Source organism: Maylandia zebra, linkage group LG22 (genome assembly GCF_041146795.1).
Source record: "Maylandia zebra isolate NMK-2024a linkage group LG22, Mzebra_GT3a, whole genome shotgun sequence".
Lineage (NCBI taxonomy): Eukaryota > Metazoa > Chordata > Actinopteri > Cichliformes > Cichlidae > Maylandia > Maylandia zebra.
The window spans coordinates 32,004,607-32,076,695 of NC_135187.1; the positions used below are offsets into that span (position 1 = coordinate 32,004,607).

At 36.9% G+C, this 72,089-nt stretch overlaps 1 long non-coding RNA gene across 5 annotated transcripts; it reads left to right on the forward strand.

The window, feature by feature from the left end:
- The first annotated feature begins 10,620 nt into the window (after window positions 1–10,620).
- LOC106674662 (uncharacterized) lies at window positions 10,621–20,856 on the forward strand. Of its 5 annotated transcripts, none has more exons than XR_013095322.1 (9): window positions 10,621–12,333; window positions 12,996–13,157; window positions 13,410–13,448; window positions 13,624–13,743; window positions 13,886–14,047; window positions 17,926–18,032; window positions 18,766–18,923; window positions 19,351–19,408; window positions 20,362–20,856. It is a non-coding gene; the product is annotated as an uncharacterized LOC106674662 (long non-coding RNA). The 5 variants fall into 5 exon arrangements; XR_013095318.1 differs by having other exon boundaries at window positions 10,622–12,333; window positions 13,410–13,518; window positions 17,926–18,039; XR_013095317.1 differs by having other exon boundaries at window positions 10,624–12,333; window positions 17,926–18,039.
- Window positions 20,857–72,089: the final 51,233 nt, after the last annotated feature.

The following is a 72,089-nucleotide window of genomic DNA, read 5'->3' on the forward strand; positions in this document are numbered from 1 at the left end:
TTTTGAACAACTTGATATAAATAGCTGTAACTTTTGATAGAAGACTCAGACAAACATGTTTATGGCTTTATCTTATAGAACTCAAGGTCCCCGTGCTGGGAAAACAGGATTTACAGCTGTTTGAGCTAAGATTTTCAAGTTATACATATAATGAAAACCTATACTTTGTTTCGGTCGAGTTCCCCATTCAAATGCATGTAACAGTGAGAAACGCACTGTCTTGGCGAAAGAAAGCGTTTTTGTACAACTTCATATAAATAGCTGTAACTTTTGATAGAAGACTCAGACAAACATGTTTATGGCTTTATCTTATAGAACTCAAGCTCCCCGTCCTGGGAAAACAGGATTTGCAGCTGTTTGAGCTAAGATTTTCAAGTTATACACATAATGAAAACCTATACTTTGTTTCGGTCGAGATCCCCATTCAAATGCATGTAACAGTGAGAAACGCACTGTCTTGGCGAAAGAAAGCGTTTTTGTACAACTTCATATAAATAGCTGTAACTTTTGATAGAAGACTCAGACAAACATGTTTATGGCTTTATCTTATAGAACTCAAGGTCCCCGTGCTGGCAAAACAGGATTTGCAGCTGTTTGAGCTAAGATTTTCAAGTTATACACATAATGAAAACCTATACTTTGTCTCAGGCGAGTTCCCCATTCAAATGCATGTAACAGTGAGAAACGCACTGTCTTGGCGAAATAAAGCGTTTTTGTACAACTTCATATAAATAGCTGTAACTTTTGATAGAAGACTCGGATACACATGTTTATGGCTTTATCTTATAGAACTCAAGGTCCCCGTGCTAGGAAAACAGGTTTTGCAGCTGTTTGAGCTAAGATTTCCAAGTTATACACATAATGAAAACCTATACTTTGTTTCAGTCGAGTTCCCCATTCAAATGCATGTAACAGTGAGAAACGCACTGTCTTGGCGAAATAAAGCGTTTTTGTACAACTTCATATAAATAGCTGTAACTTTTGATAGAAGACTCGGATACACATGTTTATGGCTTTATCTTATAGAACTCAAGGTCCCCGTGCTGGGAAAACAGGATTTACAGCTGTTTGAGCTAAGATTTTCAAGTTATACATATAATGAAAACCTATACTTTGTTTCGGTCGAGTTCCCCATTCAAATGCATGTAACAGTGAGAAACGCACTGTCTTGGCGAAAGAAAGCTTTTTTGAACAACTTCATATAAATAGCTGTAACTTTTGATAGAAGACTCAGACAAACATGTTTATGGCTTTATCTTATAGAACTCAAGGTCCCCGTGCTGGGAAAACAGGATTTACAGCTGTTTGAGCTAAGATTTTCAAGTTATACATATAATGAAAACCTATACTTTGTTTCGGTCGAGTTCCCCATTCAAATGCATGTAACAGTGAGAAACGCACTGTCTTGGCGAAAGAAAGCGTTTTTGTACAACTTCATATAAATAGCTGTAACTTTTGATAGAAGACTCAGACAAACATGTTTATGGCTTTATCTTATAGAACTCAAGGTTCCCGTGCTAGGAAACCAGGTTTTGCAGCTGTTTGAGCTAAGATTTCCAAGTTATACACATAATGAAAACCTATACTTTGTTTCGGTCGAGATCCCCATTCAAATGCATGTAACAGTGAGAAACGCACTGTCTTGGCGAAAGAAAGCGTTTTTGTACAACTTCATATAAATAGCTGTAACTTTTGATAGAAGACTCAGACAAACATGTTTATGGCTTTATCTTATAGAACTCAAGGTCCCCGTGCAAGGAAAACAGGTTTTGCAGCTGTTTGAGCTAAGATTTCCAAGTTATACACATAATGAAAACCTATACTTTGTTTCGGTCGAGTTCCCCATTCAAATGCATGTAACAGTGAGAAACGCACTGTCTCTGCGAAAGAAAGCGTTTTTGTACAACTTCATATAAATAGCTGTAACTTTTGATAGAAGACTCGGATACACATGTTTATGGCTTTATCTTATAGAACTCAAGGTTCCCGTGCTAGGAAAACAGGTTTTGCAGCTGTTTGAGCTAAGATTTCCAAGTTATACACATAATGAAAACCTATACTTTGTTTCGGTCGAGTTCCCCATTCAAATGCATGTAACAGTGAGAAACGCACTGTCTTGGCGAAATAAAGCGTTTTTGAACAACTTCATATAAATAGCTGTAACTTTTGATAGAAGACTCAGACAAACATGTTTATGGCTTTATCTTATAGAACTCAAGGTCCCCTTGCTGGGAAAACAGGATTTGCAGCTGTTTGAGCTAAGATTTCCAAGTTATACACATAATGAAAACCTATACTTTGTATCAGTCGAGTTCCCCATTCAAATGCATGTAACAGTGAGAAACGCACTGTCTTGGCGAAAGAAAGCGTTTTTGTACAACTTCATATAAATAGCTGTAACTTTTGATAGAAGACTCAGACAAACATGTTTATGGCTTTATCTTATAGAACTCAAGCTTCCCGTCCTGGGAAAACAGGATTTGCAGCTGTTTGAGCTAAGATTTTCGAGTTATACACATAATGAAAACCTATACTTTGTTTCGGTCGAGATCCCCATTCAAATGCATGTAACAGTGAGAAACGCACTGTCTTGGCGAAAGAAAGCGTTTTTGTACAACTTCATATAAATAGCTGTAACTTTTGATAGAAGACTCAGACAAACATGTTTATGGCTTTATCTTATAGAACTCAAGGTCCCCGTGCTGGCAAAACAGGATTTGCAGCTGTTTGAGCTAAGATTTTCAAGTTATACACATAATGAAAACATATACTTTGTTTCGGTCGAGTTCCCCATTCAAATGCATGTAACAGTGAGAAACGCACTGTCTTGGCGAAATAAAACGTTTTTGTACAACTTCATATAAATAGCTGTAACTTTTGATAGAAGACTCGGATACACATGTTTATGGCTTTATCTTATAGAACTCAAGGTCCCCGTGCTAGGAAAACAGGTTTTGCAGCTGTTTGAGCTAAGATTTCCAAGTTATACACATAATGAAAACATATACTTTGTTTCGGTCGAGTTCCCCATTCAAATGCATGTAACAGTGAGAAACGCACTGTCTTGGCGAAAGAAAGCGTTTTTGTACAACTTCATATAAATAGCTGTAACTTTTGATAGAAGACTCAGACAAACATGTTTATGGCTTTATCTTATAGAACTCAAGGTCCCCGTGCTGGCAAAACAGGATTTGCAGCTGTTTGAGCTAAGATTTTCAAGTTATACACATAATGAAAACCTATACTTTGTTTCGGTCGAGTTCCCCATTCAAATGCATGTAACAGTGAGAAACGCACTGTCTTGGCGAAAGAAAGCGTTTTTGAACAACTTCATATAAATAGCTGTAACTTTTGATAGAAGACTCAGACAAACATGTTTATGGCTTTATCTTATAGAACTCAAGGTCCCTGTGCTAGGAAAACAGGTTTTGCAGCTGTTTGAGCTAAGATTTCCAAGTTATACACATAATGAAAACCTATACTTTGTTTCAGTCGAGTTCCCCATTCAAATGCATGTAACAGTGAGAAACGCACTGTCTTGGCGAAATAAAGCGTTTTTGTACAACTTCATATAAATAGCTGTAACTTTTGATAGAAGACTCGGATACACATGTTTATGGCTTTATCTTATAGAACTCAAGGTCCCCGTGCTAGGAAAACAGGTTTTGCAGCTGTTTGAGCTAAGATTTCCAAGTTATACACATAATGAAAACATATACTTTGTTTCGGTCGAGTTCCCCATTCAAATGCATGTAACAGTGAGAAACGCATTGTCTTGGCGAAAGAAAGCGTTTTTGTACAACTTCATATAAATAGCTGTAACTTTTGATAGAAGACTCAGACAAACATGTTTATGGCTTTATCTTATAGAACTCAAGGTCCCCGTGCTGGCAAAACAGGATTTGCAGCTGTTTGAGCTAAGATTTTCAAGTTATACACATAATGAAAACCTATACTTTGTTTCGGTCGAGTTCCCCATTCAAATGCATGTAACAGTGAGAAACGCACTGTCTTGGCGAAAGAAAGCGTTTTTGAACAACTTGATATAAATAGCTGTAACTTTTGATAGAAGACTCAGACAAACATGTTTATGGCTTTATCTTATAGAACTCAAGGTCCCCGTGCTGGGAAAACAGGATTTACAGCTGTTTGAGCTAAGATTTTCAAGTTATACATATAATGAAAACCTATACTTTGTTTCGGTCGAGTTCCCGATTCAAATGCATGTAACAGTGAGAAACGCACTGTCTTGGCGAAAGAAAGCGTTTTTGTACAACTTCATATAAATAGCTGTAACTTTTGATAGAAGACTCAGACAAACATGTTTATGGCTTTATCTTATAGAACTCAAGGTCCCCGTGCTAGGAAAACAGGATTTGCAGCTGTTTGAGCTAAGATTTTCAAGTTATACATATAATGAAAACCTATACTTTGTTTCGGTCGAGTTCCCCATTCAAATGCATGTAACAGTGAGAAACGCACTGTCTTGGCGAAATAAAGCGTTTTTGTACAATTTCATATAAATAGCTGTAACTTTTGATAGAAGACTCAGACAAACATGTTTATGGCTTTATCTTATAGAACTCAAGGTCCCCTTGCTGGGAAAATAGGATTTGCAGCTGTTTGAGCTAAGATTTCCAAGTTATACATATAATGAAAACCTATACTTTGTTTCGGTCGAGTTCCCCATTCAAATGCATGTAACAGTGAGAAACGCACTGTCTTGGCGAAAGAAAGCGTTTTTGTACAACTTCATATAAATAGCTGTAACTTTTGATAGAAGACTCAGACAAACATGTTTATGGCTTTATCTTATAGAACTCAAGGTCCCCTTGCTGGGCAAACAGGATTTGCAGCTGTTTGAGCTAAGATTTTCAAGTTATACACATAATGAAAACCTATACTTTGTTTCGGTCGAGTTCCCCATTCAAATGCATGTAACAGTGAGAAACGCACTGTCTTGGCGAAAGAAAGCGTTTTTGTACAACTTCATATAAATAGCTGTAACTTTTGATAGAAGACTCAGACCAAACATGTTTATGGCTTTATCTTATAGAACTCAAGGTTCCCGTGCTAGGAAAACAGGTTTTGCAGCTGTTTGAGCTAAGATTTTCAAGTTATACACATAATGAAAACCTATACTTTGTTTCGGTCGAGTTCCCCATTCAAATGCATGTAACAGTGAGAAACGCACTGTCTTGGCGAAATAAAGCGTTTTTGTACAACTTCATATAAATAGCTGTAACTTTTGATAGAAGACTCAGACCAAACATGTTTATGGCTTTATCTTATAGAACTCAAGGTCCCCTTGCTGGGAAAACAGGATTTGCAGCTGTTTGAGCTAAGATTTTCAAGTTATACATATAATGAAAACCTATACTTTCTTTCGGTCGAGTTCCCCATTCAAATGCATGTAACAGTGAGAAACGCACTGTCTTGGCGAAAGAAAGCGTTTTTGTACAATTTCATATAAATAGCTGTAACTTTTGATAGAAGACTCAGACAAACATGTTTATGGCTTTATCTTATAGAACTCAAGGTCCCCTTGCTGGGAAAATAGGATTTGCAGCTGTTTGAGCTAAGATTTTCAAGTTATACACATAATGAAAACCTATACTTTGTTTCGGGCGAGTTCCCCATTCAAATGCATGTAACAGTGAGAAACGCACTGTCTTGGCGAAAGAAAGCGTTTTTGTACAACTTCATATAAATAGCTGTAACTTTTGATAGAAGACTCAGACAAACATGTTTATGGCTTTATCTTATAGAACTCAAGGTTCCCGTGCTAGGAAAACAGGTTTTGCAGCTGTTTGAGCTAAGATTTCCAAGTTATACACATAATGAAAACCTATACTTTGTTTCGGTCGAGTTCCCCATTCAAATGCATGTAACAGTGAGAAACGCACTGTCTTGGCGAAAGAAAGCGTTTTTGTACAACTTCATATAAATAGCTGTAACTTTTGATAGAAGACTCAGACAAACATGTTTATGGCTTTATCTTATAGAACTCAATATCCCCGTGCTGGGAAAACAGGATTTGCAGCCATTTGAGCTAAGATTTTAAAATTATTCACATAATGAAAACCTATACTTTGTTTCGGGCGAGTTTCCCATTCAAATGCATGTAACAGTGAGAAACGCATTGTCTTGGCGAAATAAAGCGTTTTTGAACAACTTCATATAAATCGCTGTAACTTTTCATAGAAGACTCAGACAAACATGTTTATGGCTTTATCTTATAGAACTCAATATCCCTGTGCTGGGCAAACAGAACAGGTTTTGCAGCCGTTTGAGCTAAGATTTTAAAATTATTCACATAATGAAAACCTATACTTTGTTTCGGGCGAGTTTCCCATTCAAATGCATGTAACAGTGAGAAACGCATTGTCTTGGCGAAATAAAGCGTTTTTGAACAACTTCATATAAATCGCTGTAACTTTTCATAGAAGACTCAGACAAACATGTTTATGGCTTTATCTTATAGAACTCAATATCCCCGTGCTGGGCAAACAGAACAGGTTTTGCAGCCGTTTGAGCTAAGATTTTAAAATTATTCACATAATGAAAACCTATACTTTGTTTCAGGCGAGTTTCCCATTCAAATGCATGTAACAGTGAGAAACGCATTGTCTTGGCGAAATAAAGCGTTTTTGAACAACTTCATATAAATCGCTGTAACTTTTCATAGAAGACTCAGACAAACATGTTTATGGCTTTATCTTATAGAACTCAATATCCCCGTGCTGGGCAAACAGGTTTTGCAGCCGTTTGAGCTAAGATTTTAAAATTATTCACATAATGAAAACCTATACTTTGTTTCAGGCGAGTTTCCCATTCAAATGCATGTAACAGTGAGAAACGCATTGTCTTGGCGAAATAAAGCGTTTTTGAACAACTTCATATAAATCGCTGTAACTTTTGATAGAAGACTCAGACAAACATGTTTATGGCTTTATCTTATAGAACTCAATATCCCCGTGCTGGGCAAACAGGTTTTGCAGCCATTTGAGCTAAGATTTTAAAATTATTCACATAATGAAAACCTATACTTTGTTTCGGGCGAGTTTCCCATTCAAATGCATGTAACAGTGAGAAACGCATTGTCTTGGCGAAATAAAGCGTTTTTGTACAACTTCATATAAATAGCTGTAACTTTTGATAGAAGACTCAGACAAACATGTTTATGGCTTTATCTTATAGAACTCAAAGTCCCCGTGCTGGGAAAACAGGATTTGCAGCTGTTTGAGCTAAGATTTTCAAGTTATACATATAATGAAAACCTATACTTTGTTTCGGTCGAGTTCCCCATTCAAATGCATGTAACAGTGAGAAACGCACTGTCTTGGCGAAAGAAAGCGTTTTTGTACAATTTCATATAAATAGCTGTAACTTTTGATAGAAGACTCAGACAAACATGTTTATGGCTTTATCTTATAGAACTCAAGGTCCCCTTGCTGGGAAAATAGGAGTCATGAAAGTCATGAATAGTATATCTGAATCTTCCATCAAAAATTACAGCGATTTATATGAAGTTGTTCAAAAACGCTTTCTTTCGCCAAGACAGTGCGTTTCTCACTGTTACATGCATTTGAATGGGGAACTTGACCGAAACAAAGTATAGGTTTTCATTATGTGTATAACTTGGAAATCTTAGCTCAAACAGCTGCAAAACCTGTTTGCCCAGCACGGGGATATTGAGTTCTATAAGATAAAGCCATAAACATGTTTGTCTGAGTCTTCTATGAAAAGTTACAGCTATTTATATGAAGTTGTACAAAAACGCTTTATTTCGCCAAGACAGTGCGTTTCTCACTGTTACATGCATTTGAATGGGGAACTCGACCGAAACAAAGTATAGGTTTTTATTATGTGAATAACTTGAAAATCTTAGCTCAAACGGCTACAAAACCTGTTTGCCCAGCACGGGGACCTTGAGTTCTATAAGATAAAGCCATAAACATGTGTATCTGAGTCTTCTATCAAAAGTTACAGCTATTTATATGAAGTTGTACAAAAACGCTTTCTTTCGCCAAGACAGTGCGTTTCTCACTGTTACATGCATTTGAATGGGGAATTCGACCGAAACAAAGTATAGGTTTTCATTATGTGAATAACTCGAAAATCTTAGCTCAAGCCTGTTTGCTCAACACGGGGATACTGAATATTATAAGATAAAGCCATAACTACGTAAATCTGAATCTTCTATCAAAAGTTACAGCTAACTTCATGAAGTTGTACAAAAAGGCTTTATTTTGCAAAGATAGTGCGTTTCTGACTATTACATGCGAGACATGTGTCTATTTACTGTGTTTAAGACACTTTACAGGTCCCTCCCCTAATGAAGAGTAGTGAGCAGCTGATTGGACCATGGAACAGGTGACCACGTTCAAAAAGCCGCTCTGACAGCTCCAGAGGGGAGAGAGGGAGAGAGTGTGTGCAACGAGCGAGTAGCCTGACAGCCGTCGCGGTCCTGACCATGGTTTTCCCAGCCTGTGCTTATCTTGTGTATTTGTGTGAGGGTGAATTGTAAAAGCCGCTCCTAGTGCATTAGCTGAGAGCTTAGGCACTCGTGGGCTGAAGCGGAAGGGGTGAGCTGCCTTTTCTTTTGGAATCGTTTTCTCCTGTTTTCTTGGTCAGGGAGCGACGGATAGCTCTGTCATTTGTTTGTTCTTTTTCTTTCCTAGGTTTTAGTTAGTCTTTTCTGGTGGGTCTTAGTTGGTTTTGTTTATTATTTTGGCCTGGGCTCACCCTGGAGCTATGCTTCTTGTCCTTAAATAAAATCACCTTTTTTTACTCACAACTGGTTTGGATGTTTGGCTTGGGAACCAGGGCGGGGATTTGTATCTCTCTCCTCCAACCTTATGTGCGTCCCTACACGCCTAGATTAGGGGCGTAACATAAATGGAGTTCTCACACGAAACAAAGTATAGCTTTTTATTTTGTGAATAACTTAAAAATCTTAGCTCACATAGCTTTAAAACTGTTTGCTCAATGGGGATATTGAATTCTATAAGATAAAGCCATAAATACGTATATCTGAGTTTCCTATCAAAAGTTACAGCTGTCTTCATGAAGTTGTAAACCCTTTATTTCGCCGAGACAGTGCGTTTCTGACTTTTACATGCATTTGAATGGAGTTCTCGCACGAAACAAAGTATAGGCTTTCATTTTTTCAATAACTGGAAGCTCTTGGCTCAAACAGCTGCAAAACCTGTTTCCCCAGCACGGAGATGCTGAATTGTATAAGGCAAAGCCATATTGATGTGTGTCTGAGCCTTCTATCAAAAGTTACAGGTAACTTCAAGCTGTACAAAAACACAAAAACACAAAAGTTACAGCTGTCTTGAATGAAAGCATTATAGCAGCTTACCTCGATCATGTGGTAGAACAGACACATGGGCCACCTACGTGTCCTTCTACGGCAGGAGTAGTTGCCACAAACCTGCAAAACAAAAAGAAATGATCAGGTGACATGAACAGATTTATACAGCCATAAGCAAGAGATTCTTCCTGCCTGTGGGCGTCAAACTGGACCCCCCCCCCCCCCCCCCCCCCCCTCCTTACTGTAACTATCAAAACTATCATAGTCTAAAACTATCATCTCATATCAAAACTATTATAATCACATTATCTGACTTTATCAGTTATAACAATGAGAAACGGTAAACAATTTGGCAAATAAATTACTTATAATTGTGCTTACCTGGTCCAAATGATCCACAGTCCCTTTGCATTTGTTATAATCCAGGATGATGTGGGGCTTTCTCTTCCCAGAGTCCTGGACTTGTAGCTCACGGTGCCTGGTGCTCAATAAGACAACCTTTTTTCTTTGCTCAAATCTTTTTTTTTTTTTGACATGGTAGCATGAAACAGAAGAGCCCTGTCTCCCCATTTCACAGGCTTGTTGTCGTTTCATGTTGAGACCTGTACAGGCCAGCCAGCATCACAAGCCCCATGTAAGCCTGCAACTCCTCATCTATGTCCTTCCAGTCTTTTACTGACCTGTTGCCCCTGCAGGTTGGTGAAATGCAGGATTAACTGCATAATGTCCTCTGCAAAAAAAAGATGGAAAGTGCTCACAGGGCTGCTGATCCTATACGAATTGCATAATGGGTTGGTCCTGGGGTTAAAATGGGGGGAGGAAAAAATGGCAGGACCTCTTCGTGTGTGGGTTGCCACATGATTTCTCCATTTTTAGATCTCTACTGGCCATCCTCCAGTCTTGTCTCTTCCTCCTGCTCTTCTTCCTCCTTCTCCTTCTCCTCCTCCGCACATGAGCTGCAAAGCTCCTCGGTGCCTGGCAAAAATTCTTCTTCGCTGTCAGAAGTATCTCCACTGCTTGTGGAGAGTGCAAAACTGCAGCAACAGCCTCCTCTAAACTGAGTGCACGCTTCATTGTGTCTGTGCAGAAATGACCACTCAGACCAGGCTGCAAAGTATTCTCATAGACTTCAAAGGTGCACCTGAATAAACATGCTATACCATACATCCAATAAGAGAGAGGAGGCTCACTTTTGATCAAGAAAAAACATAAGCGCACGCCTTTGATCTCTCTCTCTCTCTCTCTCTCTCTCTCTCTCTCTCTCTCACACACACACACACACACACACACACACACATAATACCATTTTATGGTGGTTAGCTGTTTTATTGTCATGCATTTTACAAGGTAAGATAACCATGTCCTGTATTCAAAACCACTGAAAATGTCTATGGTGGTGCTGTGCCTAATATTGTGCTGGTGTATGCTGGGTAATCGCACAGCTAGCGACTGGGTGACTTTATTCACCCGCTTCGGCTGTTATCAGTCCATATCCCCTAGATATGGACCATCTCCTGCTAGATTGTTCAGAAGGTTGTTATCATCCATCCAGATGGAGGATCACTAACAGGAGCGTGGGATGACTCCAGAATCCACTCTGGCTGCAATCCGGTGGATACAGCAGTGTTTACAGGTAAGACCGTTTAAACGGACAGCATTTATAGAATGACTATTAAAAGTCAGACCAGCGAGTGTCAATAATGTTAATGTGGTTATGTTAGTAATACACCGAGTGCTAATATAACAGCTTTAAGATGCATTTGTAGATGTTATTACGTGTTTTACCGTCTTTATGGTGCTAGCTTAAAGTTACGGTGTAAACGTTAGCTTATATTGGAGTAAAGCTGTTACTGTTTAAACGATGTTAGCACAGAAATATTAGCTTCTGTCATGACTGACGAAGTTACTAGTTAATAAAGTTTCCAGTAAAGTGTTTAATCGCAGCCACAGACTGACAGCAAATATCTCGATTAGCTTCAGTGCATCTGTAATAAATATGTGCAAGTTTCAGTGCTTCGTTTAAACTGTATGATACTTATACTGACCCAGGGTCAGTGTAAAATACAATCCTAGCTGTGTGAACAAAGCCTGGCTCCTTTAATCCTGCATGAAAAACCTCAGGATGCAGGCTATTATTACTCTTTCCTGCTGGCACACCTGTCACACCTGAGAGTCAGCTAGAAACTTACAGTGACGTGGACATCATGCAAAGACTGCCAGACTCTGTAATACTGCAAATGATCAGTGACTCAAGTTAACACTAAACTTTAAACGGTACCTCTGTGTCTCTGTGTGCTGAACATTTAGGATTGAGTCAGGCTGCATTTGTGTTAGTCCTCTGACAGACTGGTGACCTGTCCAGGTGTGCTCTACCTATGACTACTGGGACAGGCTCTAGCTCCTGTAATAGAAATTTTATGTTATTCTCATTTAAAGCATTTAAGTGCTTATGCATATGCTTAGTTGTGACACTGTTATAGACTGTTCAATGAAAGTTTCTAAAACTAGATGAACTTACTTCAGCAGTTTGAGAAAACAACTCCCTTTATAGGTGCTGATAACGTCAAGGGCACAAAACAGCATAACCATTGATCCGTTAGGTTTCATAGCGAGACACGTGAAGTGGCAGAGCTGACATGACTGAACTGTGATGTTTGATGTGTGTTTGCTCTCCTGTGCACAGTAATAAATAGCATGATCACAGCTCTTTCTGTGTTGCAGACTTTATTAAAAAAATTCCATGACATCTACTATAACTGAACCAACCTGGTGCTCTTCATTTATGGAGGCTGTTGAGTCTGAATGTTGGATGTTGTGTATCTCGTGTTCTCTGGGCTTTGTTGTCCTCAGTCTTTTTGCAGGATCAGAAAACAAAACCGGGAGGCGCGTAAATGTTTCTTCTCCATGATGTTTCTTCAAATGTTTCTTCTGGATGATGATATGACCGTGACACGGGATGCCACCTTTGGTCTTGTGACGAAGCAAAGCTCAGGAAGAAGTGTGATTAAATGGTACCCACATGTTGAGAAGGATGTACAGGGCACCTGCAGCCAAATCCAAGCTTCAGCTTAGTTGTAGTTGCAGAATGCTATAGGACTGAGACATCTAAGGCATCAAATGTTTGATTAAACGGATGAAAAAGAGAAGTTTTTTCCCTATAATTATCACTTCTTAAAATCTGTAGCAACTTCAAGTCTGTCAGCATGCTGAGCATGCTCAAAATGTGACAATATATTTTTGTTCAATATTTAATTTCTTTCAGTTGCAATTGTTAAATGAAAAAATATATATTCTTATAATTTTTTATTAATCCTTTATTTATCCAGGTAAAAAATCTCATTGAGATTAAAAATCTAATTTCCAAGAGAGACCTGGCATCATAGCAACAAAAGTCACACACCACATAGGTATACAACATTTAAATTTAGCAAACGAATTTATCAAAAAAAACCCCACATATATCTGTATTAGTTTTAGTAAATTAATTTGACACCTGTATTGAAAATACCATATTGTATTCATACAGAATCAGTATGGTATCATTGTTTGTCTGTTCACTGATTGTTGAAGCTAAGAGCTACTTTGATCTGTTTAGATCTAAAGTATCCAAAGTTGAGTTCTAATGTTTCTTCACCCCTGTGTGTGTGATATGTGATTTCCTACATGCTGGCAGGGCAGAGCAGCAGTTTGTGCTCACAGATGGTGACGGTGTGGAGAGACGGTGGTATTTCCTCAGAAGAACCAGCAGAGTCACAAAGGACACCAGTCCATCTCACCACCTTGACTTGCTGACTGATGTTCGTCTGCACTGCACAGAGGAAATCAACTGACCGAGGTTTGTCCAGTGACGTGTTATGAAATGTATATTTGTTTTATGCTTACAGATATGTTTTTCTTGACAGAGGCTCTGCAGAGGTTAGACAAAGCAGAGAAAACATGTGCTTTACATTTTACTGTGATTTATTGAGATATTTGTTGCCTGATGTTCAGCAGGAATGGAGAAATAGAATCAAAGGGAGATGTTTTTCCTGTTTTTGTAATGATGTAAGTAAATCTTCAATATTATTTATTTGCTTGGTTATATTAGGAGCGTTTCTGAGTGAGGGGGAGAGGAGTCATCATCCAGGTAAAGTGACGTGGATCAGTGGATACACTTGTCTCCCCTTTAAAGGAGACGATCCAAGTCATCCTTAAATGTTAGCGCTTTCAAATACACAAACATTTTTAAAGGACAAAAATGAACATCCAACTTTGACTGTAATACAAAATAAATCTTTGCATGTGTGTTTTCAAACTCTCAGATGGGCAGTATATCAGTCTTGGACTGTCTAACCTGCCGGAGCAGCACTGAATGACCACCGCACGAGCATGTTCCTGCAACATTCAGCATCTGATCCTTCATCTGTGTGCTTCTGCTTTTGGTAAGTAGAGTTACCCAACTCCAGTAACTCTAAACACATGCCATCCATTTCTAACGGCCTGGTTACTTCCTGTCAGTTACTTTAGAAACCATGTGGTCACCTGACCTAACACTGTTTCTTCTTCTTCCCCTTAATGTTGAAGTGTCAAATGTCAAACAGCTGGAGAGGAAACTACACCAGTGTACTGGGATGTTTCAGCAACACGTGCCAGATGCTGTTCCTTCATGGTGACATCACCAGAGGCAGTCCCGCCCACCTCAGGACCCATTGATTATGATGATCTGATCCATCAAACCCCCAGCAGGTGAACTTTATTCATGACATAACACCGCAACAATGTAAAAAATTAAACAGCAACAGTCTAAATGTAAAGTGCATTCTAAAGTCCTCTTCAATAAATTGTATGCAAAGAGTCATTCAGGTCACTACAGAACCCAGAGTCTTCATCGTTAAATCTCTGGTTGCTTCAGTTTTTCTATCCTATATCAGATATTTTAAAGGTTAGCTTAGGTAAAGTTCCATTCTCATGGTGAGGCAAAGTGCTTTATGTGTGTGTGTGCGTGTCATGAACGGCTATAAAAGGCCTATAATTAAAGAACAAAGTGGGGTTTGAGTTCGAGTTGCGGCAGACTGTCACTACTTGTAAATGGAACGCAGCCTTCCTACGGCGGACAGCTAATAACAGGAATCGGACGCGGTCCAGCCAAGTCCACAGCAACCACCATAGCAACCGCCTAGCATGACCTTAAAAACATATTCTGTCTTCATAACTATCAAAATCGTGAAATGATTTGCAAAGTGTGAAAGTGTTACAGCTGCAGAGAGCTATGGCGGTATCTATGGAAGCTGTTTACATAGCTAATAATATACGATGTAACCATGGAGACAGTCAGTCACTTGAGCTAGCGGTGCATGTTTACTACAGTGAATAAGGTGATTGAGTGCACAGCGTCCACACTCTGCAGGGGGTAAAGACATTACTTCAATATTGTTTTATATTGATATATATTAGCCTTCTGTTGACCATCACCTCAGGTTCACCATTACAGTTTCAGATTACAGATGCACACTGTCTAAACACATTCAAAAACTCATGTCTCAGAAATAAGCACAGCTGTTCATGTTTGTCATTAGAGTTTTATTTGTAAGAAAATTATGAACTTCATATTGTGCATTAAATAAAAGAACATTTCACAACTCTGAGTCAACAGAAACAGGTAACAGAAATGTCTCTAATGTGTACAGTGTAGTGTAAGCATTAAAAGATCATAAAGGAAAAACTAACATTTATGTGAAACTAATTGTAATAAAAAATGAGCAGGTGCTTTATAGATTTAAAAGAAAGAATCTGAAAACAACACTTTTTTGGTCTAAGTGATCAAAGTAGAAAACAGAACTGATGTTCAAGAACAAACCGTAGCTGCACTAATATTACACATCTCGATCGTTGTACTGAACAGACATGTTGCTTTTAAAACCACATGCAGTGTGTGACCATGACTGTTCACTGAGACCATGAACGCCACTTCGCTGAAGCATTCTTCTTCTTCTTCTTGCCATTAAATTGGAAGCAGAAGCAGCACGAGCTGATTTGATCTACTGAAAGGAAAAAGCAGAACATCTGAGTTGAAACCAGTCAGCTGAAATCATTAAGACAGGAACAAATTCAATGCAGTGTCTCAAGTGGCTTAGCCTGTTACAACTGTTGATACAAGCTAAATACGGTTAACACACAGTGTCAGGGAGCTCCAGTGTGGGAACTAGTGGCTTTAGGTTTGTAGTCATTTAACTTTCATCCATTCATTCATTTAATTCAGGAGGAAGAAATGCCAGGTTGGTGCAGGCTGGTTACATGCATTTGGTCCCATGCTGTCTTTAATTAAATGACTTGGTTCATTTTATGGCTGGGCTGTATGTGGGGTTATATCATGTTATTTGGGCAGGAGTACCTGTCCCCTGTTAGACTTAGAAAGTTTCTCCATAAGTAGAGTTTCTAACTCTTCTAGCACATCTGTGGCTGACAGCTTTTTGGTGGCTCTTTTTACCCCACACTGGTTGTGAGTGTGTAAATAGCCCCACTAGTTATTTTGGGTTGCAGTTAACTAGGGAGGAAGGGGTGGGTATGCCATGATTAGGTGAATAACAATTATATGTGATACATAAATTTCACAATGCATGCATATATCTCTATCAATTAAACCTGGCCTGAGGGCTGCCATTTTTTACATTCAGTTATTTCTCTTAGAAATGTTGGAACTAAATAATGAATGTGTTACAGTTAAAGTGAAACACTGGTCAGTGTAAATGGCTCATTGGGACACAGAAACCTTTAAATTAAACCTGATATCTAGTGTCAAACAATATCAAAGCTGTAAAAGATGTTTACATTCAGAATTTATAAAACTATGATTGTAAATAAATTCAAACAAGTGAGCTTTTCTCTTTGTGCTGAATATCAACACTGTGGTTTCTTAGACTGTAAGCTTTACTTTAGTGCAACCAGTTGCAGAAGCTGCCACTCCAAATGTCTTTTGATAACAAGAAAAAAATACCTTTTCAGTACACGGCCTGAAGTTCTTCTCCGACATCTTCTGCAATCGGCTTTGTCTGCTGGTTTGAAGACAATAAACCACAAAAAAGATGATTTAGTCACTTTGTCTGTGTCATGCAGCTCGAATGTGTCGTGTAACGATGTTGAATAGCCGTCGTTATCCCTCTGCTTTGAGCCTTTTATCAAAAGTTACAGCTAACTTCATGAAGTTGTACAAAAAGGCTTCATTTCGCCGAGACAGTGCGTTTCTGACTATTACATGCATTTGAATGGAGTTCTTGCACGAAACAAAGTATAAGTTTTCATTATGTGAATAACTTGTATTTTACACTGACCCTGGGTCAGTATCAACTTCATGAAGACAGCTGTAACTTTTGATAGAGGACTCACACACACACATATTTATGGCTTTGCCTTATAGAATTCAGCATCTCCGTGCTGAGGAAATAGGTTTTGCAGCTGTTTGAGCTAAGATTTTCAAGTTATTCACAAATTGAAAACCTATACTTTGTGTCGGGCGAGAACTCCATTCAAATGCATGTAATAGCGAGAAACGCACTAACGTGGTGAAATAAAGCGTTTTTCCATAAACTTCATAAAGACAGCTGTAAATTTTGAGAGAAGACTCACACACACATTGGGGGGATATTGAAGTCTATAAGATAAAGCCATGAATATGTTTGTCTGAGTCTTCTATCAAAAGTTACAGCAAGCTCTATGAAGTTGATGAGAAACGCTTTACTTCGCCAAGACAGTGCGTTTCTCACTGTTACATGCATTTGAATTTAGTTCTTGCCCGACACAAAGTATAGGTTTTAATTTGTGAATAACTTGAAAATCTTAGCTCAAACAGCTGCAAAACCTATTTCCTGAGCACTGAGATGCTGAATTCTATAAGGCAAAGCCATAAATATGTGTGTGTGATTCTTCTATCAACAGTTACAGCTGTCTTCTTGAAGTTGATACTGACCCACGGTCAGTGTAAAATACAATCCTAGCTGTGTGAACAAAGCTTGGCTCCTTTAATCCTGCATGACAAACCTCAGGATGCAGGTTATTATTACTCTTTCCTGCTGGCACACCTGAGAGTCAGCTAGAAACTTACAGTGACGTGGACATCATGCAAAGACTGCCAGACTCTGTAATACTGTGAATGATCAGTGACTCAAGTTAACACTAAACTTTAAACAGTACCTCTGTGTCTCTGTGTGCTGAACATTTAGGATTGAGTCTGTATTGACTTTATTTATTGAGACTTTAATGTGCTAAAAGCAGGTTGAAGACAGCTCAGAAACATTTGAAGATTAAAATTTAGCATTATGGCTGCTGGTGGTTTGTAAAGCCTATACTCAGCTGTAGTTTTTGTTACTAATTTATGTTTGTTGTTGTTTAACACAGATTTCAGAAGAGCAAATATGCTTAATAGTTTAACTAGATTTCATTTGTCAGTGTGGGACTGCTGAGTCACCTGAAGAACTCATTTCATTCATTCTCCACATGATGTTCATATACAGAAATGTTTCACAGGAACTGGTTCCTCCCAAACTGTGAACTAGTGTGTTTCCATAGATTATCTCTGTATGAATGTACTTTTAAATGAAGGCAAGTGTTTGTCCTTTTTTGTTCCTCAGTTACAGTACGTGATATCTTGATATCAGGCGGTCAACACTGGGGGAAGACAAGAAGCAGACGTACTTCCAAGAGGGAGCTGCAGTGAGGACACAGCCAGGTCACTGAGGTCAGAGGTCAAAATCTGAAACAGCTCAGGTTTATATTTTAGGGGTTATAAAAAATCAAAATGTATTTATGAAGAAACCTTTAAATAATAGTCATAATTATGATTATTATAAGAAATATCAAACATTTAAGTGGATTTTCTGTTACACATATTGTATTAGCCCTGCAATAAACTGGCAGCCTGTCTTTGTCCTGTATCAGCTGGGATAGGCTTCATCCTCCCGCAACCCTGAATTGGATACATTGTATTCCAATTATGTAATCTGATCATTTACAAACTCAAGGTATCTAATCAAAATGTAAGTAATAATTATAAAATGGGAAAGCAGAAATAAGTGTGACATAAATGTAAATGTGTTAGCTGACATAGAGGACAGCTACATGTAGTCTGAAAAACCTTTGTTGTCAAGTTTGCAGGTATATCAGCACGAGACATTCTTACATAGAAGAGTCTGTTAAAGTCTCTAACTCAGCGAAGCATTATTGGTCCCGTCTGTTTGGATAAATATAGTAAGTTGATGTTTGTCCATTTATTGACACATTTTCTTAAGTGCTTATCCAGTTCAGGATCACAGTGGAGCTGCAGCTGGATATGTTCATTAAATAAACCTTACAAAAGTTAACAATAAACCTGCATCCATGTACGTTGTTGTCCACAGGATAAGAAAATCAAACTGGAACACTGTGGAACATGTTAATAAATGTTTGTGTGTTTATGCCTGTGTCTTTCACAGGAGGCGCTGGAAGGTTTCCCTAATAGTTCCTGGTGAATCAAAGCAGAACCATAAAGGTTGCTGGATTGCATGATGGCCTTACCCCTGAGCAGTCATCCTGTTAAAGGAGGAACCAGTTAGAAGCTGTTTTCAAAGTAGCTGAGCAGATTTCATCTCAAGTAAGCGATTAACTGTTTGTTCATCTGTTCTGCCACTTAAAGAGCATTTAAGGACGTCTTTTGAGTGTCCAGCTGAATTAATTCTACTGGCTCTCATGGTCATTTGTTATTATAGACATATTTTTCATGTTCATCCAGCTATTTAGTAAATTCTATCTATTTAGTAAAATCCGTCAGCTATAAAATGTAATATAAATATAAAAAATATCTAAATATCTCCTGCACTTTATATTTTAATGATGTAAGTCTGTTATCGTGTTACATTAGCATTCCTCACATATCAATGAGATGCTGTACAGTACAATCCTACTGATGCAGCAGAGGGATAACGACGGCTATTCAACATCGTTACACGACACATTCGAGCTGCATGACACAGACAAAGTGACTAAATCATCTTTTTTATGGTTTATTGTCTTCAAACCAGCAGACAAAGCCGATTGCAGAAGATTTCGGAGAAGAACTTCAGGCCGTGTACTGAAAAGGTATTTTTTTCTTGTTATCAAAAGACATTTGGAGTGGCAGCTTCTGCAACTGGTTGCACTAAAGTAAAGCTTACAGTCTAAGAAACCACAGTGTTGATATTCAGCACAAAGAGAAAAGCTCACTTGTTTGAATTTATTTACAATCATAGTTTTATAAATTCTGAATGTAAACATCTTTTACAGCTTTGATATTGTTTGACACTAGATATCAGGTTTAATTTAAAGGTTTCTGTGTCCCAATGAGCCATTTACACTGACCAGTGTTTCACTTTAACTGTAACACATTCATTATTTAGTTCCAACATTTCTAAGAGAAATAACTGAATGTAAAAAATGGCAGCCCTCAGGCCAGGTTTAATTGATAGAGATATATGCATGCATTGTGAAATTTATGTATCACATATAATTGTTATTCACCTAATCATGGCATACCCACCCCTTCCTCCCTAGTTAACTGCAACCCAAAATAACTAGTGGGGCTATTTACACACTCACAACCAGTGTGGGGTAAAAAGAGCCACCAAAAAGCTGTCAGCCACAGATGTGCTAGAAGAGTTAGAAACTCTACTTATGGAGAAACTTTCTAAGTCTAACAGGGGACAGGTACTCCTGCCCAAATAACATGATATAACCCCACATACAGCCCAGCCATAAAATGAACCAAGTCATTTAATTAAAGACAGCATGGGACCAAATGCATGTAACCAGCCTGCACCAACCTGGCATTTCTTCCTCCTGAATTAAATGAATGAATGGATGAAAGTTAAATGACTACAAACCTAAAGCCACTAGTTCCCACACTGGAGCTCCCTGACACTGTGTGTTAACCGTATTTAGCTTGTATCAACAGTTGTAACAGGCTAAGCCACTTGAGACACTGCATTGAATTTGTTCCTGTCTTAATGATTTCAGCTGACTGGTTTCAACTCAGATGTTCTGCTTTTTCCTTTCAGTAGATCAAATCAGCTCGTGCTGCTTCTGCTTCCAATTTAATGGCAAGAAGAAGAAGAAGAATGCTTCAGCGAAGTGGCGTTCATGGTCTCAGTGAACAGTCATGGTCACACACTGCATGTGGTTTTAAAAGCAACATGTCTGTTCAGTACAACGATCGAGATGTGTAATATTAGTGCAGCTACGGTTTGTTCTTGAACATCAGTTCTGTTTTCTACTTTGATCACTTAGACCAAAAAAGTGTTGTTTTCAGATTCTTTCTTTTAAATCTATAAAGCACCTGCTCATTTTTTATTACAATTAGTTTCACATAAATGTTAGTTTTTCCTTTATGATCTTTTAATGCTTACACTACACTGTACACATTAGAGACATTTCTGTTACCTGTTTCTGTTGACTCAGAGTTGTGAAATGTTCTTTTATTTAATGCACAATATGAAGTTCATAATTTTCTTACAAATAAAACTCTAATGACAAACATGAACAGCTGTGCTTATTTCTGAGACATGAGTTTTTGAATGTGTTTAGACAGTGTGCATCTGTAATCTGAAACTGTAATGGTGAACCTGAGGTGATGGTCAACAGAAGGCTAATATATATCAATATAAAACAATATTGAAGTAATGTCTTTACCCCCTGCAGAGTGTGGACGCTGTGCACTCAATCACCTTATTCACTGTAGTAAACATGCACCGCTAGCTCAAGTGACTGACTGTCTCCATGGTTACATCGTATATTATTAGCTATGTAAACAGCTTCCATAGATACCGCCATAGCTCTCTGCAGCTGTAACACTTTCACACTTTGCAAATCATTTCACGATTTTGATAGTTATGAAGACAGAATATGTTTTTAAGGTCATGCTAGGCGGTTGCTATGGTGGTTGCTGTGGACTTGGCTGGACCGCGTCCGATTCCTGTTATTAGCTGTCCGCCGTAGGAAGGCTGCGTTCCATTTACAAGTAGTGACAGTCTGCCGCAACTCGAACTCAAACCCCACTTTGTTCTTTAATTATAGGCCTTTTATAGCCGTTCATGACACGCACACACACACATAAAGCACTTTGCCTCACCATGAGAATGGAACTTTACCTAAGCTAACCTTTAAAATATCTGATATAGGATAGAAAAAATGAAGCAACCAGAGATTTAATGACGAAGACTCTAAAACCCACTGTCTTGAAAAGCGTTTTTGTACAACTTCATATAAATAGCTGTAACTTTTGATAGAAGATTCAGATATACGTATTCATGACTTTATCTTATAGAACTCAATGTCCCCGTGCTGGGCAAACAGGTTTTGCAGCCGTTTGAGCTAAGATTTTAAAATTATTCACATAATGAAAACCTATACTTTGTCTCAGGCGAGTTTCCCATTCAAATGCATGTAACAGTGAGAAACGCATTGTCTTGGCGAAATAAAGCGTTTTTGAACAACTTCATATAAATCGCTGTAACTTTTGATAGAAGACTCAGACAAACATGTTTATGGCTTTATCTTATAGAACTCAATATCCCCGTGCTGGGCAAACAGAACAGGTTTTGCAGCCGTTTGAGCTAAGATTTTAAAATTATTCACATAATGAAAACCTATACTTTGTCTCAGGCGAGTTTCCCATTCAAATGCATGTAACAGTGAGAAACGCACTGTCTTGGCGAAATAAAGCGTTTTTGAACAACTTCATATAAATCGCTGTAACTTTTGATAGAAGACTCAGACAAACATGTTTATGGCTTTATATTATAGAACTCAATATCCCCGTGCTGGGCAAACAGGTTTTGCAGCCGTTTGAGCTAAGATTTTAAAATTATTCACATAATGAAAACCTATACTTTGTTTCAGGCGAGTTTCCCATTCAAATGCATGTAACAGTGAGAAACGCATTGTCTTGGCGAAATAAAACGTTTTTGAACAACTTCATATAAATCGCTGTAACTTTTGATAGAAGACTCAGACAAACATGTTTATGGCTTTATATTATAGAACTCAATATCCCCGTGCTGGGCAAACAGGTTTTGCAGCCGTTTGAGCTAAGATTTTAAAATTATTCACATAATGAAAACCTATACTTTGTCTCAGGCGAGTTTCCCATTCAAATGCATGTAACAGTGAGAAACGCATTGTCTTGGCGAAATAAAGCGTTTTTGAACAACTTCATATAAATCGCTGTAACTTTTCATAGAAGACTCAGACAAACATGTTTATGGCTTTATCTTATAGAACTCAATATCCCCGTGCTGGGCAAACAGGTTTTGCAGCCGTTTGAGCTAAGATTTAAAAATTATTCACATAATGAAAACCTATACTTTGTTTCAGGCGAGTTTCCCATTCAAATGCATGTAACAGTGAGAAACGCATTGTCTTGGCGAAATAAAGCGTTTTTGAACAACTTCATATAAATCGCTGTAACTTTTCATAGAAGACTCAGACAAACATGTTTATGGCTTTATATTATAGAACTCAATATCCCCGTGCTGGGCAAACAGGTTTTGCAGCCGTTTGAGCTAAGATTTTAAAATTATTCACATAATGAAAACCTATACTTTGTTTCAGGCGAGTTTCCCATTCAAATGCATGTAACAGTGAGAAACGCATTGTCTTGGCGAAATAAAGCGTTTTTGAACAACTTCATATAAATCGCTGTAACTTTTCATAGAAGACTCAGACAAACATGTTTATGGCTTTATCTTATAGAACTCAATATCCCCGTTCTGGGCAAACAGGTTTTGCAGCCGTTTGAGCTAAGATTTTAAAATTATTCACATAATGAAAACCTATACTTTGTCTCAGGCGAGTTTCCCATTCAAATGCATGTAACAGTGAGAAACGCACTGTCTTGGCGAAAGAAAGCGTTTTTGAACAACTTCATATAAATCGCTGTAACTTTTCATAGAAGACTCAGACAAACATGTTTATGGCTTTATATTATAGAACTCAATATCCCCGTGCTGGGCAAACAGGTTTTGCAGCCGTTTGAGCTAAGATTTTAAAATTATTCACATAATGAAAACCTATACTTTGTTTCAGGCGAGTTTCCCATTCAAATGCATGTAACAGTGAGAAACGCATTGTCTTGGCGAAATAAAGCGTTTTTGAACAACTTCATATAAATCGCTGTAACTTTTGATAGAAGACTCAGACAAACATGTTTATGGCTTTATCTTATAGAACTCAATATCCCCGTGCTGGGCAAACAGGTTTTGCAGCCGTTTGAGCTAAGATTTAAAAATTATTCACATAATGAAAACCTATACTTTGTTTCAGGCGAGTTTCCCATTCAAATGCATGTAACAGTGAGAAACGCATTGTCTTGGCGAAATAAAGCGTTTTTGAACAACTTCATATAAATCGCTGTAACTTTTCATAGAAGACTCAGACAAACATGTTTATGGCTTTATATTATAGAACTCAATATCCCCGTGCTGGGCAAACAGGTTTTGCAGCCGTTTGAGCTAAGATTTTAAAATTATTCACATAATGAAAACCTATACTTTGTTTCAGGCGAGTTTCCCATTCAAATGCATGTAACAGTGAGAAACGCATTGTCTTGGCGAAATAAAGCGTTTTTGAACAACTTCATATAAATCGCTGTAACTTTTCATAGAAGACTCAGACAAACATGTTTATGGCTTTATCTTATAGAACTCAATATCCCCGTTCTGGGCAAACAGGTTTTGCAGCCGTTTGAGCTAAGATTTTAAAATTATTCACATAATGAAAACCTATACTTTGTCTCAGGCGAGTTTCCCATTCAAATGCATGTAACAGTGAGAAACACACTGTCTTGGCGAAATAAAGCGTTTTTGAACAACTTCATATAAATCGCTGTAACTTTTCATAGAAGACTCAGACAAACATGTTTATGGCTTTATATTATAGAACTCAATATCCCCGTGCTGGGCAAACAGGTTTTGCAGCCGTTTGAGCTAAGATTTTAAAATTATTCACATAATGAAAACCTATACTTTGTTTCAGGCGAGTTTCCCATTCAAATGCATGTAACAGTGAGAAACGCATTGTCTTGGCGAAATAAAGCGTTTTTGAACAACTTCATATAAATCGCTGTAACTTTTGATAGAAGACTCAGACAAACATGTTTATGGCTTTATCTTATAGAACTCAATATCCCCGTGCTGGGCAAACAGAACAGATTTTGCAGCCGTTTGAGCTAAGATTTTAAAATTATTCACATAATGAAAACCTATACTTTGTCTCAGGCGAGTTTCCCATTCAAATGCATGTAACAGTGAGAAACGCATTGTCTTGGCGAAATAAAGCGTTTTTGAACAACTTCATATAAATCGCTGTAACTTTTCATAGAAGACTCAGACAAACATGTTTATGGCTTTATCTTATAGAACTCAATATCCCCGTGCTGGGCAAACAGAACAGATTTTGCAGCCGTTTGAGCTAAGATTTTAAAATTATTCACATAATGAAAACCTATACTTTGTCTCAGGCGAGTTTCCCATTCAAATGCATGTAACAGTGAGAAACGCATTGTCTTGGCGAAATAAAGCGTTTTTGAACAACTTCATATAAATCGCTGTAACTTTTGATAGAAGACTCAGACAAACATGTTTATGGCTTTATCTTACAGAACTCAATATCCCCGTGCTGGGCAAACAGAACAGGTTTTGCAGCCGTTTGAGCTAAGATTTTAAAATTATTCACATAATGAAAACCTATACTTTGTTTCGGGCGAGTTTCCCATTCAAATGCATGTAACAGTGAGAAACGCATTGTCTTGGCGAAATAAAGCGTTTTTGAACAACTTCATATAAATCGCTGTAACTTTTCATAGAAGACTCAGACAAACATGTTTATGGCTTTATATTATAGAACTCAATATCCCCGTGCTGGGCAAACAGGTTTTGCAGCCGTTTGAGCTAAGATTTTAAAATTATTCACATAATGAAAACCTATACTTTGTTTCAGGCGAGTTTCCCATTCAAATGCATGTAACAGTGAGAAACGCATTGTCTTGGCGAAATAAAGCGTTTTTGAACAACTTCATATAAATCGCTGTAACTTTTGATAGAAGACTCAGACAAACATGTTTATGGCTTTATATTATAGAACTCAATATCCCCGTGCTGGGCAAACAGGTTTTGCAGCCGTTTGAGCTAAGATTTTAAAATTATTCACATAATGAAAACCTATACTTTGTCTCAGGCGAGTTTCCCATTCAAATGCATGTAACAGTGAGAAACGCATTGTCTTGGCGAAATAAAGCGTTTTTGAACAACTTCATATAAATCGCTGTAACTTTTCATAGAAGACTCAGACAAACATGTTTATGGCTTTATCTTATAGAACTCAATATCCCCGTGCTGGGCAAACAGGTTTTGCAGCCGTTTGAGCTAAGATTTTAAAATTATTCACATAATGAAAACCTATACTTTGTTTCAGGCGAGTTTCCCATTCAAATGCATGTAACAGTGAGAAACGCATTGTCTTGGCGAAATAAAGCGTTTTTGAACAACTTCATATAAATCGCTGTAACTTTTGATAGAAGACTCAGACAAACATGTTTATGGCTTTATCTTATAGAACTCAATATCCCCGTGCTGGGCAAACAGGTTTTGCAGCCGTTTGAGCTAAGATTTTAAAATTATTCACATAATGAAAACCTATACTTTGTCTCAGGCGAGTTTCCCATTCAAATGCATGTAACAGTGAGAAACGCACTGTCTTGGCGAAAGAAAGCGTTTTTGAACAACTTCATATAAATCGCTGTAACTTTTCATAGAAGACTCAGACAAACATGTTTATGGCTTTATATTATAGAACTCAATATCCCCGTGCTGGGCAAACAGGTTTTGCAGCCGTTTGAGCTAAGATTTTAAAATTATTCACATAATGAAAACCTATACTTTGTCTCAGGCGAGTTTCCCATTCAAATGCATGTAACAGCGAGAAACGCACTGTCTTGGCGAAATAAAGCGTTTTTGAACAACTTCATATAAATCGCTGTAACTTTTGATAGAAGACTCAGACAAACATGTTTATGGCTTTATATTATAGAACTCAATATCCCCGTGCTGGGCAAACAGGTTTTGCAGCCGTTTGAGCTAAGATTTTAAAATTATTCACATAATGAAAACCTATACTTTGTTTCAGGCGAGTTTCCCATTCAAATGCATGTAACAGTGAGAAACGCATTGTCTTGGCGAAATAAAACGTTTTTGAACAACTTCATATAAATCGCTGTAACTTTTGATAGAAGACTCAGACAAACATGTTTATGGCTTTATCTTATAGAACTCAATATCCCCGTGCTGGGCAAACAGGTTTTGCAGCCGTTTGAGCTAAGATTTTAAAATTATTCACATAATGAAAACCTATACTTTGTCTCAGGCGAGTTTCCCATTCAAATGCATGTAACAGTGAGAAACGCATTGTCTTGGCGAAATAAAGCGTTTTTGAACAACTTCATATAAATCGCTGTAACTTTTCATAGAAGACTCAGACAAACATGTTTATGGCTTTATCTTATAGAACTCAATATCCCCGTGCTGGGCAAACAGGTTTTGCAGCCGTTTGAGCTAAGATTTAAAAATTATTCACATAATGAAAACCTATACTTTGTTTCAGGCGAGTTTCCCATTCAAATGCATGTAACAGTGAGAAACGCATTGTCTTGGCGAAATAAAGCGTTTTTGAACAACTTCATATAAATCGCTGTAACTTTTCATAGAAGACTCAGACAAACATGTTTATGGCTTTATATTATAGAACTCAATATCCCCGTGCTGGGCAAACAGGTTTTGCAGCCGTTTGAGCTAAGATTTTAAAATTATTCACATAATGAAAACCTATACTTTGTTTCAGGCGAGTTTCCCATTCAAATGCATGTAACAGTGAGAAACGCATTGTCTTGGCGAAATAAAGCGTTTTTGTACAACTTCATATAAATCGCTGTAACTTTTCATAGAAGACTCAGACAAACATGTTTATGGCTTTATCTTATAGAACTCAATATCCCCGTGCTGGGCAAACAGGTTTTGCAGCCGTTTGAGCTAAGATTTTAAAATTATTCACATAATGAAAACCTATACTTTGTTTCAGGCGAGTTTCCCATTCAAATGCATGTAACAGTGAGAAACGCATTGTCTTGGCGAAATAAAGCGTTTTTGAACAACTTCATATAAATCGCTGTAACTTTTCATAGAAGACTCAGACAAACATGTTTATGGCTTTATCTTACAGAACTCAATATCCCCGTGCTGGGCAAACAGAACAGGTTTTGCAGCCGTTTGAGCTAAGATTTTAAAATTATTCACATAATGAAAACCTATACTTTGTTTCGGGCGAGTTTCCCATTCAAATGCATGTAACAGTGAGAAACGCATTGTCTTGGCGAAATAAAGCGTTTTTGAACAACTTCATATAAATCGCTGTAACTTTTGATAGAAGACTCAGACAAACATGTTTATGGCTTTATATTATAGAACTCAATATCCCCGTGCTGGGCAAACAGGTTTTGCAGCCGTTTGAGCTAAGATTTTAAAATTATTCACATAATGAAAACCTATACTTTGTCTCAGGCGAGTTTCCCATTCAAATGCATGTAACAGTGAGAAACGCATTGTCTTGGCGAAATAAAGCGTTTTTGAACAACTTCATATAAATCGCTGTAACTTTTCATAGAAGACTCAGACAAACATGTTTATGGCTTTATATTATAGAACTCAATATCCCCGTGCTGGGCAAACAGGTTTTGCAGCCGTTTGAGCTAAGATTTTAAAATTATTCACATAATGAAAACCTATACTTTGTTTCAGGCGAGTTTCCCATTCAAATGCATGTAACAGTGAGAAACGCATTGTCTTGGCGAAATAAAACGTTTTTGAACAACTTCATATAAATCGCTGTAACTTTTGATAGAAGACTCAGACAAACATGTTTATGGCTTTATCTTATAGAACTCAATATCCCCGTGCTGGGCAAACAGGTTTTGCAGCCGTTTGAGCTAAGATTTTAAAATTATTCACATAATGAAAACCTATACTTTGTTTCGGGCGAGTTTCCCATTCAAATGCATGTAACAGTGAGAAACGCACTGTCTTGGCGAAATAAAGCGTTTTTGAACAACTTCATATAAATCGCTGTAACTTTTCATAGAAGACTCAGACAAACATGTTTATGGCTTTATCTTATAGAACTCAATATCCCCGTGCTGGGCAAACAGGTTTTGCAGCCGTTTGAGCTAAGATTTAAAAATTATTCACATAATGAAAACCTATACTTTGTTTCAGGCGAGTTTCCCATTCAAATGCATGTAACAGTGAGAAACGCATTGTCTTGGCGAAATAAAGCGTTTTTGAACAACTTCATATAAATCGCTGTAACTTTTCATAGAAGACTCAGACAAACATGTTTATGGCTTTATATTATAGAACTCAATATCCCCGTGCTGGGCAAACAGGTTTTGCAGCCGTTTGAGCTAAGATTTTAAAATTATTCACATAATGAAAACCTATACTTTGTTTCAGGCGAGTTTCCCATTCAAATGCATGTAACAGTGAGAAACGCATTGTCTTGGCGAAATAAAGCGTTTTTGAACAACTTCATATAAATCGCTGTAACTTTTCATAGAAGACTCAGACAAACATGTTTATGGCTTTATCTTATAGAACTCAATATCCCCGTTCTGGGCAAACAGGTTTTGCAGCCGTTTGAGCTAAGATTTTAAAATTATTCACATAATGAAAACCTATACTTTGTCTCAGGCGAGTTTCCCATTCAAATGCATGTAACAGTGAGAAACGCATTGTCTTGGCGAAATAAAGCGTTTTTGAACAACTTCATATAAATCGCTGTAACTTTTGATAGAAGACTCAGACAAACATGTTTATGGCTTTATCTTATAGAACTCAATATCCCCGTGCTGGGCAAACAGAACAGATTTTGCAGCCGTTTGAGCTAAGATTTTAAAATTATTCACATAATGAAAACCTATACTTTGTCTCAGGCGAGTTTCCCATTCAAATGCATGTAACAGTGAGAAACGCATTGTCTTGGCGAAATAAAACGTTTTTGAACAACTTCATATAAATCGCTGTAACTTTTGATAGAAGACTCAGACAAACATGTTTATGGCTTTATCTTACAGAACTCAATATCCCCGTGCTGGGCAAACAGAACAGGTTTTGCAGCCGTTTGAGCTAAGATTTTAAAATTATTCACATAATGAAAACCTATACTTTGTTTCGGGCGAGTTTCCCATTCAAATGCATGTAACAGTGAGAAACGCATTGTCTTGGCGAAATAAAGCGTTTTTGAACAACTTCATATAAATCGCTGTAACTTTTGATAGAAGACTCAGACAAACATGTTTATGGCTTTATATTATAGAACTCAATATCCCCGTGCTGGGCAAACAGGTTTTGCAGCCGTTTGAGCTAAGATTTTAAAATTATTCACATAATGAAAACCTATACTTTGTCTCAGGCGAGTTTCCCATTCAAATGCATGTAACAGTGAGAAACGCATTGTCTTGGCGAAAGAAAGCGTTTTTGAACAACTTCATATAAATCGCTGTAACTTTTGATAGAAGACTCAGACAAACATGTTTATGGCTTTATCTTATAGAACTCAATATCCCCGTGCTGGGCAAACAGGTTTTGCAGCCGTTTGAGCTAAGATTTTAAAATTATTCACATAATGAAAACCTATACTTTGTTTCAGGCGAGTTTCCCATTCAAATGCATGTAACAGTGAGAAACGCATTGTCTTGGCGAAATAAAGCGTTTTTGAACAACTTCATATAAATCGCTGTAACTTTTGATAGAAGACTCAGACAAACATGTTTATGGCTTTATCTTATAGAACTCAATATCCCCGTGCTGGGCAAACAGGTTTTGCAGCCGTTTGAGCTAAGATTTTAAAATTATTCACATAATGAAAACCTATACTTTGTCTCAGGCGAGTTTCCCATTCAAATGCATGTAACAGTGAGAAACGCACTGTCTTGGCGAAAGAAAGCGTTTTTGAACAACTTCATATAAATCGCTGTAACTTTTCATAGAAGACTCAGACAAACATGTTTATGGCTTTATATTATAGAACTCAATATCCCCGTGCTGGGCAAACAGGTTTTGCAGCCGTTTGAGCTAAGATTTTAAAATTATTCACATAATGAAAACCTATACTTTGTTTCAGGCGAGTTTCCCATTCAAATGCATGTAACAGTGAGAAACGCATTGTCTTGGCGAAATAAAGCGTTTTTGAACAACTTCATATAAATCGCTGTAACTTTTGATAGAAGACTCAGACAAACATGTTTATGGCTTTATCTTATAGAACTCAATATCCCCGTGCTGGGCAAACAGAACAGGTTTTGCAGCCGTTTGAGCTAAGATTTTAAAATTATTCACATAATGAAAACCTATACTTTGTCTCAGGCGAGTTTCCCATTCAAATGCATGTAACAGCGAGAAACGCACTGTCTTGGCGAAATAAAGCGTTTTTGAACAACTTCATATAAATCGCTGTAACTTTTGATAGAAGACTCAGACAAACATGTTTATGGCTTTATCTTATAGAACTCAATATCCCCGTGCTGGGCAAACAGGTTTTGCAGCCGTTTGAGCTAAGATTTTAAAATTATTCACATAATGAAAACCTATACTTTGTCTCAGGCGAGTTTCCCATTCAAATGCATGTAACAGTGAGAAACGCATTGTCTTGGCGAAATAAAGCGTTTTTGAACAACTTCATATAAATCGCTGTAACTTTTCATAGAAGACTCAGACAAACATGTTTATGGCTTTATATTATAGAACTCAATATCCCCGTGCTGGGCAAACAGGTTTTGCAGCCGTTTGAGCTAAGATTTTAAAATTATTCACATAATGAAAACCTATACTTTGTCTCAGGCGAGTTTCCCATTCAAATGCATGTAACAGTGAGAAACGCATTGTCTTGGCGAAATAAAGCGTTTTTGAACAACTTCATATAAATCGCTGTAACTTTTCATAGAAGACTCAGACAAACATGTTTATGGCTTTATCTTATAGAACTCAATATCCCCGTGCTGGGCAAACAGGTTTTGCAGCCGTTTGAGCTAAGATTTAAAAATTATTCACATAATGAAAACCTATACTTTGTTTCAGGCGAGTTTCCCATTCAAATGCATGTAACAGTGAGAAACGCATTGTCTTGGCGAAATAAAGCGTTTTTGAACAACTTCATATAAATCGCTGTAACTTTTCATAGAAGACTCAGACAAACATGTTTATGGCTTTATATTATAGAACTCAATATCCCCGTGCTGGGCAAACAGGTTTTGCAGCCGTTTGAGCTAAGATTTTAAAATTATTCACATAATGAAAACCTATACTTTGTTTCAGGCGAGTTTCCCATTCAAATGCATGTAACAGTGAGAAACGCATTGTCTTGGCGAAATAAAGCGTTTTTGAACAACTTCATATAAATCGCTGTAACTTTTCATAGAAGACTCAGACAAACATGTTTATGGCTTTATCTTATAGAACTCAATATCCCCGTTCTGGGCAAACAGGTTTTGCAGCCGTTTGAGCTAAGATTTTAAAATTATTCACATAATGAAAACCTATACTTTGTCTCAGGCGAGTTTCCCATTCAAATGCATGTAACAGTGAGAAACGCACTGTCTTGGCGAAAGAAAGCGTTTTTGAACAACTTCATATAAATCGCTGTAACTTTTCATAGAAGACTCAGACAAACATGTTTATGGCTTTATATTATAGAACTCAATATCCCCGTGCTGGGCAAACAGGTTTTGCAGCCGTTTGAGCTAAGATTTTAAAATTATTCACATAATGAAAACCTATACTTTGTTTCAGGCGAGTTTCCCATTCAAATGCATGTAACAGTGAGAAACGCATTGTCTTGGCGAAATAAAGCGTTTTTGAACAACTTCATATAAATCGCTGTAACTTTTGATAGAAGACTCAGACAAACATGTTTATGGCTTTATCTTATAGAACTCAATATCCCCGTGCTGGGCAAACAGGTTTTGCAGCCGTTTGAGCTAAGATTTAAAAATTATTCACATAATGAAAACCTATACTTTGTTTCAGGCGAGTTTCCCATTCAAATGCATGTAACAGTGAGAAACGCATTGTCTTGGCGAAATAAAGCGTTTTTGAACAACTTCATATAAATCGCTGTAACTTTTCATAGAAGACTCAGACAAACATGTTTATGGCTTTATATTATAGAACTCAATATCCCCGTGCTGGGCAAACAGGTTTTGCAGCCGTTTGAGCTAAGATTTTAAAATTATTCACATAATGAAAACCTATACTTTGTTTCAGGCGAGTTTCCCATTCAAATGCATGTAACAGTGAGAAACGCATTGTCTTGGCGAAATAAAGCGTTTTTGAACAACTTCATATAAATCGCTGTAACTTTTCATAGAAGACTCAGACAAACATGTTTATGGCTTTATCTTATAGAACTCAATATCCCCGTTCTGGGCAAACAGGTTTTGCAGCCGTTTGAGCTAAGATTTTAAAATTATTCACATAATGAAAACCTATACTTTGTCTCAGGCGAGTTTCCCATTCAAATGCATGTAACAGTGAGAAACACACTGTCTTGGCGAAATAAAGCGTTTTTGAACAACTTCATATAAATCGCTGTAACTTTTCATAGAAGACTCAGACAAACATGTTTATGGCTTTATATTATAGAACTCAATATCCCCGTGCTGGGCAAACAGGTTTTGCAGCCGTTTGAGCTAAGATTTTAAAATTATTCACATAATGAAAACCTATACTTTGTTTCAGGCGAGTTTCCCATTCAAATGCATGTAACAGTGAGAAACGCATTGTCTTGGCGAAATAAAGCGTTTTTGAACAACTTCATATAAATCGCTGTAACTTTTGATAGAAGACTCAGACAAACATGTTTATGGCTTTATCTTATAGAACTCAATATCCCCGTGCTGGGCAAACAGAACAGATTTTGCAGCCGTTTGAGCTAAGATTTTAAAATTATTCACATAATGAAAACCTATACTTTGTCTCAGGCGAGTTTCCCATTCAAATGCATGTAACAGTGAGAAACGCATTGTCTTGGCGAAATAAAGCGTTTTTGAACAACTTCATATAAATCGCTGTAACTTTTCATAGAAGACTCAGACAAACATGTTTATGGCTTTATCTTATAGAACTCAATATCCCCGTGCTGGGCAAACAGAACAGATTTTGCAGCCGTTTGAGCTAAGATTTTAAAATTATTCACATAATGAAAACCTATACTTTGTCTCAGGCGAGTTTCCCATTCAAATGCATGTAACAGTGAGAAACGCATTGTCTTGGCGAAATAAAGCGTTTTTGAACAACTTCATATAAATCGCTGTAACTTTTGATAGAAGACTCAGACAAACATGTTTATGGCTTTATCTTACAGAACTCAATATCCCCGTGCTGGGCAAACAGAACAGGTTTTGCAGCCGTTTGAGCTAAGATTTTAAAATTATTCACATAATGAAAACCTATACTTTGTTTCGGGCGAGTTTCCCATTCAAATGCATGTAACAGTGAGAAACGCATTGTCTTGGCGAAATAAAGCGTTTTTGAACAACTTCATATAAATCGCTGTAACTTTTCATAGAAGACTCAGACAAACATGTTTATGGCTTTATATTATAGAACTCAATATCCCCGTGCTGGGCAAACAGGTTTTGCAGCCGTTTGAGCTAAGATTTTAAAATTATTCACATAATGAAAACCTATACTTTGTTTCAGGCGAGTTTCCCATTCAAATGCATGTAACAGTGAGAAACGCATTGTCTTGGCGAAATAAAGCGTTTTTGAACAACTTCATATAAATCGCTGTAACTTTTGATAGAAGACTCAGACAAACATGTTTATGGCTTTATATTATAGAACTCAATATCCCCGTGCTGGGCAAACAGGTTTTGCAGCCGTTTGAGCTAAGATTTTAAAATTATTCACATAATGAAAACCTATACTTTGTCTCAGGCGAGTTTCCCATTCAAATGCATGTAACAGTGAGAAACGCATTGTCTTGGCGAAATAAAGCGTTTTTGAACAACTTCATATAAATCGCTGTAACTTTTCATAGAAGACTCAGACAAACATGTTTATGGCTTTATCTTATAGAACTCAATATCCCCGTGCTGGGCAAACAGGTTTTGCAGCCGTTTGAGCTAAGATTTTAAAATTATTCACATAATGAAAACCTATACTTTGTTTCAGGCGAGTTTCCCATTCAAATGCATGTAACAGTGAGAAACGCATTGTCTTGGCGAAATAAAGCGTTTTTGAACAACTTCATATAAATCGCTGTAACTTTTGATAGAAGACTCAGACAAACATGTTTATGGCTTTATCTTATAGAACTCAATATCCCCGTGCTGGGCAAACAGGTTTTGCAGCCGTTTGAGCTAAGATTTTAAAATTATTCACATAATGAAAACCTATACTTTGTCTCAGGCGAGTTTCCCATTCAAATGCATGTAACAGTGAGAAACGCACTGTCTTGGCGAAAGAAAGCGTTTTTGAACAACTTCATATAAATCGCTGTAACTTTTCATAGAAGACTCAGACAAACATGTTTATGGCTTTATATTATAGAACTCAATATCCCCGTGCTGGGCAAACAGGTTTTGCAGCCGTTTGAGCTAAGATTTTAAAATTATTCACATAATGAAAACCTATACTTTGTCTCAGGCGAGTTTCCCATTCAAATGCATGTAACAGCGAGAAACGCACTGTCTTGGCGAAATAAAGCGTTTTTGAACAACTTCATATAAATCGCTGTAACTTTTGATAGAAGACTCAGACAAACATGTTTATGGCTTTATATTATAGAACTCAATATCCCCGTGCTGGGCAAACAGGTTTTGCAGCCGTTTGAGCTAAGATTTTAAAATTATTCACATAATGAAAACCTATACTTTGTTTCAGGCGAGTTTCCCATTCAAATGCATGTAACAGTGAGAAACGCATTGTCTTGGCGAAATAAAACGTTTTTGAACAACTTCATATAAATCGCTGTAACTTTTGATAGAAGACTCAGACAAACATGTTTATGGCTTTATCTTATAGAACTCAATATCCCCGTGCTGGGCAAACAGGTTTTGCAGCCGTTTGAGCTAAGATTTTAAAATTATTCACATAATGAAAACCTATACTTTGTCTCAGGCGAGTTTCCCATTCAAATGCATGTAACAGTGAGAAACGCATTGTCTTGGCGAAATAAAGCGTTTTTGAACAACTTCATATAAATCGCTGTAACTTTTCATAGAAGACTCAGACAAACATGTTTATGGCTTTATCTTATAGAACTCAATATCCCCGTGCTGGGCAAACAGGTTTTGCAGCCGTTTGAGCTAAGATTTAAAAATTATTCACATAATGAAAACCTATACTTTGTTTCAGGCGAGTTTCCCATTCAAATGCATGTAACAGTGAGAAACGCATTGTCTTGGCGAAATAAAGCGTTTTTGAACAACTTCATATAAATCGCTGTAACTTTTCATAGAAGACTCAGACAAACATGTTTATGGCTTTATATTATAGAACTCAATATCCCCGTGCTGGGCAAACAGGTTTTGCAGCCGTTTGAGCTAAGATTTTAAAATTATTCACATAATGAAAACCTATACTTTGTTTCAGGCGAGTTTCCCATTCAAATGCATGTAACAGTGAGAAACGCATTGTCTTGGCGAAATAAAGCGTTTTTGTACAACTTCATATAAATCGCTGTAACTTTTCATAGAAGACTCAGACAAACATGTTTATGGCTTTATCTTATAGAACTCAATATCCCCGTGCTGGGCAAACAGGTTTTGCAGCCGTTTGAGCTAAGATTTTAAAATTATTCACATAATGAAAACCTATACTTTGTTTCAGGCGAGTTTCCCATTCAAATGCATGTAACAGTGAGAAACGCATTGTCTTGGCGAAATAAAGCGTTTTTGAACAACTTCATATAAATCGCTGTAACTTTTCATAGAAGACTCAGACAAACATGTTTATGGCTTTATCTTACAGAACTCAATATCCCCGTGCTGGGCAAACAGAACAGGTTTTGCAGCCGTTTGAGCTAAGATTTTAAAATTATTCACATAATGAAAACCTATACTTTGTTTCGGGCGAGTTTCCCATTCAAATGCATGTAACAGTGAGAAACGCATTGTCTTGGCGAAATAAAGCGTTTTTGAACAACTTCATATAAATCGCTGTAACTTTTGATAGAAGACTCAGACAAACATGTTTATGGCTTTATATTATAGAACTCAATATCCCCGTGCTGGGCAAACAGGTTTTGCAGCCGTTTGAGCTAAGATTTTAAAATTATTCACATAATGAAAACCTATACTTTGTCTCAGGCGAGTTTCCCATTCAAATGCATGTAACAGTGAGAAACGCATTGTCTTGGCGAAATAAAGCGTTTTTGAACAACTTCATATAAATCGCTGTAACTTTTCATAGAAGACTCAGACAAACATGTTTATGGCTTTATATTATAGAACTCAATATCCCCGTGCTGGGCAAACAGGTTTTGCAGCCGTTTGAGCTAAGATTTTAAAATTATTCACATAATGAAAACCTATACTTTGTCTCAGGCGAGTTTCCCATTCAAATGCATGTAACAGTGAGAAACGCATTGTCTTGGCGAAATAAAGCGTTTTTGAACAACTTCATATAAATCGCTGTAACTTTTCATAGAAGACTCAGACAAACATGTTTATGGCTTTATCTTATAGAACTCAATATCCCCGTGCTGGGCAAACAGGTTTTGCAGCCGTTTGAGCTAAGATTTTAAAATTATTCACATAATGAAAACCTATACTTTGTTTCAGGCGAGTTTCCCATTCAAATGCATGTAACAGTGAGAAACGCATTGTCTTGGCGAAATAAAGCGTTTTTGAACAACTTCATATAAATCGCTGTAACTTTTGATAGAAGACTCAGACAAACATGTTTATGGCTTTATCTTATAGAACTCAATATCCCCGTGCTGGGCAAACAGGTTTTGCAGCCGTTTGAGCTAAGATTTTAAAATTATTCACATAATGAAAACCTATACTTTGTTTCAGGCGAGTTTCCCATTCAAATGCATGTAACAGTGAGAAACGCATTGTCTTGGCGAAATAAAGCGTTTTTGAACAACTTCATATAAATCGCTGTAACTTTTGATAGAAGACTCAGACAAACATGTTTATGGCTTTATCTTATAGAACTCAATATCCCCGTGCTGGGCAAACAGGTTTTGCAGCCGTTTGAGCTAAGATTTTAAAATTATTCACATAATGAAAACCTATACTTTGTCTCAGGCGAGTTTCCCATTCAAATGCATGTAACAGTGAGAAACGCACTGTCTTGGCGAAAGAAAGCGTTTTTGAACAACTTCATATAAATCGCTGTAACTTTTCATAGAAGACTCAGACAAACATGTTTATGGCTTTATATTATAGAACTCAATATCCCCGTGCTGGGCAAACAGGTTTTGCAGCCGTTTGAGCTAAGATTTTAAAATTATTCACATAATGAAAACCTATACTTTGTTTCAGGCGAGTTTCCCATTCAAATGCATGTAACAGTGAGAAACGCATTGTCTTGGCGAAATAAAGCGTTTTTGAACAACTTCATATAAATCGCTGTAACTTTTGATAGAAGACTCAGACAAACATGTTTATGGCTTTATCTTATAGAACTCAATATCCCCGTGCTGGGCAAACAGGTTTTGCAGCCATTTGAGCTAAGATTTTAAAATTATTCACATAATGAAAACCTATACTTTGTTTCAGGCGAGTTTCCCATTCAAATGCATGTAACAGTGAGAAACGCATTGTCTTGGCGAAATAAAGCGTTTTTGAACAACTTCATATAAATCGCTGTAACTTTTCATAGAAGACTCAGACAAACATGTTTATGGCTTTATCTTATAGAACTCAATATCCCCGTGCTGGGCAAACAGGTTTTGCAGCCGTTTGAGCTAAGATTTTAAAATTATTCACATAATGAAAACCTATACTTTGTTTCAGGCGAGTTTCCCATTCAAATGCATGTAACAGTGAGAAACGCATTGTCTTGGCGAAATAAAGCGTTTTTGAACAACTTCATATAAATCGCTGTAACTTTTGATAGAAGACTCAGACAAACATGTTTATGGCTTTATCTTATAGAACTCAATATCCCCGTGCTGGGCAAACAGGTTTTGCAGCCGTTTGAGCTAAGATTTTAAAATTATTCACATAATGAAAACCTATACTTTGTCTCAGGCGAGTTTCCCATTCAAATGCATGTAACAGTGAGAAACGCACTGTCTTGGCGAAAGAAAGCGTTTTTGAACAACTTCATATAAATCGCTGTAACTTTTCATAGAAGACTCAGACAAACATGTTTATGGCTTTATATTATAGAACTCAATATCCCCGTGCTGGGCAAACAGGTTTTGCAGCCGTTTGAGCTAAGATTTTAAAATTATTCACATAATGAAAACCTATACTTTGTTTCAGGCGAGTTTCCCATTCAAATGCATGTAACAGTGAGAAACGCATTGTCTTGGCGAAATAAAGCGTTTTTGAACAACTTCATATAAATCGCTGTAACTTTTGATAGAAGACTCAGACAAAAATGTTTATGGCTTTATCTTATAGAACTCAATATCCCCGTGCTGGGCAAACAGGTTTTGCAGCCGTTTGAGCTAAGATTTTAAAATTATTCACATAATGAAAACCTATACTTTGTTTCAGGCGAGTTTCCCATTCAAATGCATGTAACAGTGAGAAACGCATTGTCTTGGCGAAATAAAGCGTTTTTGAACAACTTCATATAAATCGCTGTAACTTTTGATAGAAGACTCAGACAAACATGTTTATGGCTTTATCTTATAGAACTCAATATCCCCGTGCTGGGCAAACAGGTTTTGCAGCCGTTTGAGCTAAGATTTTAAAATTATTCACATAATGAAAACCTATACTTTGTCTCAGGCGAGTTTCCCATTCAAATGCATGTAACAGTGAGAAACGCACTGTCTTGGCGAAAGAAAGCGTTTTTGAACAACTTCATATAAATCGCTGTAACTTTTCATAGAAGACTCAGACAAACATGTTTATGGCTTTATATTATAGAACTCAATATCCCCGTGCTGGGCAAACAGGTTTTGCAGCCATTTGAGCTAAGATTTTAAAATTATTCACATAATGAAAACCTATACTTTGTTTCGGTCGATTTCCCCATTCAAATGCATGTAACAGTGAGAAACGCACTGTCTTGGCGAAATAAAGCATTTTTGAACAACTTCATATAAATCGCTGTAACTTTTCATAGAAGACTCAGACAAACATGTTTATAGCTTTATCTTATAGAACTCAATATCCCCGTGCTGGGCAAACAGAACAGGTTTTGCAGCTGTGTGAGCTAAGATTTCCAAGTTATACACATAATGAAAACCTATACTTTGTTTCGGTCGAGTTCCCCATTCAAATGCATGTAACAGTGAGAAACGCACTGTCTTGGCGAAAGAAAGCGTTTTTGTACAACTTCATATAAATAGCTGTAACTTTTGATAGAAGACTCGGATACACATGTTTATGGCTTTATCTTATAGAACTCAAGGTCCCCGTGCTGGGCAAACAGGTTTTGTAGCCGTTTGAGCTAAGATTTTCAAGTTATTCACATAATAAAAACCTATACTTTGTTTCGGTCGAGTTCCCCATTCAAATGCATGTAACAGTGAGAAACGCACTGTCTTGGCGAAATAAAGCGTTTTTGTACAACTTCATATAAATAGCTGTAACTTTTGATAGAAGACTCAGACAAACATTTATCTTATAGAACTCAAGTTCCCCGTGCTGGGAAAACAGGTTTTGCAGCCGTTTGAGCTAAGATTTCCAAGTTACACACATAATGAAAACCTATACTTTGTTTCGGTCGAGTTCCCCATTCAAATGCATGTAACAGTGAGAAACGCACTGTCTTGGCGAAATAAAGCGTTTTTGAACAACTTCATATAAATCGCTGTAACTTTTGATAGAAGACTCAGACAAACATGTTTATGGCTTTATCTTATAGAACTCAATATCCCCGTGCTGGGCAAACAGGTTTTGCAGCTGTTTGAGCTAAGATTTCCAAGTTATACACATAATGAAAACCTATACTTTGTTTCGGTCAAGTTCCCCATTCAAATGCATGTAACAGTGAGAAACGCACTGTCTTGGCGAAAGAAAGCGTTTTTGAACAACTTCATATAAATCGCTGTAATTTTTGATGGAAGATTCAGATATACTATTCATGACTTTATCTTATAGAACTCAATATCCCCGTGCTGGGCAAACAGGTTTTGCAGCCGTTTGAGCTAAGATTTTAAAATTATTCACATAATGAAAACCTATACTTTGTTTCAGGCGAGTTTCCCATTCAAATGCATGTAACAGTGAGAAACGCATTGTCTTGGCGAAATAAAGCGTTTTTGAACAACTTCATATAAATCGCTGTAACTTTTGATAGAAGACTCAGACAAACATGTTTATGGCTTTATCTTATAGAACTCAATATCCCCGTGCTGGGCAAACAGGTTTTGCAGCTGTTTGAGCTAAGATTTCCAAGTTATACACATAATGAAAACCTATACTTTGTTTCGGTCAAGTTCCCCATTCAAATGCATGTAACAGTGAGAAACGCACTGTCTTGGCGAAAGAAAGCGTTTTTGAACAACTTCATATAAATCGCTGTAATTTTTGATGGAAGATTCAGATATACTATTCATGACTTTATCTTATAGAACTCAATATCCCCGTGCTGGGCAAACAGGTTTTGCAGCCGTTTGAGCTAAGATTTTAAAATTATTCACATAATGAAAACCTATACTTTGTTTCAGGCGAGTTTCCCATTCAAATGCATGTAACAGTGAGAAACGCATTGTCTTGGCGAAATAAAGCGTTTTTGAACAACTTCATATAAATCGCTGTAACTTTTGATAGAAGACTCAGACAAACATGTTTATGGCTTTATCTTATAGAACTCAATATCCCCGTGCTGGGCAAACAGAACAGGTTTTGCAGCTGTGTGAGCTAAGATTTTAAAATTATTCACATAATGAAAACCTATACTTTGTCTCAGGCGAGTTTCCCATTCAAATGCATGTAACAGTGAGAAACGCATTGTCTTGGCGAAATAAAGCGTTTTTGAACAACTTCATATAAATCGCTGTAACTTTTCATAGAAGACTCAGACAAACATGTTTATGGCTTTATCTTATAGAACTCAATATCCCCGTGCTGGGCAAACAGGTTTTGCAGCCGTTTGAGCTAAGATTTTAAAATTATTCACATAATGAAAACCTATACTTTGTTTCGGGCGAGTTTCCCATTCAAATGCATGTAACAGTGAGAAACGCATTGTCTTGGCGAAATAAAGCGTTACATGCATTTGAATGGGAAACTCGCCTGAGACAAAGTATAGGTTTTCATTATGTGAATAATTTTAAAATCTTAGCTCAAACAGCTGCAAAACCTGTTCTGTTTGCCCAGCACGGGAATATTGAGTTCTATAAGATGAAGCCATAAACATGTTTGTCTGAGTCTTCTATGAAAAGTTACAGCGATTTATATGAAGTTGTTCAAAAACGCTTTATTTCGCCAAGACAATGCGTTTCTCACTGTTACATGCATTTGAATGGGAAACTCGCCTGAGACAAAGTATAGGTTTTCATTATGTGAATAATTTTAAAATCTTAGCTCAAACGGCTGCAAAACCTGTTTGCCCAGCACTGGGATATGGAGTTCTATAAGATAAAGCCATAAACATGTTTGTCTGAGTCTTCTATGAAAAGTTACAGCGATTTATATGAAGTTGTTCAAAAACGCTTTATTTTGCCAAGACAATGCGTTTCTCACTGTTACATGCATTTGAATGGGAAAGTCGCCTGAGACAAAGTATAGGTTTTCATTATGTGAATAATTTTAAAGTCTTAGCTCAAACGGCTGCAAAACCTGTTTGCCCAGCACGGGGATATTGAGTTCTATAAGATAAAGCCATAAACATGTTTGTCTGAGTCTTCTATCAAAAGTTACAGCGATTTATATGAAGTTGTTCAAAAACGCTTTATTTCGTCAAGACAATGCGTTTCTCACTGTTACATGCATTTGAATGGGAAACTCGCCTGAAACAAAGTATAGGTTTTCATTATGTGAATAATTTTAAAATCTTAGCTCAAACGGCTGCAAAACCTGTTCTGTTTGCCCAGCACTGGGATATTGAGTTCTACAAGATAAAGCCATAAACATGTTTGTCTGAGTCTTCTATCAAAAGTTACAGCGATTTATATGAAGTTGTTCAAAAACGCTTTATTTCGCCAAGACAATGCGTTTCTCACTGTTACATGCATTTGAATGGGAAACTCGCCTGAGACAAAGTATAGGTTTTCATTATGTGAATAATTTTAAAATCTCAGCTCAAACGGCTGCAAAACCTGTTTGCCCAGCACGGGAATATTGAGCTCTATAAGATGAAGCCATAAACATGTTTGTCTGAGTCTTCTATCAAAAGTTACAGCGATTTATATGAAGTTGTTCAAAAACGCTTTATTTCGCCAAGACAGTGTGTTTCTCACTGTTACATGCATTTGAATGGGAAACTCGCCTGAAACAAAGTATAGGTTTTCATTATGTGAATAATTTTAAAATCTTAGCTCAAACAGCTGCAAAACCTGTTCTGTTTGCCCAGCACGGGAATATTGAGCTCTATAAGATGAAGCCATAAACATGTTTGTCTGAGTCTTCTATCAAAAGTTACAGCGATTTATATGAAGTTGTTCAAAAACGCTTTATTTCGCCAAGACAATGCGTTTCTCACTTTTACATGCATTTGAATGGGAAAGTCGCCTGAAACAAAGTATAGGTTTTCATTATGTGAATAATTTTAAAGTCTTAGCTCAAACGGCTGCAAAACCTGTTTGCCCAGCACGGGGATATTGAGTTCTATAAGATAAAGCCATAAACATGTTTGTCTGAGTCTTCTATCAAAAGTTACAGCGATTTATATGAAGTTGTTCAAAAACGCTTTATTTCGCCAAGACAATGCGTTTCTCACTGTTACATGCATTTGAATGGGAAACTCGCCTGAGACAAAGTATAGGTTTTCATTATGTGAATAATTTTAAAATCTTAGCTCAAACGGCTGCAAAACCTGTTTGCCCAGCACTGGGATATTGAGTTCTACAAGATAAAGCCATAAACATGTTTGTCTGAGTCTTCTATGAAAAGTTACAGCGATTTATATGAAGTTGTTCAAAAACGCTTTATTTCGCCAAGACAATGCGTTTCTCACTGTTACATGCATTTGAATGGGAAACTCGCCTGAGACAAAGTATAGGTTTTCATTATGTGAATAATTTTAAAATCTTAGCTCAAACAGCTGCAAAACCTGTTCTGTTTGCCCAGCACGGGAATATTGAGCTCTATAAGATGAAGCCATAAACATGTTTGTCTGAGTCTTCTATCAAAAGTTACAGCGATTTATATGAAGTTGTTCAAAAACGCTTTATTTCGCCAAGACAGTGTGTTTCTCACTGTTACATGCATTTGAATGGGAAACTCGCCTGAAACAAAGTATAGGTTTTCATTATGTGAATAATTTTAAAATCTTAGCTCAAACGGCTGCAAAACCTGTTCTGTTTGCCCAGCACGGGGATATTGAGTTCTATAAGATAAAGCCATGAACATGTTTGTCTGAGTCTTCTATCAAAGGTTACAGCGATTTATATGAAGTTGTTCAAAAACGCTTTATTTCGCCAAGACAGTGTGTTTCTCACTGTTACATGCATTTGAATGGGAAACTCGCCTGAAACAAAGTATAGGTTTTCATTATGTGAATAATTTTAAAATCTCAGCTCAAACGGCTGCAAAACCTGTTCTGTTTGCCCAGCACGGGGATATTGAGTTCTATAAGATAAAGCCATAAACATGTTTGTCTGAGTCTTCTATCAAAAGTTACAGCGATTTATATGAAGTTGTTCAAAAACGCTTTATTTCGCCAAGACAATGCGTTTCTCACTGTTACATGCATTTGAATGGGAAACTCGCCTGAGACAAAGTATAGGTTTTCATTATGTGAATAATTTTAAAATCTTAGCTCAAACGGCTGCAAAACCTGTTCTGTTTGCCCAGCACGGGAATATTGAGTTCTATAAGATGAAGCCATAAACATGTTTGTCTGAGTCTTCTATCAAAAGTTACAGCGATTTATATGAAGTTGTTCAAAAACGCTTTATTTCGCCAAGACAATGCGTTTCTCACTGTTACATGCATTTGAATGGGAAACTCGCCTGAGACAAAGTATAGGTTTTCATTATGTGAATAATTTTAAAATCTTAGCTCAAACGGCTGCAAAACCTGTTTGCCCAGCACGGGGATATTGAGTTCTATAAGATAAAGCCATAAACATGTTTGTCTGAGTCTTCTATGAAAAGTTACAGCGATTTATATGAAGTTGTACAAAAACGCTTTATTTCGCCAAGACAGTGTTTCTCACTGTTACATGCATTTGAATGGGAAACTCGCCTGAAACAAAGTATAGGTTTTCATTATGTGAATAATTTTATAATCTTAGCTCAAACGGCTGCAAAACCTGTTTGCCCAGCACGGGGATATTGAGTTCTATAAGATAAAGCCATAAACATGTTTGTCTGAGTCTTCTATCAAAGGTTACAGCGATTTATATGAAGTTGTTCAAAAACGCTTTATTTCGCCAAGACAATGCGTTTCTCACTGTTACATGCATTTGAATGGGAAACTCGCCTGAAACAAAGTATAGGTTTTCATTATGTGAATAATTTTAAAATCTTAGCTCAAACGGCTGCAAAACCTGTTCTGTTTGCCCAGCACGGGGATATTGAGTTCTATAAGATGAAGCCATAAACATGTTTGTCTGAGTCTTCTATCAAAGGTTACAGCGATTTATATGAAGTTGAACAAAAACGCTTTATTTCGCCAAGACAATGCGTTTCTCACTGTTACATGCATTTGAATGGGAAACTCGCCTGAGACAAAGTATAGGTTTTCATTATGTGAATAATTTTAAAATCTTAGCTCAAACGGCTGCAAAACCTGTTTGCCCAGCACTGGGATATTGAGTTCTATAAGATAAAGCCATAAACATGTTTGTCTGAGTCTTCTATGAAAAGTTACAGCGATTTATATGAAGTTGTTCAAAAACGCTTTATTTCGCCAAGACAATGCGTTTCTCACTGTTACATGCATTTGAATGGGAAAGTCGCCTGAGACAAAGTATAGGTTTTCATTATGTGAATAATTTTAAAATCTTAGCTCAAACGGCTGCAAAACCTGTTCTGTTTGCCCAGCACGGGAATATTGAGTTCTATAAGATGAAGCCATAAACATGTTTGTCTGAGTCTTCTATGAAAAGTTACAGCGATTTATATGAAGTTGTTCAAAAACGCTTTATTTCGCCAAGACAATGCGTTTCTCACTGTTACATGCATTTGAATGGGAAAGTCGCCTGAGACAAAGTATAGGTTTTCATTATGTGAATAATTTTAAAATCTTAGCTCAAACGGCTGCAAAACCTGTTTGCCCAGCACGGGGATATTGAGTTCTATAAGATAAAGCCATAAACATGTTTGTCTGAGTCTTCTATGAAAAGTTACAGCGATTTATATGAAGTTGTACAAAAACGCTTTATTTCGCCAAGACAGTGTGTTTCTCACTGTTACATGCATTTGAATGGGAAACTCGCCTGAAACAAAGTATAGGTTTTCATTATGTGAATAATTTTAAAATCTTAGCTCAAACGGCTGCAAAACCTGTTCTGTTTGCCCAGCACGGGGATATTGAGTTCTATAAGATGAAGCCATAAACATGTTTGTCTGAGTCTTCTATCAAAGGTTACAGCGATTTATATGAAGTTGAACAAAAACGCTTTATTTCGCCAAGACAATGCGTTTCTCACTGTTACATGCATTTGAATGGGAAACTCGCCTGAGACAAAGTATAGGTTTTCATTATGTGAATAATTTTAAAATCTTAGCTCAAACGGCTGCAAAACCTGTTTGCCCAGCACTGGGATATTGAGTTCTATAAGATAAAGCCATAAACATGTTTGTCTGAGTCTTCTATCAAAAGTTACAGCGATTTATATGAAGTTGTTCAAAAACGCTTTATTTCGCCAAGACAATGTGTTTCTCACTGTTACATGCATTTGAATGGGAAACTCGCCTGAGACAAAGTATAGGTTTTCATTATGTGAATAATTTTAAAATCTTAGCTCAAACAGCTGCAAAACCTGTTCTGTTTGCCCAGCACGGGAATATTGAGCTCTATAAGATGAAGCCATAAACATGTTTGTCTGAGTCTTCTATCAAAAGTTACAGCGATTTATATGAAGTTGTTCAAAAACGCTTTATTTCGCCAAGACAGTGTGTTTCTCACTGTTACATGCATTTGAATGGGAAACTCGCCTGAAACAAAGTATAGGTTTTCATTATGTGAATAATTTTAAAATCTTAGCTCAAACAGCTGCAAAACCTGTTCTGTTTGCCCAGCACGGGGATATTGAGTTCTATAAGATAAAGCCATAAACATGTTTGTCTGAGTCTTCTATCAAAGGTTACAGCGATTTATATGAAGTTGTTCAAAAACGCTTTATTTCGCCAAGACAGTGTGTTTCTCACTGTTACATGCATTTGAATGGGAAACTCGCCTGAGACAAAGTATAGGTTTTCATTATGTGAATAATTTTAAAATCTTAGCTCAAACGGCTGCAAAACCTGTTTGCCCAGCACGGGGATATTGAGTTCTATAAGATAAAGCCATAAACATGTTTGTCTGAGTCTTCTATCAAAAGTTACAGCGATTTATATGAAGTTGTTCAAAAACGCTTTATTTCGCCAAGACAATGCGTTTCTCACTGTTACATGCATTTGAATGGGAAACTCGCCTGAAACAAAGTATAGGTTTTCATTATGTGAATAATTTTAAAATCTCAGCTCAAACGGCTGCAAAACCCGTTTGCCCAGCACGGGGATATTGAGTTCTGTAAGATAAAGCCATAAACATGTTTGTCTGAGTCTTCTATCAAAGGTTACAGCGATTTATATGAAGTTGTTCAAAAACGCTTTATTTCGCCAAGACAGTGTGTTTCTCACTGTTACATGCATTTGAATGGGAAACTCGCCTGAGACAAAGTATAGGTTTTCATTATGTGAATAATTTTAAAATCTTAGCTCAAACGGCTGCAAAACCTGTTTGCCCAGCACGGGGATATTGAGTTCTATAAGATAAAGCCATAAACATGTTTGTCTGAGTCTTCTATCAAAAGTTACAGCGATTTATATGAAGTTGTTCAAAAACGCTTTATTTCGCCAAGACAATGCGTTTCTCACTGTTACATGCATTTGAATGGGAAACTCGCCTGAAACAAAGTATAGGTTTTCATTATGTGAATAATTTTAAAATCTTAGCTCAAACGGCTGCAAAACCTGTTTGCCCAGCACGGGGATATTGAGTTCTATAAGATAAAGCCATAAACATGTTTGTCTGAGTCTTCTATCAAAAGTTACAGCGATTTATATGAAGTTGTTCAAAAACGCTTTATTTCGCCAAGACAATGCGTTTCTCACTGTTACATGCATTTGAATGGGAAACTCGCCTGAAACAAAGTATAGGTTTTGATTATGTGAATAATTTTAAAATCTCAGCTCAAACGGCTGCAAAACCTGTTTGCCCAGCACGGGGATATTGAGTTCTATAAGATAAAGCCATAAACATGTTTGTCTGAGTCTTCTATCAAAAGTTACAGCGATTTATATGAAGTTGTTCAAAAACGCTTTATTTCGTCAAGACAATGCGTTTCTCACTGTTACATGCATTTGAATGGGAAACTCGCCTGAAACAAAGTATAGGTTTTCATTATGTGAATAATTTTAAAATCTCAGCTCAAACGGCTGCAAAACCCGTTTGCCCAGCACGGGGATATTGAGTTCTGTAAGATAAAGCCATAAACATGTTTGTCTGAGTCTTCTATCAAAGGTTACAGCGATTTATATGAAGTTGTTCAAAAACGCTTTATTTCGCCAAGACAGTGTGTTTCTCACTGTTACATGCATTTGAATGGGAAACTCGCCTGAGACAAAGTATAGGTTTTCATTATGTGAATAATTTTAAAATCTTAGCTCAAACGGCTGCAAAACCTGTTTGCCCAGCACAGGGATATTGAGTTCTATAAGATAAAGCCATAAACATGTTTGTCTGAGTCTTCTATCAAAAGTTACAGCGATTTATATGAAGTTGTTCAAAAACGCTTTATTTCGCCAAGACAATGCGTTTCTCACTGTTACATGCATTTGAATGGGAAACTCGCCTGAGACAAAGTATAGGTTTTCATTATGTGAATAATTTTAAAATCTTAGCTCAAACGGCTGCAAAACCTGTTCTGTTTGCCCAGCACGGGGATATTGAGTTCTATAAGATGAAGCCATAAACACGTTTGTCTGAGTCTTCTATCAAAGGTTACAGCGATTTATATGAAGTTGAACAAAAACGCTTTATTTCGCCAAGACAGTGTGTTTCTCACTGTTACATGCATTTGAATGGGAAACTCGCCTGAGACAAAGTATAGGTTTTCATTATGTGAATAATTTTAAAATCTTAGCTCAAACGGCTGCAAAACCTGTTTGCCCAGCACGGGGATATTGAGTTCTGTAAGATAAAGCCATAAACATGTTTGTCTGAGTCTTCTATCAAAAGTTACAGCGATTTATATGAAGTTGTTCAAAAACGCTTTATTTCGCCAAGACAATGCGTTTCTCACTGTTACATGCATTTGAATGGGAAACTCGCCTGAGACAAAGTATAGGTTTTCATTATGTGAATAATTTTAAAATCTTAGCTCAAACAGCTGCAAAACCTGTTCTGTTTACCCAGCACGGGGATATTGAGTTCTATAAGATAAAGCCATAAACATGTTTGTCTGAGTCTTCTATGAAAAGTTACAGCGATTTATATGAAGTTGTTCAAAAACGCTTTATTTCGCCAAGACAATGCGTTTCTCACTGTTACATGCATTTGAATGGGAAACTCGCCTGAGACAAAGTATAGGTTTTCATTATGTGAATAATTTTAAAATCTTAGCTCAAACGGCTGCAAAACCTGTTTGCCCAGCACAGGGATATTGAGTTCTATAAGATAAAGCCATAAACATGTTTGTCTGAGTCTTCTATCAAAAGTTACAGCGATTTATATGAAGTTGTTCAAAAACGCTTTATTTCGCCAAGACAATGCGTTTCTCACTGTTACATGCATTTGAATGGGAAACTCGCCTGAGACAAAGTATAGGTTTTCATTATGTGAATAATTTTAAAATCTTAGCTCAAACGGCTGCAAAACCTGTTCTGTTTGCCCAGCACGGGGATATTGAGTTCTATAAGATGAAGCCATAAACACGTTTGTCTGAGTCTTCTATCAAAGGTTACAGCGATTTATATGAAGTTGAACAAAAACGCTTTATTTCGCCAAGACAGTGTGTTTCTCACTGTTACATGCATTTGAATGGGAAACTCGCCTGAGACAAAGTATAGGTTTTCATTATGTGAATAATTTTAAAATCTTAGCTCAAACGGCTGCAAAACCTGTTTGCCCAGCACGGGGATATTGAGTTCTGTAAGATAAAGCCATAAACATGTTTGTCTGAGTCTTCTATCAAAAGTTACAGCGATTTATATGAAGTTGTTCAAAAACGCTTTATTTCGCCAAGACAATGCGTTTCTCACTGTTACATGCATTTGAATGGGAAACTCGCCTGAGACAAAGTATAGGTTTTCATTATGTGAATAATTTTAAAATCTTAGCTCAAACAGCTGCAAAACCTGTTCTGTTTACCCAGCACGGGGATATTGAGTTCTATAAGATAAAGCCATAAACATGTTTGTCTGAGTCTTCTATCAAAAGTTACAGCGATTTATATGAAGTTGTTCAAAAACGCTTTATTTCGCCAAGACAATGCGTTTCTCACTGTTACATGCATTTGAATGGGAAAGTCGCCTGAAACAAAGTATAGGTTTTCATTATGTGAATAATTTTAAAGTCTTAGCTCAAACGGCTGCAAAACCTGTTTGCCCAGCACGGGGATATTGAGTTCTATAAGATAAAGCCATAAACATGTTTGTCTGAGTCTTCTATGAAAAGTTACAGCGATTTATATGAAGTTGTACAAAAACGCTTTATTTCGCCAAGACAGTGTGTTTCTCACTGTTACATGCATTTGAATGGGAAACTCGCCTGAAACAAAGTATAGGTTTTCATTATGTGAATAATTTTAAAATCTTAGCTCAAACGGCTGCAAAACCTGTTCTGTTTGCCCAGCACGGGGATATTGAGTTCTATAAGATAAAGCCATAAACATGTTTGTCTGAGTCTTCTATCAAAAGTTACAGCGATTTATATGAAGTTGTTCAAAAACGCTTTATTTCGCCAAGACAATGCGTTTGTCACTGTTACATGCATTTGAATGGGAAACTCGCCTGAAACAAAGTATAGGTTTTCATTATGTGAATAATTTTAAAATCTCAGCTCAAACGGCTGCAAAACCTGTTTGCCCAGCACTGGGATATTGAGTTCTATAAGATAAAGCCATAAACATGTTTGTCTGAGTCTTCTATGAAAAGTTACAGCGATTTATATGAAGTTGTACAAAAACGCTTTATTTCGCCAAGACAGTGTGTTTCTCACTGTTACATGCATTTGAATGGGAAACTCGCCTGAAACAAAGTATAGGTTTTCATTATGTGAATAATTTTAAAATCTTAGCTCAAACGGCTGCAAAACCTGTTCTGTTTGCCCAGCACGGGGATATTGAGTTCTATAAGATGAAGCCATAAACATGTTTGTCTGAGTCTTCTATCAAAAGTTACAGCGATTTATATGAAGTTGTTCAAAAACGCTTTATTTCGCCAAGACAATGCGTTTGTCACTGTTACATGCATTTGAATGGGAAACTCGCCTGAAACAAAGTATAGGTTTTCATTATGTGAATAATTTTAAAATCTCAGCTCAAACGGCTGCAAAACCTGTTTGCCCAGCACGGGGATATTGAGTTCTATAAGATAAAGCCATAAACATGTTTGTCTGAGTCTTCTATCAAAGGTTACAGCGATTTATATGAAGTTGTACAAAAACGCTTTATTTCGCCAAGACAGTGTGTTTCTCACTGTTACATGCATTTGAATGGGAAACTCGCCTGAGACAAAGTATAGGTTTTCATTATGTGAATAATTTTAAAATCTTAGCTCAAACGGCTGCAAAACCTGTTTGCCCAGCACTGGGATATTGAGTTCTACAAGATAAAGCCATAAACATGTTTGTCTGAGTCTTCTATGAAAAGTTACAGCGATTTATATGAAGTTGTTCAAAAACGCTTTATTTCGCCAAGACAATGCGTTTCTCACTTTTACATGCATTTGAATGGGAAAGTCGCCTGAAACAAAGTATAGGTTTTCATTATGTGAATAATTTTAAAGTCTTAGCTCAAACGGCTGCAAAACCTGTTTGCCCAGCACGGGGATATTGAGTTCTATAAGATAAAGCCATAAACATGTTTGTCTGAGTCTTCTATCAAAAGTTACAGCGATTTATATGAAGTTGTTCAAAAACGCTTTATTTCGCCAAGACAATGCGTTTCTCACTGTTACATGCATTTGAATGGGAAACTCGCCTGAGACAAAGTATAGGTTTTCATTATGTGAATAATTTTAAAATCTTAGCTCAAACAGCTGCAAAACCTGTTCTGTTTGCCCAGCACGGGAATATTGAGCTCTATAAGATGAAGCCATAAACATGTTTGTCTGAGTCTTCTATCAAAAGTTACAGCGATTTATATGAAGTTGTTCAAAAACGCTTTATTTCGCCAAGACAGTGTGTTTCTCACTGTTACATGCATTTGAATGGGAAACTCGCCTGAAACAAAGTATAGGTTTTCATTATGTGAATAATTTTAAAATCTTAGCTCAAACGGCTGCAAAACCTGTTCTGTTTGCCCAGCACGGGGATATTGAGTTCTATAAGATAAAGCCATAAACATGTTTGTCTGAGTCTTCTATCAAAGGTTACAGCGATTTATATGAAGTTGTTCAAAAACGCTTTATTTCGCCAAGACAGTGTGTTTCTCACTGTTACATGCATTTGAATGGGAAACTCGCCTGAAACAAAGTATAGGTTTTCATTATGTGAATAATTTTAAAATCTCAGCTCAAACGGCTGCAAAACCTGTTCTGTTTGCCCAGCACGGGGATATTGAGTTCTATAAGATAAAGCCATAAACATGTTTGTCTGAGTCTTCTATCAAAAGTTACAGCGATTTATATGAAGTTGTTCAAAAACGCTTTATTTCGCCAAGACAATGCGTTTCTCACTGTTACATGCATTTGAATGGGAAACTCGCCTGAGACAAAGTATAGGTTTTCATTATGTGAATAATTTTAAAATCTTAGCTCAAACGGCTGCAAAACCTGTTCTGTTTGCCCAGCACTGGGATATTGAGTTCTATAAGATGAAGCCATAAACATGTTTGTCTGAGTCTTCTATCAAAAGTTACAGCGATTTATATGAAGTTGTTCAAAAACGCTTTATTTCGCCAAGACAATGCGTTTCTCACTGTTACATGCATTTGAATGGGAAACTCGCCTGAGACAAAGTATAGGTTTTCATTATGTGAATAATTTTAAAATCTTAGCTCAAACGGCTGCAAAACCTGTTTGCCCAGCACTGGGATATTGAGTTCTACAAGATAAAGCCATAAACATGTTTGTCTGAGTCTTCTATCAAAAGTTACAGCGATTTATATGAAGTTGTTCAAAAACGCTTTATTTCGCCAAGACAATGCGTTTCTCACTGTTACATGCATTTGAATGGGAAACTCGCCTGAGACAAAGTATAGGTTTTCATTATGTGAATAATTTTAAAATCTTAGCTCAAACAGCTGCAAAACCTGTTCTGTTTGCCCAGCACGGGAATATTGAGCTCTATAAGATGAAGCCATAAACATGTTTGTCTGAGTCTTCTATCAAAAGTTACAGCGATTTATATGAAGTTGTTCAAAAACGCTTTATTTCGCCAAGACAGTGTGTTTCTCACTGTTACATGCATTTGAATGGGAAACTCGCCTGAAACAAAGTATAGGTTTTCATTATGTGAATAATTTTAAAATCTTAGCTCAAACGGCTGCAAAACCTGTTCTGTTTGCCCAGCACGGGGATATTGAGTTCTATAAGATAAAGCCATAAACATGTTTGTCTGAGTCTTCTATCAAAGGTTACAGCGATTTATATGAAGTTGTTCAAAAACGCTTTATTTCGCCAAGACAGTGTGTTTCTCACTGTTACATGCATTTGAATGGGAAACTCGCCTGAAACAAAGTATAGGTTTTCATTATGTGAATAATTTTAAAATCTCAGCTCAAACGGCTGCAAAACCTGTTCTGTTTGCCCAGCACGGGGATATTGAGTTCTATAAGATAAAGCCATAAACATGTTTGTCTGAGTCTTCTATCAAAAGTTACAGCGATTTATATGAAGTTGTTCAAAAACGCTTTATTTCGCCAAGACAATGCGTTTCTCACTGTTACATGCATTTGAATGGGAAACTCGCCTGAGACAAAGTATAGGTTTTCATTATGTGAATAATTTTAAAATCTTAGCTCAAACGGCTGCAAAACCTGTTCTGTTTGCCCAGCACTGGGATATTGAGTTCTATAAGATGAAGCCATAAACATGTTTGTCTGAGTCTTCTATCAAAAGTTACAGCGATTTATATGAAGTTGTTCAAAAACGCTTTATTTCGCCAAGACAATGCGTTTCTCACTGTTACATGCATTTGAATGGGAAACTCGCCTGAGACAAAGTATAGGTTTTCATTATGTGAATAATTTTAAAATCTTAGCTCAAACGGCTGCAAAACCTGTTTGCCCAGCACTGGGATATTGAGTTCTACAAGATAAAGCCATAAACATGTTTGTCTGAGTCTTCTATCAAAAGTTACAGCGATTTATATGAAGTTGTTCAAAAACGCTTTATTTCGCCAAGACAATGCGTTTCTCACTGTTACATGCATTTGAATGGGAAACTCGCCTGAGACAAAGTATAGGTTTTCATTATGTGAATAATTTTAAAATCTTAGCTCAAACAGCTGCAAAACCTGTTCTGTTTACCCAGCACGGGGATATTGAGTTCTATAAGATAAAGCCATAAACATGTTTGTCTGAGTCTTCTATCAAAAGTTACAGCGATTTATATGAAGTTGTTCAAAAACGCTTTATTTCGCCAAGACAATGCGTTTCTCACTGTTACATGCATTTGAATGGGAAAGTCGCCTGAAACAAAGTATAGGTTTTCATTATGTGAATAATTTTAAAGTCTTAGCTCAAACGGCTGCAAAACCTGTTTGCCCAGCACGGGGATATTGAGTTCTATAAGATAAAGCCATAAACATGTTTGTCTGAGTCTTCTATGAAAAGTTACAGCGATTTATATGAAGTTGTTCAAAAACGCTTTATTTCGCCAAGACAGTGTGTTTCTCACTGTTACATGCATTTGAATGGGAAACTCGCCTGAAACAAAGTATAGGTTTTCATTATGTGAATAATTTTAAAATCTTAGCTCAAACGGCTGCAAAACCTGTTCTGTTTGCCCAGCACGGGGATATTGAGTTCTATAAGATAAAGCCATAAACATGTTTGTCTGAGTCTTCTATCAAAAGTTACAGCGATTTATATGAAGTTGTTCAAAAACGCTTTATTTCGCCAAGACAATGCGTTTGTCACTGTTACATGCATTTGAATGGGAAACTCGCCTGAAACAAAGTATAGGTTTTCATTATGTGAATAATTTTAAAATCTCAGCTCAAACGGCTGCAAAACCTGTTTGCCCAGCACTGGGATATTGAGTTCTATAAGATAAAGCCATAAACATGTTTGTCTGAGTCTTCTATGAAAAGTTACAGCGATTTATATGAAGTTGTACAAAAACGCTTTATTTCGCCAAGACAGTGTGTTTCTCACTGTTACATGCATTTGAATGGGAAACTCGCCTGAAACAAAGTATAGGTTTTCATTATGTGAATAATTTTAAAATCTTAGCTCAAACGGCTGCAAAACCTGTTCTGTTTGCCCAGCACGGGGATATTGAGTTCTATAAGATGAAGCCATAAACATGTTTGTCTGAGTCTTCTATCAAAAGTTACAGCGATTTATATGAAGTTGTTCAAAAACGCTTTATTTCGCCAAGACAATGCGTTTGTCACTGTTACATGCATTTGAATGGGAAACTCGCCTGAAACAAAGTATAGGTTTTCATTATGTGAATAATTTTAAAATCTCAGCTCAAACGGCTGCAAAACCTGTTTGCCCAGCACGGGGATATTGAGTTCTATAAGATAAAGCCATAAACATGTTTGTCTGAGTCTTCTATCAAAGGTTACAGCGATTTATATGAAGTTGTACAAAAACGCTTTATTTCGCCAAGACAGTGTGTTTCTCACTGTTACATGCATTTGAATGGGAAACTCGCCTGAGACAAAGTATAGGTTTTCATTATGTGAATAATTTTAAAATCTTAGCTCAAACGGCTGCAAAACCTGTTTGCCCAGCACTGGGATATTGAGTTCTACAAGATAAAGCCATAAACATGTTTGTCTGAGTCTTCTATGAAAAGTTACAGCGATTTATATGAAGTTGTTCAAAAACGCTTTATTTCGCCAAGACAATGCGTTTCTCACTTTTACATGCATTTGAATGGGAAAGTCGCCTGAAACAAAGTATAGGTTTTCATTATGTGAATAATTTTAAAGTCTTAGCTCAAACGGCTGCAAAACCTGTTTGCCCAGCACGGGGATATTGAGTTCTATAAGATAAAGCCATAAACATGTTTGTCTGAGTCTTCTATCAAAAGTTACAGCGATTTATATGAAGTTGTTCAAAAACGCTTTATTTCGCCAAGACAATGCGTTTCTCACTGTTACATGCATTTGAATGGGAAACTCGCCTGAGACAAAGTATAGGTTTTCATTATGTGAATAATTTTAAAATCTTAGCTCAAACGGCTGCAAAACCTGTTTGCCCAGCACTGGGATATTGAGTTCTACAAGATAAAGCCATAAACATGTTTGTCTGAGTCTTCTATGAAAAGTTACAGCGATTTATATGAAGTTGTTCAAAAACGCTTTATTTCGCCAAGACAATGCGTTTCTCACTGTTACATGCATTTGAATGGGAAACTCGCCTGAGACAAAGTATAGGTTTTCATTATGTGAATAATTTTAAAATCTTAGCTCAAACAGCTGCAAAACCTGTTCTGTTTGCCCAGCACGGGAATATTGAGCTCTATAAGATGAAGCCATAAACATGTTTGTCTGAGTCTTCTATCAAAAGTTACAGCGATTTATATGAAGTTGTTCAAAAACGCTTTATTTCGCCAAGACAGTGTGTTTCTCACTGTTACATGCATTTGAATGGGAAACTCGCCTGAAACAAAGTATAGGTTTTCATTATGTGAATAATTTTAAAATCTTAGCTCAAACGGCTGCAAAACCTGTTCTGTTTGCCCAGCACGGGGATATTGAGTTCTATAAGATAAAGCCATAAACATGTTTGTCTGAGTCTTCTATCAAAGGTTACAGCGATTTATATGAAGTTGTTCAAAAACGCTTTATTTCGCCAAGACAGTGTGTTTCTCACTGTTACATGCATTTGAATGGGAAACTCGCCTGAAACAAAGTATAGGTTTTCATTATGTGAATAATTTTAAAATCTCAGCTCAAACGGCTGCAAAACCTGTTCTGTTTGCCCAGCACGGGAATATTGAGTTCTATAAGATGAAGCCATAAACATGTTTGTCTGAGTCTTCTATCAAAAGTTACAGCGATTTATATGAAGTTGTTCAAAAACGCTTTATTTCGCCAAGACAATGCGTTTCTCACTGTTACATGCATTTGAATGGGAAACTCGCCTGAGACAAAGTATAGGTTTTCATTATGTGAATAATTTTAAAATCTTAGCTCAAACGGCTGCAAAACCTGTTCTGTTTGCCCAGCACGGGAATATTGAGTTCTATAAGATGAAGCCATAAACATGTTTGTCTGAGTCTTCTATGAAAAGTTACAGCGATTTATATGAAGTTGTTCAAAAACGCTTTATTTCGCCAAGACAATGCGTTTCTCACTGTTACATGCATTTGAATGGGAAACTCGCCTGAGACAAAGTATAGGTTTTCATTATGTGAATAATTTTAAAATCTTAGCTCAAACGGCTGCAAAACCTGTTTGCCCAGCACGGGGATATTGAGTTCTATAAGATAAAGCCATAAACATGTTTGTCTGAGTCTTCTATGAAAAGTTACAGCGATTTATATGAAGTTGTACAAAAACGCTTTATTTCGCCAAGACAGTGTTTCTCACTGTTACATGCATTTGAATGGGAAACTCGCCTGAAACAAAGTATAGGTTTTCATTATGTGAATAATTTTATAATCTTAGCTCAAACGGCTGCAAAACCTGTTTGCCCAGCACGGGGATATTGAGTTCTATAAGATAAAGCCATAAACATGTTTGTCTGAGTCTTCTATCAAAAGTTACAGCGATTTATATGAAGTTGTTCAAAAACGCTTTATTTCGCCAAGACAATGCGTTTCTCACTGTTACATGCATTTGAATGGGAAAGTCGCCTGAGACAAAGTATAGGTTTTCATTATGTGAATAATTTTAAAATCTTAGCTCAAACGGCTGCAAAACCTGTTTGCCCAGCACGGGGATATTGAGTTCTATAAGATAAAGCCATAAACATGTTTGTCTGAGTCTTCTATGAAAAGTTACAGCGATTTATATGAAGTTGTACAAAAACGCTTTATTTCGCCAAGACAGTGTGTTTCTCACTGTTACATGCATTTGAATGGGAAACTCGCCTGAAACAAAGTATAGGTTTTCATTATGTGAATAATTTTAAAATCTTAGCTCAAACGGCTGCAAAACCTGTTCTGTTTGCCCAGCACGGGGATATTGAGTTCTATAAGATGAAGCCATAAACATGTTTGTCTGAGTCTTCTATCAAAGGTTACAGCGATTTATATGAAGTTGAACAAAAACGCTTTATTTCGCCAAGACAATGCGTTTCTCACTGTTACATGCATTTGAATGGGAAACTCGCCTGAGACAAAGTATAGGTTTTCATTATGTGAATAATTTTAAAATCTTAGCTCAAACGGCTGCAAAACCTGTTTGCCCAGCACTGGGATATTGAGTTCTATAAGATAAAGCCATAAACATGTTTGTCTGAGTCTTCTATCAAAAGTTACAGCGATTTATATGAAGTTGTTCAAAAACGCTTTATTTCGCCAAGACAATGTGTTTCTCACTGTTACATGCATTTGAATGGGAAACTCGCCTGAGACAAAGTATAGGTTTTCATTATGTGAATAATTTTAAAGTCTTAGCTCAAACGGCTGCAAAACCTGTTTGCCCAGCACGGGGATATTGAGTTCTATAAGATAAAGCCATAAACATGTTTGTCTGAGTCTTCTATCAAAAGTTACAGCGATTTATATGAAGTTGTTCAAAAACGCTTTATTTCGTCAAGACAATGCGTTTCTCACTGTTACATGCATTTGAATGGGAAACTCGCCTGAAACAAAGTATAGGTTTTCATTATGTGAATAATTTTAAAATCTCAGCTCAAACGGCTGCAAAACCCGTTTGCCCAGCACGGGGATATTGAGTTCTGTAAGATAAAGCCATAAACATGTTTGTCTGAGTCTTCTATCAAAGGTTACAGCGATTTATATGAAGTTGTTCAAAAACGCTTTATTTCGCCAAGACAGTGTGTTTCTCACTGTTACATGCATTTGAATGGGAAACTCGCCTGAGACAAAGTATAGGTTTTCATTATGTGAATAATTTTAAAATCTTAGCTCAAACGGCTGCAAAACCTGTTTGCCCAGCACGGGGATATTGAGTTCTATAAGATAAAGCCATAAACATGTTTGTCTGAGTCTTCTATCAAAAGTTACAGCGATTTATATGAAGTTGTTCAAAAACGCTTTATTTCGCCAAGACAATGCGTTTCTCACTGTTACATGCATTTGAATGGGAAACTCGCCTGAAACAAAGTATAGGTTTTCATTATGTGAATAATTTTAAAATCTCAGCTCAAACGGCTGCAAAACCCGTTTGCCCAGCACGGGGATATTGAGTTCTGTAAGATAAAGCCATAAACATGTTTGTCTGAGTCTTCTATCAAAGGTTACAGCGATTTATATGAAGTTGTTCAAAAACGCTTTATTTCGCCAAGACAGTGTGTTTCTCACTGTTACATGCATTTGAATGGGAAACTCGCCTGAGACAAAGTATAGGTTTTCATTATGTGAATAATTTTAAAATCTTAGCTCAAACGGCTGCAAAACCTGTTTGCCCAGCACGGGGATATTGAGTTCTATAAGATAAAGCCATAAACATGTTTGTCTGAGTCTTCTATCAAAAGTTACAGCGATTTATATGAAGTTGTTCAAAAACGCTTTATTTCGCCAAGACAATGCGTTTCTCACTGTTACATGCATTTGAATGGGAAACTCGCCTGAAACAAAGTATAGGTTTTCATTATGTGAATAATTTTAAAATCTTAGCTCAAACGGCTGCAAAACCTGTTTGCCCAGCACTGGGATATTGAGTTCTACAAGATAAAGCCATAAACATGTTTGTCTGAGTCTTCTATGAAAAGTTACAGCGATTTATATGAAGTTGTTCAAAAACGCTTTATTTCGCCAAGACAATGCGTTTCTCACTTTTACATGCATTTGAATGGGAAAGTCGCCTGAAACAAAGTATAGGTTTTCATTATGTGAATAATTTTAAAGTCTTAGCTCAAACGGCTGCAAAACCTGTTTGCCCAGCACGGGGATATTGAGTTCTATAAGATAAAGCCATAAACATGTTTGTCTGAGTCTTCTATCAAAAGTTACAGCGATTTATATGAAGTTGTTCAAAAACGCTTTATTTCGCCAAGACAATGCGTTTCTCACTGTTACATGCATTTGAATGGGAAACTCGCCTGAGACAAAGTATAGGTTTTCATTATGTGAATAATTTTAAAATCTTAGCTCAAACGGCTGCAAAACCTGTTTGCCCAGCACTGGGATATTGAGTTCTACAAGATAAAGCCATAAACATGTTTGTCTGAGTCTTCTATGAAAAGTTACAGCGATTTATATGAAGTTGTTCAAAAACGCTTTATTTCGCCAAGACAATGCGTTTCTCACTGTTACATGCATTTGAATGGGAAACTCGCCTGAGACAAAGTATAGGTTTTCATTATGTGAATAATTTTAAAATCTTAGCTCAAACAGCTGCAAAACCTGTTCTGTTTGCCCAGCACGGGAATATTGAGCTCTATAAGATGAAGCCATAAACATGTTTGTCTGAGTCTTCTATCAAAAGTTACAGCGATTTATATGAAGTTGTTCAAAAACGCTTTATTTCGCCAAGACAGTGTGTTTCTCACTGTTACATGCATTTGAATGGGAAACTCGCCTGAAACAAAGTATAGGTTTTCATTATGTGAATAATTTTAAAATCTTAGCTCAAACGGCTGCAAAACCTGTTCTGTTTGCCCAGCACGGGGATATTGAGTTCTATAAGATAAAGCCATAAACATGTTTGTCTGAGTCTTCTATCAAAGGTTACAGCGATTTATATGAAGTTGTTCAAAAACGCTTTATTTCGCCAAGACAGTGTGTTTCTCACTGTTACATGCATTTGAATGGGAAACTCGCCTGAAACAAAGTATAGGTTTTCATTATGTGAATAATTTTAAAATCTCAGCTCAAACGGCTGCAAAACCTGTTCTGTTTGCCCAGCACGGGGATATTGAGTTCTATAAGATAAAGCCATAAACATGTTTGTCTGAGTCTTCTATCAAAAGTTACAGCGATTTATATGAAGTTGTTCAAAAACGCTTTATTTCGCCAAGACAATGCGTTTCTCACTGTTACATGCATTTGAATGGGAAACTCGCCTGAGACAAAGTATAGGTTTTCATTATGTGAATAATTTTAAAATCTTAGCTCAAACGGCTGCAAAACCTGTTCTGTTTGCCCAGCACGGGAATATTGAGTTCTATAAGATGAAGCCATAAACATGTTTGTCTGAGTCTTCTATCAAAAGTTACAGCGATTTATATGAAGTTGTTCAAAAACGCTTTATTTCGCCAAGACAATGCGTTTCTCACTGTTACATGCATTTGAATGGGAAACTCGCCTGAGACAAAGTATAGGTTTTCATTATGTGAATAATTTTAAAATCTTAGCTCAAACGGCTGCAAAACCTGTTTGCCCAGCACGGGGATATTGAGTTCTATAAGATAAAGCCATAAACATGTTTGTCTGAGTCTTCTATGAAAAGTTACAGCGATTTATATGAAGTTGTTCAAAAACGCTTTATTTCGCCAAGACAATGCGTTTCTCACTGTTACATGCATTTGAATGGGAAACTCGCCTGAGACAAAGTATAGGTTTTCATTATGTGAATAATTTTAAAATCTTAGCTCAAACGGCTGCAAAACCTGTTCTGTTTGCCCAGCACGGGAATATTGAGTTCTATAAGATGAAGCCATAAACATGTTTGTCTGAGTCTTCTATGAAAAGTTACAGCGATTTATATGAAGTTGTTCAAAAACGCTTTATTTCGCCAAGACAATGCGTTTCTCACTGTTACATGCATTTGAATGGGAAACTCGCCTGAGACAAAGTATAGGTTTTCATTATGTGAATAATTTTAAAATCTTAGCTCAAACGGCTGCAAAACCTGTTTGCCCAGCACGGGGATATTGAGTTCTATAAGATAAAGCCATAAACATGTTTGTCTGAGTCTTCTATGAAAAGTTACAGCGATTTATATGAAGTTGTACAAAAACGCTTTATTTCGCCAAGACAGTGTTTCTCACTGTTACATGCATTTGAATGGGAAACTCGCCTGAAACAAAGTATAGGTTTTCATTATGTGAATAATTTTATAATCTTAGCTCAAACGGCTGCAAAACCTGTTTGCCCAGCACGGGGATATTGAGTTCTATAAGATAAAGCCATAAACATGTTTGTCTGAGTCTTCTATCAAAAGTTACAGCGATTTATATGAAGTTGTTCAAAAACGCTTTATTTCGCCAAGACAATGCGTTTCTCACTGTTACATGCATTTGAATGGGAAAGTCGCCTGAGACAAAGTATAGGTTTTCATTATGTGAATAATTTTAAAATCTTAGCTCAAACGGCTGCAAAACCTGTTTGCCCAGCACGGGGATATTGAGTTCTATAAGATAAAGCCATAAACATGTTTGTCTGAGTCTTCTATGAAAAGTTACAGCGATTTATATGAAGTTGTACAAAAACGCTTTATTTCGCCAAGACAGTGTGTTTCTCACTGTTACATGCATTTGAATGGGAAACTCGCCTGAAACAAAGTATAGGTTTTCATTATGTGAATAATTTTAAAATCTTAGCTCAAACGGCTGCAAAACCTGTTCTGTTTGCCCAGCACGGGGATATTGAGTTCTATAAGATGAAGCCATAAACATGTTTGTCTGAGTCTTCTATCAAAGGTTACAGCGATTTATATGAAGTTGAACAAAAACGCTTTATTTCGCCAAGACAATGCGTTTCTCACTGTTACATGCATTTGAATGGGAAACTCGCCTGAGACAAAGTATAGGTTTTCATTATGTGAATAATTTTAAAATCTTAGCTCAAACGGCTGCAAAACCTGTTTGCCCAGCACTGGGATATTGAGTTCTATAAGATAAAGCCATAAACATGTTTGTCTGAGTCTTCTATCAAAAGTTACAGCGATTTATATGAAGTTGTTCAAAAACGCTTTATTTCGCCAAGACAATGTGTTTCTCACTGTTACATGCATTTGAATGGGAAACTCGCCTGAGACAAAGTATAGGTTTTCATTATGTGAATAATTTTAAAGTCTTAGCTCAAACGGCTGCAAAACCTGTTTGCCCAGCACGGGGATATTGAGTTCTATAAGATAAAGCCATAAACATGTTTGTCTGAGTCTTCTATCAAAAGTTACAGCGATTTATATGAAGTTGTTCAAAAACGCTTTATTTCGTCAAGACAATGCGTTTCTCACTGTTACATGCATTTGAATGGGAAACTCGCCTGAAACAAAGTATAGGTTTTCATTATGTGAATAATTTTAAAATCTCAGCTCAAACGGCTGCAAAACCCGTTTGCCCAGCACGGGGATATTGAGTTCTGTAAGATAAAGCCATAAACATGTTTGTCTGAGTCTTCTATCAAAGGTTACAGCGATTTATATGAAGTTGTTCAAAAACGCTTTATTTCGCCAAGACAGTGTGTTTCTCACTGTTACATGCATTTGAATGGGAAACTCGCCTGAGACAAAGTATAGGTTTTCATTATGTGAATAATTTTAAAATCTTAGCTCAAACGGCTGCAAAACCTGTTTGCCCAGCACGGGGATATTGAGTTCTATAAGATAAAGCCATAAACATGTTTGTCTGAGTCTTCTATCAAAAGTTACAGCGATTTATATGAAGTTGTTCAAAAACGCTTTATTTCGCCAAGACAATGCGTTTCTCACTGTTACATGCATTTGAATGGGAAACTCGCCTGAAACAAAGTATAGGTTTTCATTATGTGAATAATTTTAAAATCTCAGCTCAAACGGCTGCAAAACCCGTTTGCCCAGCACGGGGATATTGAGTTCTGTAAGATAAAGCCATAAACATGTTTGTCTGAGTCTTCTATCAAAGGTTACAGCGATTTATATGAAGTTGTTCAAAAACGCTTTATTTCGCCAAGACAGTGTGTTTCTCACTGTTACATGCATTTGAATGGGAAACTCGCCTGAGACAAAGTATAGGTTTTCATTATGTGAATAATTTTAAAATCTTAGCTCAAACGGCTGCAAAACCTGTTTGCCCAGCACGGGGATATTGAGTTCTATAAGATAAAGCCATAAACATGTTTGTCTGAGTCTTCTATCAAAAGTTACAGCGATTTATATGAAGTTGTTCAAAAACGCTTTATTTCGCCAAGACAATGCGTTTCTCACTGTTACATGCATTTGAATGGGAAACTCGCCTGAAACAAAGTATAGGTTTTCATTATGTGAATAATTTTAAAATCTTAGCTCAAACGGCTGCAAAACCTGTTTGCCCAGCACGGGGATATTGAGTTCTATAAGATAAAGCCATAAACATGTTTGTCTGAGTCTTCTATCAAAAGTTACAGCGATTTATATGAAGTTGTTCAAAAACGCTTTATTTCGCCAAGACAATGCGTTTCTCACTGTTACATGCATTTGAATGGGAAACTCGCCTGAAACAAAGTATAGGTTTTCATTATGTGAATAATTTTAAAATCTCAGCTCAAACGGCTGCAAAACCTGTTTGCCCAGCACGGGGATATTGAGTTCTATAAGATAAAGCCATAAACATGTTTGTCTGAGTCTTCTATCAAAAGTTACAGCGATTTATATGAAGTTGTTCAAAAACGCTTTATTTCGTCAAGACAATGCGTTTCTCACTGTTACATGCATTTGAATGGGAAACTCGCCTGAAACAAAGTATAGGTTTTCATTATGTGAATAATTTTAAAATCTCAGCTCAAACGGCTGCAAAACCCGTTTGCCCAGCACGGGGATATTGAGTTCTGTAAGATAAAGCCATAAACATGTTTGTCTGAGTCTTCTATCAAAGGTTACAGCGATTTATATGAAGTTGTTCAAAAACGCTTTATTTCGCCAAGACAGTGTGTTTCTCACTGTTACATGCATTTGAATGGGAAACTCGCCTGAGACAAAGTATAGGTTTTCATTATGTGAATAATTTTAAAATCTTAGCTCAAACGGCTGCAAAACCTGTTTGCCCAGCACAGGGATATTGAGTTCTATAAGATAAAGCCATAAACATGTTTGTCTGAGTCTTCTATCAAAAGTTACAGCGATTTATATGAAGTTGTTCAAAAACGCTTTATTTCGCCAAGACAATGCGTTTCTCACTGTTACATGCATTTGAATGGGAAACTCGCCTGAGACAAAGTATAGGTTTTCATTATGTGAATAATTTTAAAATCTTAGCTCAAACGGCTGCAAAACCTGTTCTGTTTGCCCAGCACGGGGATATTGAGTTCTATAAGATGAAGCCATAAACACGTTTGTCTGAGTCTTCTATCAAAGGTTACAGCGATTTATATGAAGTTGAACAAAAACGCTTTATTTCGCCAAGACAGTGTGTTTCTCACTGTTACATGCATTTGAATGGGAAACTCGCCTGAGACAAAGTATAGGTTTTCATTATGTGAATAATTTTAAAATCTTAGCTCAAACGGCTGCAAAACCTGTTTGCCCAGCACGGGGATATTGAGTTCTGTAAGATAAAGCCATAAACATGTTTGTCTGAGTCTTCTATCAAAGGTTACAGCGATTTATATGAAGTTGTTCAAAAACGCTTTATTTCGCCAAGACAGTGTGTTTCTCACTGTTACATGCATTTGAATGGGAAACTCGCCTGAGACAAAGTATAGGTTTTCATTATGTGAATAATTTTAAAATCTTAGCTCAAACGGCTGCAAAACCTGTTTGCCCAGCACAGGGATATTGAGTTCTATAAGATAAAGCCATAAACATGTTTGTCTGAGTCTTCTATCAAAAGTTACAGCGATTTATATGAAGTTGTTCAAAAACGCTTTATTTCGCCAAGACAATGCGTTTCTCACTGTTACATGCATTTGAATGGGAAACTCGCCTGAGACAAAGTATAGGTTTTCATTATGTGAATAATTTTAAAATCTTAGCTCAAACAGCTGCAAAACCTGTTCTGTTTGCCCAGCACGGGGATATTGAGTTCTATAAGATAAAGCCATAAACATGTTTGTCTGAGTCTTCTATCAAAGGTTACAGCGATTTATATGAAGTTGTTCAAAAACGCTTTATTTCGCCAAGACAGTGTGTTTCTCACTGTTACATGCATTTGAATGGGAAACTCGCCTGAAACAAAGTATAGGTTTTCATTATGTGAATAATTTTAAAATCTCAGCTCAAACGGCTGCAAAACCTGTTCTGTTTGCCCAGCACGGGGATATTGAGTTCTATAAGATAAAGCCATAAACATGTTTGTCTGAGTCTTCTATCAAAAGTTACAGCGATTTATATGAAGTTGTTCAAAAACGCTTTATTTCGCCAAGACAATGCGTTTCTCACTGTTACATGCATTTGAATGGGAAACTCGCCTGAGACAAAGTATAGGTTTTCATTATGTGAATAATTTTAAAATCTTAGCTCAAACGGCTGCAAAACCTGTTCTGTTTGCCCAGCACGGGAATATTGAGTTCTATAAGATGAAGCCATAAACATGTTTGTCTGAGTCTTCTATCAAAAGTTACAGCGATTTATATGAAGTTGTTCAAAAACGCTTTATTTCGCCAAGACAGTGTGTTTCTCACTGTTACATGCATTTGAATGGGAAACTCGCCTGAAACAAAGTATAGGTTTTCATTATGTGAATAATTTTAAAATCTCAGCTCAAACGGCTGCAAAACCTGTTCTGTTTGCCCAGCACGGGGATATTGAGTTCTATAAGATAAAGCCATAAACATGTTTGTCTGAGTCTTCTATGAAAAGTTACAGCGATTTATATGAAGTTGTTCAAAAACGCTTTATTTCGCCAAGACAATGCGTTTCTCACTGTTACATGCATTTGAATGGGAAACTCGCCTGAGACAAAGTATAGGTTTTCATTATGTGAATAATTTTAAAATCTTAGCTCAAACGGCTGCAAAACCTGTTCTGTTTGCCCAGCACGGGAATATTGAGTTCTATAAGATGAAGCCATAAACATGTTTGTCTGAGTCTTCTATGAAAAGTTACAGCGATTTATATGAAGTTGTTCAAAAACGCTTTATTTCGCCAAGACAATGCGTTTCTCACTGTTACATGCATTTGAATGGGAAACTCGCCTGAGACAAAGTATAGGTTTTCATTATGTGAATAATTTTAAAATCTTAGCTCAAACGGCTGCAAAACCTGTTTGCCCAGCACGGGGATATTGAGTTCTATAAGATAAAGCCATAAACATGTTTGTCTGAGTCTTCTATGAAAAGTTACAGCGATTTATATGAAGTTGTACAAAAACGCTTTATTTCGCCAAGACAGTGTGTTTCTCACTGTTACATGCATTTGAATGGGAAACTCGCCTGAAACAAAGTATAGGTTTTCATTATGTGAATAATTTTAAAATCTTAGCTCAAACGGCTGCAAAACCTGTTTGCCCAGCACGGGGATATTGAGTTCTATAAGATAAAGCCATAAACATGTTTGTCTGAGTCTTCTATCAAAGGTTACAGCGATTTATATGAAGTTGTTCAAAAACGCTTTATTTCGCCAAGACAATGCGTTTCTCACTGTTACATGCATTTGAATGGGAAACTCGCCTGAAACAAAGTATAGGTTTTCATTATGTGAATAATTTTAAAATCTTAGCTCAAACGGCTGCAAAACCTGTTCTGTTTGCCCAGCACGGGGATATTGAGTTCTATAAGATGAAGCCATAAACATGTTTGTCTGAGTCTTCTATCAAAGGTTACAGCGATTTATATGAAGTTGAACAAAAACGCTTTATTTCGCCAAGACAATGCGTTTCTCACTGTTACATGCATTTGAATGGGAAACTCGCCTGAGACAAAGTATAGGTTTTCATTATGTGAATAATTTTAAAATCTTAGCTCAAACGGCTGCAAAACCTGTTTGCCCAGCACTGGGATATTGAGTTCTATAAGATAAAGCCATAAACATGTTTGTCTGAGTCTTCTATCAAAAGTTACAGCGATTTATATGAAGTTGTTCAAAAACGCTTTATTTCGCCAAGACAATGCGTTTCTCACTGTTACATGCATTTGAATGGGAAACTCGCCTGAGACAAAGTATAGGTTTTCATTATGTGAATAATTTTAAAATCTCAGCTCAAACGGCTGCAAAACCTGTTTGCCCAGCACGGGGATATTGAGTTCTATAAGATAAAGCCATAAACATGTTTGTCTGAGTCTTCTATCAAAGGTTACAGCGATTTATATGAAGTTGAACAAAAACGCTTTATTTCGCCAAGACAATGCGTTTCTCACTGTTACATGCATTTGAATGGGAAACTCGCCTGAGACAAAGTATAGGTTTTCATTATGTGAATAATTTTAAAATCTTAGCTCAAACGGCTGCAAAACCTGTTCTGTTTGCCCAGCACGGGAATATTGAGTTCTATAAGATGAAGCCATAAACATGTTTGTCTGAGTCTTCTATGAAAAGTTACAGCGATTTATATGAAGTTGTTCAAAAACGCTTTATTTCGCCAAGACAATGCGTTTCTCACTGTTACATGCATTTGAATGGGAAAGTCGCCTGAGACAAAGTATAGGTTTTCATTATGTGAATAATTTTAAAATCTTAGCTCAAACGGCTGCAAAACCTGTTTGCCCAGCACGGGGATATTGAGTTCTAGAAGATAAAGCCATAAACATGTTTGTCTGAGTCTTCTATGAAAAGTTACAGCGATTTATATGAAGTTGTACAAAAACGCTTTATTTCGCCAAGACAGTGTGTTTCTCACTGTTACATGCATTTGAATGGGAAACTCGCCTGAAACAAAGTATAGGTTTTCATTATGTGAATAATTTTAAAATCTTAGCTCAAACGGCTGCAAAACCTGTTCTGTTTGCCCAGCACGGGGATATTGAGTTCTATAAGATGAAGCCATAAACATGTTTGTCTGAGTCTTCTATCAAAGGTTACAGCGATTTATATGAAGTTGAACAAAAACGCTTTATTTCGCCAAGACAATGCGTTTCTCACTGTTACATGCATTTGAATGGGAAACTAGCCTGAGACAAAGTATAGGTTTTCATTATGTGAATAATTTTAAAATCTTAGCTCAAACGGCTGCAAAACCTGTTTGCCCAGCACTGGGATATTGAGTTCTATAAGATAAAGCCATAAACATGTTTGTCTGAGTCTTCTATCAAAAGTTACAGCGATTTATATGAAGTTGTTCAAAAACGCTTTATTTCGCCAAGACAATGTGTTTCTCACTGTTACATGCATTTGAATGGGAAACTCGCCTGAGACAAAGTATAGGTTTTCATTATGTGAATAATTTTAAAGTCTTAGCTCAAACGGCTGCAAAACCTGTTTGCCCAGCACGGGGATATTGAGTTCTATAAGATAAAGCCATAAACATGTTTGTCTGAGTCTTCTATCAAAAGTTACAGCGATTTATATGAAGTTGTTCAAAAACGCTTTATTTCGCCAAGACAATGCGTTTCTCACTGTTACATGCATTTGAATGGGAAACTCGCCTGAAACAAAGTATAGGTTTTCATTATGTGAATAATTTTAAAATCTCAGCTCAAACGGCTGCAAAACCCGTTTGCCCAGCACGGGGATATTGAGTTCTGTAAGATAAAGCCATAAACATGTTTGTCTGAGTCTTCTATCAAAGGTTACAGCGATTTATATGAAGTTGTTCAAAAACGCTTTATTTCGCCAAGACAGTGTGTTTCTCACTGTTACATGCATTTGAATGGGAAACTCGCCTGAGACAAAGTATAGGTTTTCATTATGTGAATAATTTTAAAATCTTAGCTCAAACGGCTGCAAAACCTGTTTGCCCAGCACGGGGATATTGAGTTCTATAAGATAAAGCCATAAACATGTTTGTCTGAGTCTTCTATCAAAAGTTACAGCGATTTATATGAAGTTGTTCAAAAACGCTTTATTTCGCCAAGACAATGCGTTTCTCACTGTTACATGCATTTGAATGGGAAACTCGCCTGAAACAAAGTATAGGTTTTCATTATGTGAATAATTTTAAAATCTCAGCTCAAACGGCTGCAAAACCTGTTTGCCCAGCACGGGGATATTGAGTTCTATAAGATAAAGCCATAAACATGTTTGTCTGAGTCTTCTATCAAAAGTTACAGCGATTTATATGAAGTTGTTCAAAAACGCTTTATTTCGTCAAGACAATGCGTTTCTCACTGTTACATGCATTTGAATGGGAAACTCGCCTGAAACAAAGTATAGGTTTTCATTATGTGAATAATTTTAAAATCTCAGCTCAAACGGCTGCAAAACCCGTTTGCCCAGCACGGGGATATTGAGTTCTGTAAGATAAAGCCATAAACATGTTTGTCTGAGTCTTCTATCAAAGGTTACAGCGATTTATATGAAGTTGTTCAAAAACGCTTTATTTCGCCAAGACAGTGTGTTTCTCACTGTTACATGCATTTGAATGGGAAACTCGCCTGAGACAAAGTATAGGTTTTCATTATGTGAATAATTTTAAAATCTTAGCTCAAACGGCTGCAAAACCTGTTTGCCCAGCACGGGGATATTGAGTTCTATAAGATAAAGCCATAAACATGTTTGTCTGAGTCTTCTATGAAAAGTTACAGCGATTTATATGAAGTTTTTCAAAAACGCTTTATTTCGCCAAGACAATGCGTTTCTCACTGTTACATGCATTTGAATGGGAAACTCGCCTGAAACAAAGTATAGGTTTTCATTATGTGAATAATTTTAAAATCTCAGCTCAAACGGCTGCAAAACCTGTTTGCCCAGCACGGGGATATTGAGTTCTATAAGATAAAGCCATAAACATGTTTGTCTGAGTCTTCTATCAAAGGTTACAGCGATTTATATGAAGTTGTACAAAAACGCTTTATTTCGCCAAGACAGTGTGTTTCTCACTGTTACATGCATTTGAATGGGAAACTCGCCTGAGACAAAGTATAGGTTTTCATTATGTGAATAATTTTAAAATCTTAGCTCAAACGGCTGCAAAACCTGTTTGCCCAGCACGGGGATATTGAGTTCTATAAGATAAAGCCATAAACATGTTTGTCTGAGTCTTCTATCAAAAGTTACAGCGATTTATATGAAGTTGTTCAAAAACGCTTTATTTCGCCAAGACAATGCGTTTCTCACTGTTACATGCATTTGAATGGGAAACTCGCCTGAAACAAAGTATAGGTTTTCATTATGTGAATAATTTTAAAATCTCAGCTCAAACGGCTGCAAAACCTGTTTGCCCAGCACGGGGATATTGAGTTCTATAAGATAAAGCCATAAACATGTTTGTCTGAGTCTTCTATCAAAAGTTACAGCGATTTATATGAAGTTGTTCAAAAACGCTTTATTTCGTCAAGACAATGCGTTTCTCACTGTTACATGCATTTGAATGGGAAACTCGCCTGAAACAAAGTATAGGTTTTCATTATGTGAATAATTTTAAAATCTCAGCTCAAACGGCTGCAAAACCCGTTTGCCCAGCACGGGGATATTGAGTTCTGTAAGATAAAGCCATAAACATGTTTGTCTGAGTCTTCTATCAAAGGTTACAGCGATTTATATGAAGTTGTTCAAAAACGCTTTATTTCGCCAAGACAGTGTGTTTCTCACTGTTACATGCATTTGAATGGGAAACTCGCCTGAGACAAAGTATAGGTTTTCATTATGTGAATAATTTTAAAATCTTAGCTCAAACGGCTGCAAAACCTGTTTGCCCAGCACAGGGATATTGAGTTCTATAAGATAAAGCCATAAACATGTTTGTCTGAGTCTTCTATCAAAAGTTACAGCGATTTATATGAAGTTGTTCAAAAACGCTTTATTTCGCCAAGACAATGCGTTTCTCACTGT